Source organism: Oryzias latipes, chromosome 22, assembly GCF_002234675.1.
Source record: "Oryzias latipes chromosome 22, ASM223467v1".
NCBI classification, from domain to species: domain Eukaryota; kingdom Metazoa; phylum Chordata; class Actinopteri; order Beloniformes; family Adrianichthyidae; genus Oryzias; species Oryzias latipes.
Window position 1 is genome coordinate 24,879,709 of NC_019880.2, and position 60,948 is coordinate 24,940,656.

Genomic DNA, 60,948 nt, shown 5'->3' on the forward strand with positions numbered 1-60,948 from the left:
ACTCTCTTAACAGTTTATGTATGTGCTAACCTAGGCACTTTAACATTGGGAGTTGGGTCATCTAGACCCACTAGACAGTGCTCTGAACCTTTTTTCTTCAATGATTTGTGATCTTCACTGGTGTCCATGGATTACATGAAATCTTTCCACCTTTATCCACCTTTGTCATGGTAGGGAGAACACGTCAATGTAAGGGTGGGGTCATCTAAGATAGCACAAGGGTTAAGGTTAATGCGAGGAAAGATAGAAGAAAAATGACATTTTCTGCAGTACTGGAGTTCTGACCCATGGCCTTTTCTTCCTCCCTCCCTCCCTCGGTTTGCCCTCCGAACTGCCCCACCTCTAAATGAGAGTCCCTTAAAAAGATGCCAGTGACATTAAAGGGTGGATTTAAATTTTTTTTTAAAGAAAGACTGTCCATTTCCTGACTGGGAGATGGAGGGATGGTTCCAAACTTGGGTCATAGTAAGGTCTACAAACATTAGCCTTCCTGCTCGACACCCAGCATTAAAGACTGAACGGGGGGAGGGAGGGAGGGGGACACCAAATGGTCTCCTGTTAAAACAGCTCACCCCTTCCTCAAGAAGACCGTTAAAACAACACTGAAGAGTGTGAAAAGCACCGTCTCTGTAAACAAAAAACAAGAGGAGTGCCGTCTCCAGATTCAATCCTGTTTTTGAGGAACCTCACTGAGGCTTTTCAAAAAGAACTTTTTCACCTTTTCTCTTGGCAGAAAAACCGATGTTCTGTGAAAGTGAAGGCCTCCATGGAGCTATGAACAGGTATCAAATGAGTTTCTTCGTAAGTGACAGATCAGGAGAGCAGAAACAATTGTTGGTTCTTCGTGTTCAGCTGTAAACTGATGCAGTGTCAAACCTTTGGAAGGATCTTGCATTGGAATTGTCTGCACTTTTCCAGACGCTCAGAGTGCATCCACTAAGCTTGCTTCTTCTCACTCCTTTTCAAGCAATAAATCAAGCTCTACTTATACTTTAGTTAATGATCACTGTATTTAATTAAAAAGCAAATGGGATTTAAGTGACTTTTTGTTTTGTTTTATTTTCTGTCTTTTTAATCTATGCATTTCATCATTTCTGTAATGACTTTGATAAATATGTGTTAATTCTTTATTGCTTTGACTACAATGCTTGAAATAAATCAAATCAGTCACACTTGGCGATGGTAAGCTACTGATGTAGCCACAGCTGCCCTGGGGCAGACTGACATGGGTGCCTCAGGATGCACCAAATACCGCCTACAGCCCCTCTGACCATCACCAGGACACTCATATGCATTTACACACCAGTGGAGCCACACTATAGGCAGGAAGGGTGAGGTGTCTTGCCCAAGGACACAACGGCAGGGATTGAACCGCAGACCCTTCAATCAGTTTGGACTGAGGAAGAAAACAGAAAAAAGAGCACATGCAAATACATCCATCCATCCTTCCATCCATCCATCCATCCATCCATCCATTCGTTCTTCCTCCCATCCATCCATCCACCCACCCACCCACCCATCCATCCATCCTTCCATCCATCCATCCATCCGATAAGAAGAATATAGTATGTCCCTGAACTTTAGTAGGAAGTTGAATTTTCCAAAATTCCACGTTGTAAATTTGACCTGATTGTTAAACCTCAGTACAGAGATATCAAATGTGTTCCTTTTTTTAGGGTACACCATCTTGCCCAGTGGTTACTTGGTACACAAACCAGCTTTTTTTGCTGCAGGTCATGATTGTCTCTTGGTTTGCTCACATCCCACCAAAGTCACATTTGCGAGTCTCAGTTGTTGGATTTTGTCTCCAATCAATGATTTTATGCTTCATAACACTTCTTATACTCTTTGACCAAACCAACAGATAATAGTGATGCATTTGAGATACTTTTGCTGGTTTTGGACACATGGAAACCCCACTTATATTTCATCGAAACATCTTCAGAAAGCATTTTTAGGACTACGGCAACATGAAGGTGATGCTCTTCATCTCAACAACAGGTAAGAGTGGACTTTCTTCTTCAGTGTTTCAGCTCCATCTCTGATTTCCTCCCACGGGATCGGTCTGACCTCTCAGCTCCTTTTGTGGTGCTGACATGTGAAACAAACGAGCGCTTTAGCCTCAGTCATGGTTTCAAAATGCTTCTAATGTGGAAAAACAAAAGACAACAAAGGTAACTTCAGGGAGGGATGAACCAACGCTCCCTCCTTCGAAGCTTTGGGACTTACAGCTGAACTCTGCTCCTAAAAAAACACACTGTCAGAGTTTAACAGAGTGCCTCTGAGCAATTGGGGGGGGGGGGGGGGGGTTCATGTTAGTTAAGGACCCCTGCCTCCTCTCCCAGTGTCAACAGTCCCATAAATGCAGATAACGGCAGGAGGAAGGAAGGAGTAGAGTATTTTAGGGACTATCTATCAACTGTGACCACACTGTGCCAGACCCCCCCCCCCCCCTCCCAGCAGTCATATGTCTGGTATTGTCATCTAGACCACTTTCACACAGCCAGGGAGGAACTCAGCACTAATCCCCTTAATGACCCAGACCTGTGGACTCAGCAGACACACGTCTGGGAAACAGGGAGGAACCCGCATAATCCAACAGATCTGAGAGAGTGCAGCGGATTCAATCTCAGTCCTAAAAAAATCATTCCACCATGAACCTGATGCTTGGAGATGTTGGAAAATACATTCTCCTGCTTTAGATCCTGACTGGTGTTTGTGTGGATCTTCTAAAGACATTCCCGCTGGATTAGCTAGAAAGAGCAGGGAATATTAGTCTACCTCCGTTCTTGAGACACATCAGGGCTTTTTCAGACTGACCAGTCCTGGATGATGCAGGTGTTCTGCAGCTTTTGGATGGAAACACTGAAAAGAAAACATTTCTGAGGCTCCCCACACGCCGTTTCAAGAATAAAATCATTTTAGGGTCTTGTGGTTTTGCTTGGCATCCGGTCCAGCATGACACCTTCTGCCCGCTAGAGAAAAAAAACAAAAACTACAGTATGATTCATAGCATGAAAACTCAGACACCATGCCAGATAACCTGAGTAGAAAAGTAGACAAGGTTCACTGACACTCTAAGGTCACAATTTTTCTAGCAGCTTAATCCTGATCAGAACACTTGACAGGACTGCTTGTGGTTCCTAGAATTTGTAAACGTACAGTTGGAGGTAGAGCCTTAAGCCACCAACCTCCTGTTTTATGGAATATTCAAATTTAGGCTTAAAACATTGATTTTTGGACAGGCTAGCTAGTAATTAGAGAATATTTAACCTATTGCCCCCCCCCTACCTCACCTACTGTAATGAAGAGAGAATCTGAAGGAGCAGGAATCATGAAGAAGTTTGGAAAATGTCTGCTGGGTAAAAGTGGTGCAGCGAGGAGCAGCAGGACTAGATGCTTTTCATCTTCCTGCTTTTATCTCTGCTGGTCAGAGCTGGTTTTGGACATCACTGCCCCCAAATGAGCAGCTGTTGGAACTGTGTGGTTTATTTCTGATGCAATTTATATGTATATATATATATATATATAATTTATATGTATATATATATACATATATAGAGAGAGAGATTTTTTTTTTTTTATGAGTGTGTGACAGTAACTTTAAGGTCCGGCCTGAAAAGCCTTTGTTAAGCTGTTCTTTGTGTTAGTGATAATAAAGGTTTAAACCTAATAGAACCCACAACCATTTTAGTCAAAGTAAGGTCTGAGGTTATAATTCTTCAGATTTAAATGTAAATCATAATGTTTTATGGGGATTTTTGAAAGTATGTCTCTCATCTGTTTTGTGAATAAAGTTTAAGATTGTTCAAAAGTGGGTCAATTCCACTGAGGGATGACATGTCTTCATTGATTGTGGCTCCAGTTCTGCCTGCAGATTTGCACAGATCACTGCTGGTCTTCACCTCATTTTCAGCTCCTAAAACTCCATCCAATGAGTCGTTTTTACTCATGCTGTTCGGTTTGCTTTTATTTATTTTTAACTCCTTAGCAGTTCAGTTTTCAAACGTCACAGAATCAGACTTTCCCTGGAGGAGGAGGAAAGGAAGAGCTGCAGGATTTTTGCTGAAAAGTTTTTCTGCACAAATGAGGACCAAAAATCCTCCAGTATCTGTTGTTTATTTTGTTTTTGTTTCAGCAGCTTTGTCAAAGTTTGGTTCAACTCTTGTTGAATTTACTCCACACACGTGTGCCCCCCACCCCCATTCAGCTCATCCCAGACCCAGCTTTGTGATGGGACAAATTTGGGCTAATTTCAGCTGCGCCGTGCCGTCTTTTTCTCTGGGGGGGAGTAAAAGCCTCACAGTCTCCATGACTTCAGTTCATTGGATTTTTAGGGAGGGGCGTCTCAGTTCTTGGTCCAAACTGAAGCAGGGGGTCATGAGAGCCGAGCCGTAGCTCAGAACTCCCCGGCTTCTCTGAGCTCCGTCTGGAACACGGGCTCGGGGGGGTTTTCCTCGCAGTCCAGCCCATTGTTGGGGGGCCTGACGGAGTGAAAACGGCTCCAGTCTCCTTTGCACAGAATCCAGGGCAGGACGTCCACCTTATAATGAAGCTCTGGGGAAAACTCAGTGCTGATCAAATCCGGCGACCCTGCTCCCTTTCCCCGTGTGATCAGCCTCATCCGGTCGTCGTAGCAACAGTGCTGCGCCGCCAACGTCGTGCTGTCGTATGAGAGCATGGAGCGCAGGCAGAACCTGGCTGAAGGCTTGTAGATGTCCAGCCGCTCTTTGGGTCCACTGGCGTCTCTCCAGCGGTAGGTCCTCTGAAGATGGTCATCTGGGATGTTGACGGCGCTGTACACGGCCTCAGACGGGTAGGAGCAGGGGCAGCTGGGGAGCTGAGTGCGCACCTGGTGCAGGTACCTCTGCAGGAAGTCATTCCTGCAACTGAGCCACTTCTCACAGCTGTCCACACCTGAGAGGAAGATAGTTTCAATTATTGGTAATGGAGAAGAGAAGAGAATTTGCACAACCAAATTCCAGAAAGTGTCGTTCAGTCGCATATTCAGAAAGTAAACAACACAAAGAGTGTTAAAATCAATTAAAGGAAAGTTTAACACAGCACTAACAGACTTCTCTACCCTCATACTAGTGCACTTCTTGCACATTTTTTGTTTGTGTGTGTCTTTGTTGAGTGTGGTGGTGGTTGTGGGATAGAAACTGTTTGTCCGTGTTCTGATTGCTCTGTTTCGCCGTCCTGAAGGGAACGGCTCAAACAGAGTGTGTCCTGGGTGGGAGGTGTGCCTGAGGATGTGTTGGCCCCTCCTCAAACTGTGGAGCTAATTCAGAAAAATAATAAAATGACATAGTGACCAGACAGATAAGATGTCACCCAAATAGAGTGATTTGATTTTAGAAATTATTTTTAAATGTAATCCATTACTGATCATTGAGAGAGTACAAAAACACGTGTTTTTGGGTGTATTGAGGATAAGCTTTGTTGGATATCCCATATAGATTATTTGCGTTCATAAGTGGCTAAATGTGTTGGTTTGATGAAAAGGTGTAGCCTGATGCTTAATCAATCCGCCTTATTTATTTTATATCATTCCTTTATCATGGCATATTTGAATTATTGTATAGAAGTGTGGGGAAATTGCTACAAAACAAATTTGCATCGTTTAGTTATACTCCAAAAGCGAGCTATCAGATTCGTTCACAAAGTGAGATATAATGAGCACACCAATCCACTTTTTCTTAATATATTTAATTTAAAATGACAGGATTTGGTAGATTTTAAAACTGCCCAAATTATGTATAAAGCATCAATCAATTCTCTGCCAACTAATATTCAATCTATGTCTCAAAACAGAGATGCTGTTAATAAATATAAATTGAGAGGAACCAACAAATTCTATCAACCTAAAGTAAGGTCAACCCTAAAATCGATGTGTATCTCAGTAAAGGATGTCAAACTCTGGAACAATTTATTGGATGATATGAAACTTGTAAAAATCTTGTTCATTGTACTGTACAGGTATGTTTAAAAGATACATAATGAATAAGAACCAAGATGCAATGTAACATTGAGGAGTATGTGTGTATTCTTCTGGACTGTTGAATGATCATAACCAAAGGGGGAAGGAGAAAAAAACAGAAGAAGAAGAAGAAACATGTTTATAAACAGTATGTTTACACGTGTTGTTGGTTTCTGTTGTTCTTGTATCTTTTTTTGTTGAGGTATTTTGTTTCCTTCTTCCTTTTTTATAGGGGGTGTGGTCGCAGCATTTAGCCGTGTCTGTCTGTCTGCGTCAGGTGTTTCTCGTATGTTAGCGTTATTATGTCAAATTGTTTAATCTTGTTTTGTCATGACTGTTGTTGACTGGGGGTTTGGATTTTTACAAGCATAAGCTTCTTCCATTCCCTTTCAAATCCTATTTTCAAAGTCGTGTGTAGACTCATTTTTTCATATAATGTAAATGTTGATTTGATCTCAAATAAATCTTGTACTAGTACTACTAATTGCAAATGATATGCCTATTAAAATGTAAATGTCATTCTATTTAAAAGGTATTTTCCAAAAACAAGCCATTCTATTAGATGCTAGCTATCATTTTTAGTTTGCATGGATCTTAGCGCTCTAGAAGAAGGTACTGGTTCATATCTTTTCTGTGTGGACCTTGCCTGCTCTCCTCGTGCATGTGTGGGTTTACTCCAGTCTCCTCCCACAGTCCGACAACATGCTTCATAGGCTGATAATTGCCCCAGGGTGTGCATGTGAATGTGACCCAGCTACAGACTGACAACCTGTTGAGGATAGGCTCCAGCAACCCCATGACCCCAACAGGGATTTATCAGGTTCAGAAAATGGCTGGTTTGACAAGAAATTAAACTGTAATCATTTGTGACATTTAGAGTTTTTTTTATTGTGAAAACAGTGGAAATGAATAAAAAAATAAGATGAACTATAGCTGTTTTCAGAAACCTCACACAGTTTACATTAGATAATTGATCCAGTGAGTAACTGTACTTATGTTTTTGAATGATTTATGAGGTTTATATTTTCATTTGTGTCTCAGCCTCAGGTCTGTTGTTGAGATGTGTACTTCTGAAAAGTGATGCACACTGTGCAGCTGTGGGTTGTAGACTGTGCAGACATAAATAGGACTAGGTTTGTAACCAACCACCACAAGGCTATAAAGTTTAGCTGGTGAGAACTTAGCCCCGCTCACGGCACGCCATCTGTCCCAGCCTGCTGAAAACATGACAGGGGGTCGATGCCCGCCACATGCGGCTGCACTCAAACGTCTCTGTCGTGGTCCGTGCGTCGGCACAGAACCAGTGTGAGTCGGTACAGAAGGTGGAACTGAATCCATTCAACGGGTAGCTTTCCTACAGCAACAACAAGCCACTTTTTATGCATTTTTACGCCACACCCAGCAGACACAGCTTTAGCTACAAAACCTTCTGCTGTTATGTTTAGAAGTTCTTTAAAACCTTGTTTTTATATATTCAAAATGTTTTAACATGTTTGAAGTTCTTTAAACTTCTATTAGCTCAACACCTCTCCAGGTTTTTCTTAAAATCAGCAGTTCATCATTTTTTTTGTTAGTCTAGAGCGGGGGTCGGCAACCCGCGGCTCTTTAGCGCTGCCCTAGTGGCTCCCTGGAACATTTTCAAAAATGTTTGAAAATGGAAAATAGATGGGCGAGACTGGAAAATACTGAGTGGCTGGAAAAGCTGCACGTTTTGCTGGATATGACTGTGACAAACCACCTAAACGAGCTGAATGAAAGTCTGCAGGCGCCGCAAATGCTTGAAGCTGTTCTGTCATTCGAGCGCAAGCTGACTGTCATGAGGCACGCACGTTCCATTTTATTGTTTTTGTGTTCGAATCCTCAAAATAAAAATGACATCAAAAATCTGATTTCTTTATTACATTCCTTTCATTTTATCAAAGCAATGAAACATAATTTATTGATATTGTAATGAAGTTAAACTTGCACAACAGAGCAGTCACGTGACGCGTCGTTCTCCGCAAAATGCACTGCAGGGCAAATAAACGTTTAATCGTTAACGCTCATAATGTATTTGTAGCAACGTAGTCATTTTGACAGTAGGCTAATATAGCTAATATAGATACATATGCATGTGTTGCCTTCATTATGAGGCCTAAATAGGGCTTTTAATATTTTGCGGCTCCAGACATATTTGTTTTTTGTTTTTTTCGTCCAATTTGGCTCTTTCAACACTTTGGGTTGCTGACCCCTGGTCTAGAAATAAGGAAATTATTACTTAAGACTCAAAAAAACTCAAATTTTACATTAAATTGTGGTTCAATTTTAAGGATGTTATTGTAAAGCTCAATAAATGTTGACAAGTTAGACTGGTTTTCATAGTCATTACATTCATTTATTGGAAACAAAAACGTAGATTTACGTTCTAAGAATAAGTGCTAGTTTTAGATTTCATAAACTCAAAGAATTCAAACCATTTTCTTAGAACTTGTTGGGCTGCATAATACCCAATTCTAACGCTTAGCTTTTTTTGCTTACTTTTGCCCCTTTTCTATGCTTGTGTGGAACTTCTTGATCCTAGATTTTGACATTTCTTTAAGATTTACAGGTTTCCGCATGGACACGTGGTTTTTTCTTCCTATTTTTATGCTACCTCTTTTTGCGGTGCACAACTGGCGTCATAACGTTTTCCTTTTACTCTTGGGACTCACAGCAGAGGGACATCAATCCTCACCTCTGGCAGCAGGACAAGTGTTTCCAAACAATTGAAAACCAAATGCTGCCCCAGCGATGCGTGATGCAGAAATGCTGAGTGTGCATGATGACTGCTGCACACTGAATCAGTCCAGCTGAAACGGCTTTTTGTTTACACCTCAGTCGCCCTTTGACACCTGTAGAGACTCTGTGGTTGTTTTAACTTTTAAAGTGAAGGGAAATTCTCCAGATATGCTTTTTGATACTTTAACAATGTCTTCATGGTTTCCACTCAGGATTTAATGAATGAAACCAAAGGCAGAGATATAATTTCACGACAGCTGGTAGAGTCAGATCACTGCAGTGCCAAGTTCCTGCCTCTTTAGGTGAGTTTGGTTGGCTCATGGTCAAAGTAAAGCTGTTGTCTTTATTTTCCTTCTGCAGTGAAGCTGGAGGTGTGCAGAGGGGTTACTGAAACTATATTAGGTTCTCTTTCTTTGGCGCTGAAGTGCAGCAGCAAGAGAGCAATTAAACCCAACATTTGGACCATTTCTGGGCTGAGCCTTTCTTCAGAGGAGCTCTCTGTGTGGTGGAGCACATGTTTGGAATATGAAAACCAGACCCCCTCAGCTCTGCTGAACATAACAACCTGAGACAATAACCTGAGCGCACCGTCACAGCAGAGGTCTGTCTCTGTACGTACTTGAGTCGGTGCTCGTGCTCGTCAGGGAGGGCGTCACCTCTGTCACTGCTGTCACGGCGTCTGGAAAACAGAGTAAGGAAAACATTTATATCAAGTGACAACATCCAAAAAAAAAATCCATCCCTTTCTGAAACCTTCATGCTGCTGAACTTGTTAACACCACAGCTTTAGCTAAATGATCCATCTGAACGCCGCTCCATATGGAAGCGATTCTGTAGCATAATTAAAAATAAAAGTCAAGACCAGAAATGCTTTTTCATTTTCAAAATGAAGCTGCATTTTTTGACTCAACATTAAAATGAAAAATCAATTCGCCAAAATGCTTTTTCATTTTCTTAAAAACCGCTTATTCTGTGTCATAATTAAAATGAAAATGCAAAGAGGGGATTGCATTTTCATTTTAACATCCACCCTGCGAATAATGTTGCATATTTCAATTCCACTTAGCATTTCCAGAGGGGAGGCGGGGCGATGACGTCAGTGCTAAATCCATGTGTCAGGCTGCTAACAGACACAGACATGCTAGGAGCAGTGTAGCTTTGTGTTAGCTTGTGTTAGCGGACAAGCCGCCTTCGCATGGCGGAGCGCGAAGCTCCAGATCGCCGAAGGCGGAAGTTCTGCTACGCAGACCTGAGAATCTAAATTTTCTCACTTATTTTGCTGTTGGATGACAGCTGTAGCCCAATCAACAGCTGTAGCAGATTTCACCATGCTAAACGTTTGCTCGTTGCACCAACACACACTCAGCGGGAAGCTGCAGGAGACTATCGTCTGAAATGGGCTTTTATTACTGTCATGACTATTATTAAGGGTCTGTTCGCTCATAGTTTTTTTAAATCCGTGCGGTCAGTGCTTTTTTCTTCGGTGCAAGGAGGACCCGAAAGAAGCGTTAGCATTAGGCTAATATGTGCTAAAATCATTGGCCGTGGAGGGACTTAAAACTCTGCGCGGGCAATGCCGCAATGAGCATCTTGGATGTAAATATCGGAAAAACATTAGGCTTTATTTTGTTCTGGACACCACTGGAAACACAAATTCATATGATGGTTTAGAGTTTCTCAGATCTGTCTAGCAGCACTTCCTCCTCGTGCGCTTCGAAGCTTCCCTGGACTAACTTTGTCTTCGGGCTAGCGGGCCGGGTTTAGCTCCGCATTAGCTCTGTCCGAAGTGAGGCTTCCGAAGGAGGCTGTGGTCCCAAACTCCGGATAGCATAAGGCGGAAATCCTGCTACGTAGTCCTGAGAAGCTGTGTACAATCACCAGGAGTGTCACAAAGCCATCTCCCCTGCCACTAACACAAAGCTACAAGCCTGGTAGACTGCTCCTAGCATGTCTGTGTCTGTTAGCAGCCGGACACGCAGAGATAGCAATGACGTCATGCCTCCCCTCTGGAAAATGCTAAATTGAATTGAAATATGCGACAGTATTCGCAGGGTGGATGTTAAAATTAAAAAGCAATCCCCTCTTTGCATTTTCGTTTTAATTATGACACAGAAGAAGCAGTTTTTAAGTAGAAATGAAAAAGCATATTGAAGTTTTGATTTTTCATTTTAATTTTGAGTCATTTGATGCAGCTACATTTTGAAAATGAAAAAGCATTTCTGTTAATCCATTTTAAGTTGTAAAATTACACATTTCTAAATGAATTTTGCTACACATTTACCAGAGGTCTTTTTGAAAATGAAATGTCAAATACCATTTTATTTATCATTTAATTAAGTGACAGAAAAAGCAGTGTTGAGGAAGAAAATGAAAAAGCATTTGGAATTTGTCCTTGGATTTCTCCTTTGGCTAAGTTTAGTTTTGTTAAATTGTCTTTGTAGAATATTGTTTGTGTTAAGACAACCCAATAGAGACACTTGGTGTCAGTTAAAAATATTTTCTAAAAGCCTTATTGATGCCAGAAGTCTAAATCTGGGAATATCTTGCTAGCTTTACTGAATTGCCTTAGCTGGTGAGGATCTGGACACACTAATGTGAAAGTGCTAACATGTGAAGGTTTAACATTGTTGTGTTTGTGCCAAAACTTTAATTCCAGGTGAAAACTGTCACCAGTTGCAGCCCAGATGAAGTCCTTCCATCCCTGCTGTTCCTCTGTTTTCACCTTCCTCTCACACAAACGTCTCTGTGCGGCACACGTGCAAAGTACTCTTCCTCACTTATGAACTGTAAACACATTCTGCAGGTGACCTTTTACATCATCTCCTGCCTCCTGTGAGATCCCATCATCATTTTAGGAGCCTCTCCTGCAGGAGATCTCCCACTGCGACGTGCGCGTGAGAACCGTTTTCTGCACTCGTGCACAAATGCAGCTGCAGGAATAGAATGTGTGCACTGTCAGACCAGCCCCCCCCCCCCCCCCCCGATCAGTGTGTGTGTGTGTGAGTGGGGGGGGGGTGTTCAAAGCAGGCTGCTGATCTGAACCACAGACACTTCTTTTGCTGTGTGCTTCTTACCGGGACAGCTTTCCAGGTCACATGTTCGAGACTCCGTGGCTGTGCACGCATAACCACAGGAACGGGAACGTTTCTGGGTCCCAAACCCACAGGTGGCGCTGCAGGGAGCCCAGCCGCTCCAGTCCTCGTACTCTGAAAAACACAGGAATAAAGGATGGGTGATGCAGAGGAGGGGGTCTGAGCTCCAGAGTAATATCCAGTATTAAAACAGGCCTTTGAAGTTAGACTTGTGAATTCCTCGCTCAGCTGGAGTATGCACGTTATGCAATTAAGGAGCGGCTGAAAAGAGCTGAGCAACAACACTGTGCGACCTCTGAGACATGCTCTGTTTTTAAACACAGCACTTTCTTTGGGAAGGAGGGACTTCAAAGAGTGGGGGGCATGTGGGTTCAGGTCTTCTTGCAGTGAGAGTGATGACGGCTGCACAGGAGGAACAACCACAGCTCTGTGAGGCTTTCAGGGGAGCAGAGGATCATCTGCAAGTGAGCTCATATGAAGAACAAAACTAGGACTTTCAATTTGTGGATTCATTGTTGTAACACAGAAACCCTTAGCAGATGCCGCACATGAGTCTTTGTTCTGCCATAAAAGAGAATCCAATCAGATTTTAACAAGGTGTGATGTGAATTCACTATAAATGTTAAGTTCACACCCAACGCAATTCATGCATCATTCAATGTTAAGTCAATGATAGAGATGCGATCTGAGGTCCTGCGGCGCTACAGGCGTGAAGGTCCAGCAGCAGCCCTATTTGACTGGCACGGCCAGAGTTCAAATATTTAAACTTTGGGCACGTGACATTTTCAGTGACATCGGGTAAAATTCCTATTCAATATAGTGAATCAGTTCCATAGTTCTCCTGAACTTCCATCCATTTTCTTAAGTCACTGTATCCCTTTCGGGGCAGGAGGGTTTCAGAAACCCGTCCTGCCTACTGTTTGGCGAAGGCGGGTACACCCTAGACCAGGGATTTTCCAGAAAACCTGCCTTGTTTGCTGCTGATTACCTGGATCAGGTGTGTTCAACCAGTAAGGAGCTTCAATGGCAGGTTGGTTGGAAAACATGGTTTATAGCAGCCCTCCGGCCTAGTGGCCTGGTGGACGGACAGAGATGAGGAGGCAGCCTGCTTGGGCCTCCTGAACTTTATGATATTTTTTTTATTTTCATAGGGACAACAATAAAAAAAGGTCCCCCGATTTAATTCTAGTTTTTATTTTTTCCCTCTGGTTAATGCGGGACAGCAAGCCGTCAAAGCCGGAAACACAGTGGAAGCGGCTGTCATCCAGACACAGCTGGAGTGAAGATCACCGTACCGGGAGAATCTCTGAACGATCTCATGAACCCAAACATGGAGAGGTGATTACCGATGCTTTTGAAGAGCTCTTTCTAATAAATAAACCTGATCTCTCAACATCATCCGTGTTTTAAACGAGATAAACACAGACACGCTTCATGTTCCGATCAGGCTAAAAACTCTGACTGGTAGCTCCTCCCAAAGAGAAGAGATGCAATCTCTGCTGAGCAAAAGATGAGTAGCTCACTGCGTCTGTTCACAGTCCAGTAAAAAAAGAGAAATCATATATTTGCTAGCTTACGGTAACCTTTAACACAGCATTGGTACTCCACTGTTAGAGCCCATATGCAAAGCCGCTTTTCTTTTCTTTTCTTTTTGGAAGAGTTACTGTAGTTCAACATGTGGGTGTTATTTAGGTGTTGCCGGTAACATCTGCACTGTGAAAGATAATCTTAGTCAATTGTTTAGACAATTATCTGATTTATTTAAAATGCTACTCATGTTTGCGGTAATGTAACTTTCAAACGTCCTGCTACTGAAATAAATCTCCACCAGCCTGTTCTTGGTAAACAAGGTTTCAGCTTTAGCTTTAGTAATGTAGGAGCTCATTTATCAGGAAGAAACACATCATGTTGCTGCTGTTTTCCTCCACAAAGAGGAAACAATGGTTTGTCTGGAGTACGCAAAGCTACTCGAACCATGTGACCATTCCATGATATCCTGCGTTTCGCTTAGACGTGCACAGATGTAAAATTAGTGTAGTGGGGCAGCTGTGGTAGAGTCGACTGACCTCTGATCAGAAGATCACAAGTTTGGTTCCTGCCTTGACCATCCATGTGTTAACAGGTCATTGGTCAAGACGCTAAATCCCACATTAGTCCTAGTGGTTATGGGTGGAGTATAAATGTAAATGGGACTGTGACTGTAAAGCACTTTGGACCTTTGAAGAAGGTTATAAAGCGCTGTTTATACTCCATTTACCATAAGTTAAAGTAGTTAAACTACTAAAGATACTTAATGAAAGCGATTGCATGCCCAGGGGTCTCAGCTTTTCAGGGAGAAATGTACATACATCCATCTACACAAAACATACACCTCGGTGTGCATGACTGAATGCTTACCGATCTAGAACAGATGTTCCAGGGAGTTTTTTTGTTTTCATGTTATACAAAAATATGTCTGTTAAACAGATGTTTGGTGATTTTGTGCTCCTCCACTTCATAGTTCCTAATAAAAAACTAATTGATTTCTTTATTCCTGTAACAGATGGGATTTTATTTTCGTTCATCTGCTTCCTCTTATCTCATCGCTGCAGTTTTGCAGCAGATGTTTTCTTGTTTTTCATATTTCTCTCTTTCTTGTCCTTTCAAACCAAAATTGCCACAGTAAATACCCCCCTCTATATCCTCAGTCCTACCCGTACGAGGGTTGACCCGTGCCAAGGGACATTGAGCTGTTGGGGCCTGTGCAAAAGGTGGTGGCCAGGGGGCGTATATAAGTTGTTAAAAATAAACTTTACAAAGTTTTGATTTAAACACATGCATCTTTGGCCAATTTGATTTCTGCCAAGTAAGGTTTGGACCTGATTCTGTCTCAGAAGCAAAGACCCCTCTTCTGAGGAACAGGCAAGACTTTAACAAGCAGGAACCCCAAGATCAGCAACTACTCCTTCAATGATAACTGAGATTGGCTATTATCTAGCATAAGCAGACATTGACTGAAGATTCATTGTATATTTACATAAGACACAAGTTATGATCCATTCTTTTGTATCTCATCCTCTGCTCAGACTGTCAAAACAAAGTGAAGGTCACGGTGAGTCTGCAGGGATCTGATCCTCCATCTTGGCTCTGACATTGACATGTTAAGCGTTTTCTTTCGTTATCAACTGTTTGTTTTCACTGGGGCACTCTACAGCTCAACTGTATTACGAGATGTTTAATGTGTCTATGTGTGCGAGTGTGTCTATGACCGTTTGTGTGTGTTTTTGTGTGTATGTGCGTGTGTCTCATGTTAATCTAATGAGCCGTGGCAGAGCAGATCCCAGTGTAAACCCTTCAGGTTTGGGTTACAGTTGGGTTCAGTGTTCAGGTAATCAGTGGCCTCTGAAGTAATGCAAACATGGATGTGTATTTTTCCTGTAAGGGGGGACTGCTGCTCTGCTACACAAAGGCACAGAGAAACATGGTAACAGAGATGAAGCTTTTGCTCAAAGTGCTGTTTGGACTTTTACTTCCTATTCCCGTCATGAAAAGCTCATGCTAGATTTATGCAGGGAGGAACAAATTTCCCCTTAACGGGGTCGGTTTACTCAGAAAGGTTGGAGGCAGATCCTCCCATAGATGTGAGCAAATAGCTCAGAATAATTCTGAATGAAGGAGCAAGTTTTCACATTAGGACCAGAAGACACAAAAGCAAAGAGAAGCTTATTATCAACCCAAGTTAGCCAGTGTCTGTCCACCATCACAGATGTGACTAGTGTCCAGCCAGATGTGCACTTACCGTATTTATCCTTGGGATCCCAGCCTTTGTTCCAGTACTGGGCCCAGCCTCCGCCCACCTGACTGAGGACAGAGTCCTCTGGGTTGTAGCTGTACTCCTCAGGCTCTTCCTGGGAGCTGGCTCCACCCAGCTCGTTCTCCGCCTGGTCTGGGTACTCCCAGAACAGAGGCCAGAACAGCTTCTTGTTGATGTTGATCCACTCTGCAGACCAGTTGTTCCGCTGGCCCTCCTTTGCCAGGTCCATCTCCACCTCTGTCTCTGTGGGAGTGTCCTCCACCACCTCGATGGTCACCTGCAGTGCGAGCAGAAGTGCTTCACTGATTCACATTTTAGCATCCTAAACCAGGTTACCTAGCAACCAACAACATCAAGAGTCCAAAAGTCTGTGACCGTCTGTGTGTGACATGTTTACACGCCAGAACCTTTTCTCAGGTGATCAACCCACAAGTTCACTTTCAAAACAAAGATCTACGATTTTTCTCCTTTTAAGAATTAAGAAGTAAGTTAAAAGGCAATGTTTCTTTTTTTGTTAAAAAAGCACAGTTGTCTTTTAGTCATTTTCTTTTCAACTTTTCTTTAAAAGAAATTAAGAAAATAATTGTTTTTCTGTTAAAAAAAAGTATCTTTATCATGTTGACAACTAAAAAAAAGGTTTTACAAACAAAATAATAGTGGAAAATAAAGAAAATAAATCCTTAAGTTGTCTTTTTCCATCAATAAGATGCTAAATTCTTCTTTAATTTAAAAAGAATGAATGCCTTAACACAAATCTGTGGCAACAGCATCGTGTGCTGCTGTTGTCTTTTCACTGGCATATGTGTAAATGTCCTGTTCAAGCATGAATCTGTTTTTTCTGCAACATTGTTATTCACTTTTGAATAACCCCAAAATAATTTGGATGTGCAACCATGACCTCACCTGGAACCAACATCTGAACTTCAGGGATGTTGGGGTTAGGGCTGTAACTATCTGAATACTCAGATATTTGTAATCTGTTCCCCAAAATCTGAGTACAAATATTTGCGACGTCCGAGATCGCTAACTTGTGATCTATATAAATATAATAGTGAACTGTAAAAACATAATTCAGGAAAAGCAAATATCACTCGATATTTCAGTTTGTTAAGCACAGGTCTGGTATATGGGAAATCAGGGTTTGATTCCCAGGGGACACAATGAGCTTCATCCAGTGTGGGTCCTCAGGCAAGACACTTGTACAATGTAGTCACAGGGGGCTCTAAGTCTGTGTCGCCCAGAACCAGTCCTCTATTGCCTTTGCTTTTCCAGTGACCTAATGCTACTCTGGTGTGAAACAATCCTGGTTTACGACAGTAACATTTCTAGAGTTTACAAAATACAATCGGAAAATTCACGGAACACTATTAATATACTCGGATACATCTACAGTGTAATTTTAACATTAACAGCAACAAACGCCAAAGTCTGCTAGCTTGATGGTATCGTATAATGGAATTTCCCATAGTACGGCTAATGCTAACGCTCGGTCGACCTAGAAATACATTGCTGACTAAATGAACAGCTTTACATACTTTATACACTCACAGGTATGAACTACTTTAACAAAGAGTTTTAACATTTTTTAAGGTGACCATTTATGGTCCAAAGCACCGTTTTTTGCTCAAATCTTCTGAAACAAAGTGTAACGCTATAGCGTGAGCTCCACCTAGTGGTCAAACTGAAATGCCCTCCAGAAGAGGCAGAACAAAATGATTGAGAAGCCCCTGATCTGCACATTTTTGTTGGAGCTTTTCCATTTGAGAAATCCTGTAACACTGTATGCTATTAACAGTCTCATTGCTTTATTATTTCGCTAACATATTTTACGGTATGTGAACTGTATCAGATTAATTCGAATATCTTGAAAACATATATAGATTATGCATGTATTTTTACACAAACATGTCTAAACCGTGTAAATTCAAAATTGAATTCAATCAAATCGAATCGAAATAAATAAATAAATGGTGAATTGAATTGAATCGATTCTGGAAATCATTGGTGATATTCAGCCCTACTCTAAAATACAGAATAATGTTGGATTTTTGTTCATCTAAGTGTGGACGTTTTTTCAACTAAAGATGAAAAAATGTTGTGTCTGTTGGAAACAGTGTTTTCAATTTAGATGAAAGGACTGAGATTGTTTTCGAATTGTCATTTTTATTTCATTTTATTTCATTTATTTCCATTATTTTATTTCCTATTTTCTCTTCATCTATCTACTGGAACTGTAGTCAGCAAAACTTTGAGGATGAAAAACCTGTGGAGAACATTTTCAGGATTTGTTCTTGAATAGTGCAAAGACTTAAGGTTGTTACTGTAACCTTGTTCAAAGTGATTTATATCAATTCTTTTTTTTTTAATCTAAAAATCAGTTTTTATCTGTTATTTTGTTTATTGTGATCTCCTGTTCTAAATAAAGGTTTAAATGAATGTGTTTAAATAAATATGAATTGAATTTTCATACATTTAGTAGAAAGACAAACATAGCAACCAATCAGACATATTTAGATAGTTACAATCGTGGTTTGATCTGTGAATCGTTGATCTTGATTCATAAATTGAAAATATTTCATATTTTTTCAGGAGTTCACTTTTTCTCACGTTTTTCTGGCTCGTGTGCACAAACGATTCCACAGTTCAAACAGCGAAATAAACAAACAAGTTGATCAGATTTAATCAGTTAATCAGGTGATCAGACTTCACGACTTGATATAGTAAAAGCACAGAAACAATAGCCCATCTCAGCTAACTCCTTTTGTTTCCATGGTGGCATTAAGGGAAGCGTTTCAACATGTTCTGCTCTGAGCAATGAGGCTTTGACTCTCCGTGTTCCATGAACTTCATTTGTGAACATGTTCCCGGCACGATCGGTGCGTCTCGCATTCCTGCACATGTCGGCGTAATCTCTGACAGGCTGGGGGGCTTGGGCCCGCTGCAGGTACACTTATCCATCAAAGGGAGTTATTGTGAAGACGGCAGATGGAAACGTGCGTGAAGAATGTGGTGGAGATGCACTGATGGCTGCTTGCTCTTCTTCCGCACGCGCACAAACACGTTTCCACGCACATGTTCACCAAGAAAAAACAGAGGAGCATCCAAACAGTTTCAGTGAGAGGTTTTATGCACATTAAATAACAGATAAGGCAGATTTAAGGATCATGAACATTTCATTAAACTCCACTATCTCACAATCTTGTCTTCTGCCTCTCTAAAATATTTGTCCTGAAGTTTTGAGGGTTAATCCAAATGATAACAGTTCTCTTCATGTGGGGATGATGCATTGACTGTATATGAGGACTGGACTGAGTGGGTGTTACATCACCCACTGAAAAGTCCTTCCTTCTGGTTCGACAAAATAAAGTCAATTCAGTTGCCATTTGGAGCCAGACGTCATCAGCAAGCAGTGATTGGTCCGAGTCAGTCTGACTCAACGTTTCTATGGCAACTGCTGTCACCAATGAGGAGTGAGCTTGTTGGGAGTCCACACCCCTACCACTGAAAGCGAGCTCAGGAGCATCTGTCAAACATTTTTTATGTTTTAACCACCTGCTTCTGATGATTGGTCAGTTTATAACTTAAAATAAAGAAATAATATGAAAAATAGGAAACTAGCAGGTACTTCCTGTTCGGAAAATGATGGGGGAGGAGTCACTCCGTCCAGTTCTCGTATACAGTCAATTGTTTAACCCAGGGTTTTATGGACTGGGCGTGCAGTTTTGGGGGCGGCCGTGGTGCAGTGGTAGGGCAGCTGACCTCCAATCAAAGAATACAGGCTCAATTCCCACCTTGTTCACCCACATGTCAAAGTGTCCTTGGGCAAGACACTCCAGTGGAAGGTTGGCACCAGTGCTTGGCAGCAGAGCTGTACCTGTGTGAATGGGTCTGTGACTGTAAAGCGCTTTGAGCCTTCAAAGAAGTTAGAAAAGCGCTATAAAGTACCCACCATTTTGCGATGCACCAGGTATATACCTGGTGCATCATGACAGCAGCAGTAGATTTTAAACAATGTGTTTGCAGTAATACTGTGTTTTTAGTGTTGAAGTACTGTGCCCAGTTGTGCTGTTTTTTAATTTTATGGTTTTGTTATTTTGTTGTATTTTGCTTTCAGAGTGGATGAATAATTGGGTGTGAAGGCAGGTTAATTATTTGTTTTCTTTTGGTCAGTTTTGTTTTCTGCCGTGCCTTTGATTGTTTTTTTCTGCAGTTGTAGTGATTTCATTTCTATCAGACTATTACACTACGCATGGAGAAACAGCCTGGGAAACAGCGTGGACAGCAACGTCAAATGTTGTAACCTGCATCAGTGTATCTTTTCTCTCTTTGAACACATAGATTGAAGAAAATGCCGTGTTGTTAGCTGCAGCCTTGGACCAGAGCTCTGTGACCTCACATGCTTAGCTGCTTTGGAGCTCTAACAGTGTGCAGCTGTGATGTTATGACTCCTTATGTAGACCTGAAGATCTCAGCCTCCTCTTCTCCTGTTGGCTGGCCAGGATGAAGGCATCCTGACAGATTGCCTCCTCCATGAATTCCTCCATGAGAGCACATGTTTGGTACTAATCCAACCTTCATGTTTGTCTGCCAGAGTTTGATCCACTGCCTCAGTGAGAAAACAGCCTTTGACCCTTAATTTTTGCTCTCATATGTTTCATATTTTCTGTCAGTCTTTTCCCCTCTCGCACGTAGATGTCACGCGCAGATGTCAGCCTACCCCCCTCCTCCGCTAAGGTTCCTGTAATTTGAGCCTGACCCAAGCATCTGCTCAAAATCAACCTGCTCCACTCACCTGAATGTTGGGGTTTTGGGAGCCCGTATCTGCATGACCCAGCACCGGGAGGTTCTTCAGATCCAAGAAGAAGGACTCTGGGTGGTCCTCAGGGGCAGGAGCAGAGAGGACGCCACTGTGCTTGGACCAGCGCAGTAAGGGTGTTGGAGAAGAAGCAAGAATCTGCAGCAGGTTCTCCTGCTGGAGTTCCTCCAGGCCCAGACTCTCCACTCCAGGGTTCTCTTGAGATGTGACCTGTGAGGAAATAGAAGCTCCTTCTTCATTTGGTCTGATATGTAAAGTTATTAAAAGTGAGAAACTCTGCAGGAAAACAACACTAGAGAAGGAGAAAAAAGAAGAAACAGCCTCAGCAAAACGGAAGCAGAAATCCCAGCAGAAAAATGGGAGTGGGTGGGGGGGTGTAGAGTCCTCTTTACTTTAAGATGAATCCAGTTCAGGCTCACATATGTCTTAAAAAAGCTGATATAAGATTTTCCACATCCCTAAGAGGAAAGGGAGCCAAAGGCTTTCACAGCCATGATGGCTGAGAAGAGGAAAATGATCTGCTCCCCCAGCAGACAAACCCAGCGGAGGAGAATACCACCACAGAGCCATCAGGGCCTCTAGAGTGGGACCTTCAGATGGGCAGCAAATCAAGGCTCTCAGACAGAAATGCTAAAGATTCTGGAAAATGTGTTCACGCAAACCTTAATGCAAGTGTGCACATTTCTGAAACATGCGAAAAAGATTTAACCTCTAACCAAACATCCACTTTCAGAAACTTCAATGAAATTCTGTTTCTGAATCTAAACTCCCGAACATCTGAACAGGTTCTGCTCAGAGCTTAAGCCTCACGATGAGCTAATGAACATCTGAACATGAACTTAAGCTTCTTCTTCCCAAACGCAAAGTTTTCGTCTGATTAATTTGCTTTGATTATGAAAAACAAATATTAACTTGGAAGAATGAGGATGATGAAGGAAACATCCAGCCAACCAGCCACAAACTGGTGTGGTGTGCCAACTGTAGATTTATTTCCAAGAACAACCTCCCTTTCTTCTCTTTTATTGTTCCATAAGTGTACCATACGTTACTTTAAATGAAAAATAGACACATTTGTTCTGGACCACCAAAAAACCCTCTTTTGGATCGAAACTGTTCGGATGGATAGCTCCAATATTGCTCGCCATTTTTGTTACACCACTAAAAGGTGTGTTGGAGATGAACACCACCGCCTCGCCTGGATGAATGGCGAGACCCGGTGGCTGCAGCCAAAGCGGGGAACGGCGCCTGAGATGAAGCCGAACGCTGAGCTGCAGCGTGACTAAACAAGAACTTGTCCAAGAAGAAGTTGTCCTTAACATTCGATTGAATTTAATATGCCTCGCCCTCTTAGTATGATCAATGACTTGAATATTCTTTTTAATGTTTTGTAATGAATGGATTTTTATCAATGTTTTTTTTTATTTTCATTGTCTTCTAATTGCATATTTCTTGTATATTATTTTATTGGTATTTTCAATTTTGTTCGTTTTATCCTTTAAGGTAAACAATTTTACCATCTGTCTGGGGAAAACAGATGAGAAATCATCTGGGGGGATTCTGGCTCAATGCGGGGAAGCTTTTAATGAGCAATAAATAAACAAAACTGAAATTGAAGTGAACTTTTAAAGGCAACAATAAAACACAAAAACACAAATGAATTTTGATGCCTGTATTTATGCGTTCCTTTTGTTGCATAAATGCAAATGTCTGTCTGATGTTTAGTATTAAAACCAAAATGATTATCAATAGAAAAATTAAAAGAATTAAATGTTTAAAGTTAAATAATTTTTTATGATGAAGTAATCTAAGTGATGTTGATTTCAATGACCATAACCATTCATATCAATAGACATCTTTATTGTTTTTTCATCAGTGATTCACTATTTACAGAAAGAGTTACAAAATACACAGATTTTTCTTTGTTGAGCGCCAGCCGTTTCAGTTTAGCATCATTTAAAATACATGAACTGTCAGGACAGCATTTCCCACAATGCATTGTCTTGTAGTTATGTTGCCAGCTCGCAGTCAGCGCAGTACCAACTTTCCAACTGCACTAACTGGGTAAGCACCTTGCTTCCGCCCCTTCTTTATGATATTTTTATGGTGATTGACATGTGATATCGGAGCTAAAAGCTAACCAGCATCCACAGCATACAAGGCAATCTGCATAGTGTGACGTCCGCCTGAGTGATCTCGAACACGCCTAATGTTAGGCTGGGTTCTGAGGGCTGTGAGCTAACGGGAGAGACTGTAAACTAAGTACTGATGGGTTCTGAGGGTAGGCTTACTTCCTGCCAACAGTCCCGCCTCCCGCCCACAACTCGGAGATGAATCTCTGCAGAAACTACGTCCTAGAAAACAACACACGTTCTTTATTATATATATTATATATTATATAAAATCAAAAGATGATCAGAGTGGGACTTTAAGTGTCGCTTTCTTTACATTTTTTGGGTTCAGACTTTCAGTAGCAAAGATCCCGAATTAATGTGAGCTGAATCTGAACCAGTGCTTTCTGGCTTTTTGGATTTATTGTTTGATCCAACTTTCTTTTTGCCTAACACAAAGTTAATTATCTGGAATTCTTTAATTTTCATAGGGTACACAACATTTTTACCAAATCTAAATCTGGGAGATTTAAGACTGACTTTCAGGCTTAGCATAGCCACATTTTCCAAACCTATGTCCTTCCTGTTTGGGATCATGGGGATGGACCAGTTAAAAGACCACACAGACTCCCATTAACCACAAACAGTCAACTAAGAATCCTCATTTAACCTGTTTGGCATGATTTTGGACTGTTGGAGGAAGCTGGAGTGACTGGAGACTGGATTGTCTGTGGTTCAAACCGAGCCTTTTGGCTGTGACCACTAACCACTACACCAGCGTACAGCTCTCCACAGTTCCTCCTACAATCATCTACAGCTCCACCTACTGCGTCGCTGTCACTTTCCCCTGACCCCCTCCTCATCAAAACCTAATTGCATTCTGGGTTTGGACTTCTCTGAAGCGCTTGAGAAGGTTTTGGGTGTTTTTTTTCCACAAAAACCTTCAGGTCCTCCCATTTCACACACGTTTGACAGGAATTGGATAAAGTAGTTCCCCCACAAATGTGGAACAAACAGCAGCTATGTTGCTATGAATCGCTGCCAGAGCATGAGGATATCAAAGATGTCCGTGTTTAAGAATCTGTGTAGATAAAGAAGTTTTGCTTTTCCAGTGAGAGAGATGATTACCCATACCATCACACTACCTTCTCCTAAAGATGTTACTTGGTGCAGAAATTGGCAAAAACAACTTCCCAAACATTCAAGTCTTCCAGCAGAGTCATTACATGTTGAGGTCAGCATTTTAACTTTTTCAGTTAGAATTTTGAAGCCAACGGTTTCATATTTTTTTGTGCCATCATTGTTTTGTTTGTAATTAAACTCTACATGTGTTGTTTATCATCTGTTCTCACAAATACCTGCTCTGTTGAAAAAAACACATTTTTGTCCTGCTTTGTCCGGTTGTCTGGTATAAGTCTTCCAACATTAGGATACATTTGTTTTGTTTCTGTCACTTCACATAAAGTTACTACAAAAACATAAAAACCCATTTGAATGCTTGTAACAAGGACAAATGTCGAAATAATCTTCTTGGACAGTAAAATAGGTTTTTTTTCATCAAAATTTTTATAAGAATAAAGACCACAAAGCCTTAAAAAGGTCAGGGATAATGGCCTTTCAGAGGATGCAAAGCAACCGTCCGACACGTTGCTTCCATTAAATCTGTTCATTTCTGATCATGGAAACCTCAAAGGCCACTATCCCGCTTATACCATGACCTTTTCATACCTTTTCAGCTCAGGTATAGTCACACACACTCGTGCGAGGGTTTGACTGGTACCGGTGCTGCAGGTTTTTGGTTTGTCCGTGGAGCGCCGTAGAGATGAGCAGCCGGTTCAAGGCGGATCTTAAGAAGAATGCAGATGTGACTTGCAGTTTACTGTACCATTATTATGTGTGTGGTAATTAAATCATGAAGTATCCATAAGGCTAATGCAAGTTGATTACACACATGACGCTGTCTTCTGTTGTGTTTACACCACACTCTAGCCGTCACTAAAGCCTAATTCAAAATTGGCCTTACTGCTACATAAATGGGGAAGCCGGGACGGGGCACGCAAGAAGCACGCACTTTTCACGTGAACAGTGATTTCATATGAAATTCTCTCTCAAAACATTCTTCATACTTTGACCCAACACTCCAAGAATCTGGACCTGAGGGGCCGGGGAGGCACCTTCAGATGACCAGGACCTCCAAGTAAGATTCAACAACAAGAATGAAAAGCTGCTTTGGTTGGACAGAGAGTTTGACCAATTTCCAGCCAAATGTGGCAACTTTTGAAATAAATATTTTATTTAGCTGCCATAAAAGTAACCACAAAGAATAAAAAAAATGAAGAAAATAAAGGTTTTTCTGATCTGTAAGCAAAAAATCTCAGAAAAGCCCTGCTGTGCTGAGATAAGATCCTAACACAGGCGCTCACATACATACTGCACATGTTACAGTTCCTTTACTCAGGCTCAAACATTCAGGGCCCACCCCCCTCCTGGCTCAGAGCTCGCCTCTTTAACTTGAACCGCCTGAAGAATGTGACACCCTCCTCAAAATGTGCAACCATCATCTCCGGAGACAGAAGTAAGGAAGAGAAGACGATCCACCCAGAATATTCTGTTTTATTAAAAGTGCTCCCCCAGGCATCATTTAGAGCCTTCACCCCCACCGAGTCTCAATCCTCATCCATTTTATAGAAGAGGACAGTTTGTGGGTAAACTTTCGCACTGCAGCTGCCCCGACCCCAAATCCAGTGGGGGGGGGGGGCTGGAACATGTTTGTGCACAAAAGTATGTGCATGTTGGTATGTATACGTAAATATGACCACATGAGCATGCGAACTTAAATATATGCACGTAAATGTGTGTAGGCTACCATGTGCATTAAAGAGTGTGCATGTAAGTTTATGCACGTACAATTAAATTGGTGAGTCTAAAACAGCATGGGAACCTAAAGGTGTCCGGAACGTGCACAAAGGAGCCAGAAGGAGCTTAAAAGAGCTTTAAAATGAGCTAAAAGGAGCCTGAAGTTGTCTGGAGGCGCCCAAAGGAGCCTGAAGGACCTTGAAGGAGTTTGAAGGAGCCTAAAGAAGACTGGCGGAGCCTGAAGGAGCCTGAAGGAGCTAAAAGGACCTTGAAGGAGTTTGAGGGAGTCTGAAGGAGCCTAAAGGATTCAAAGGAGCCTGAAGGAGTCTGGAGAAGTCTGGAGGAGCCTGAAGGATTCAAAGGAACCTGAAGGAGTCTGGAGGAGCCTGAAGAACCTGGAGGAGCCTGAAGGAGCCTGGAGGAGTCTGGAGAAGTCTGGAGAAGTCTGGAGGAGCCTGAAGGAGCCTGGAGAAGTCTGGAGGAGCCTGGAGGAGCCTGAAGGATCCTGAAGGAGTCGGGAGAAGCCTCAAGGAGCGGTCGGACCAACAACCTTCAGTTTGGTCTTTTCACATTTCCTCTCATCCAGACCTGCATGTAGAAACGTCCTCCAGATTTTGCTAAACCTTCCTGCCAAATGTTGATTTAGTGCCGCAGAACCTTCTTCATGTTTGGGGGGAAGTCACCTGCTTCTAGTTGCTTTCAGGACTTTTTAAACAAAACCTGCAGATTAGGAAAATAGCTTTGATAAAAATCTAACTTGGTGAGTTAAAATGTATGTTTTGTATTTCCAGACTTGATGCTCTAATAAAACAAGAGCTGCATAGGAGGGATGATTGCAAATGAAGCCCAGAGGCCCCAAAGTGTCAAAACACAACTTTGGTGGAGTTTTATTATTTTCCATCAAACTAACAGTCTGACTGTAGGAACAGCTGACCTGGACTGTGTGCGTTTTCAGTGTGAACCAAACATTGCTTTTGAGGAGCAGCAGATTGCAGCTCTCCCCGTTCATCTGATTTATTGCTCCAACATGCAGCTCTCTTGGTTCCGAGCTCTAATTTTCTAACAGAAGACGAGGGGAAGAAGGGGGCTTTAGAAATTCAAACACTCCAAACAGACCTAACAGGAGAAGTTCAGTTCTGCAGACATCTCCACCCAGACTACGACCACAAACTGAAGAAGACTAAACTGCAGTTCCAGCAACTGGAGGGAGGAAGAAGTTCTGAGGATGACAGAAAGTCAGGAAGCAGAAAAGTCACTTGACTTGCAAGTCATTTAACTGATAAACACACTTTTTTATATTTAACATATGATGGCATTTCCAATTGTAGCTTTTGCCTTTAGTCAGTAAAAGTTTAGGTTTGTAAATTGTCAGCCTATGACAACAGTGTCTCACAGATGTCCTTATATTTTATGGAGGCTAAATCCAGACTGGCTGAAGACACTACTGACTGTGCTTATTTTAAATTCAGTTCCTGGGATTGCCGAGGACTTGACCACCCAAGAACCCTTCCGTTTTTCCATCAATGAACGCCATGCCTGTGAGGTCTGGTGCTTGCAGCTCTGCAAGCCATCCCAGCTTTCTGCCGCTGCCACATCACATTAGTGCACCCGTTCATCCGCCACACTTTCTATGACCAAAAGTCTGTCATGAAAAGAAGCTCAAGCTTCCAACGGCCAAACATCTAAACCCTCACCGAGAACTGGTTTTTATGGACCCAAATCATGCCAGACAGAGTCCCACTAGTTGTCACACGCTGTGTGACAACTAGTGGGCGTCAAGCAGGGAGGTATTGGGTCCCGTTTTTGGAGACTTTGGTATGACTCTAAAAAACAACAAATAATCACTAAAAGTAAATAAATAATGAGTGGGCGAAGTTTTCAACTAATTGTTGCTAGATTAGTTATAATGTTGGTCCTCCCCAAAATGAAAAGAACCATCTTTTATATGTGGTTTACTTCAGTTAATATGGGAATTTTAAAAATTCAAAGGAGGAAAACAGTCCTGAGTTTGTTGAAGAAACATCTGAAACTCCTCTGGAAGTGGACTCTGGAGCTGCTGCTGCCTTTCTGCTGATCATTCCAGCTTTTCTCAGCTCCAGACAGCTTCACAACAAGTTTCCTTCACTTCTGCAAAAGCTCCTGGATTTAAGTTGGACCCGATTCTGGGGAGAGTGCAAACCAACCAAAACCAACCAAAACATGCAACCATGATAATGTTAAGGAGTTTCATTTGTAAGAGACAGGATTTGGAAAAGTAAACAAAAACAACTTTTCAGAGTAAAAACCAAACTTGGAGAAGTGGGAAAACCAGGAAGGTCTAGTTTGGTTTCAATCTTTCTGTTGATGAATTTTGACAGTTTTACCGTTCACAGCAGCTGCGCAGTAAAGACGTGAGGAAGTTTGGAAAGACAAGTGAGAGCCACTGTGTATGTGTGTGTGTGTGTGCGCGCGCGCGGGGGGGGGGGGTGTTGACTGAACATTTACTGACAGAGCAACATTATTCCATCCATGCAGACGTTTCAGAGGCTGACCCCCCACAGCATCTCTCACCTGAGGATGGGCTCTGTCTGCGCCTGCGGGAGTCATCCTTGCGGGAAGTGCGCAGGCTCCTGCGGTCAGGACCAGCAGGCACGCGCGCAGCGCTCCTCTTATCTTCATCTTCCTTGTGAGTTTGGTCTAACCCGAACCGAACCGACCGACAGCACCATCAGCCTGTGGCCCCTGTTGGAGCCGCATGGTTTTGACAACAGACTCCCGCTGCGCGTGCGCGTCTCTGCGCGCTCTTGTCACCCTCGATGTCATTAAAAAATAAATCTGGCTTTGTCAGTTTTCGCCTCCCGGCTGCTCCGCTCGAGGAGGAGGTTCACCTCTGCCTAGTATCCGCGCGGAGCCGTTGAATCACCCCCTTCTGATTGGGATGACGTCACTGTGGGAGGCGGGAACGATTACCCCCCCCCCACACACACACACCCACGCACACTGCCACTGAAAGCTGAAACTCAAAGCAGTCTGGATCTTCATGAGGACTTTCAGGACAGTTCCTCTGATCTTGAGCAGATCCACCCTCTCTTCCTCAGCTCACTTCATTCAAGTTAAACATGTTTCTACATTGTGATGCTTCCTAGATCTTAGTCCCACCTTGTGCACTGTACAGTTAGTCCTCTTAATGAACTTATTGATGGATTTCATCCGTGCTCCTCTACCGTTCAGATGCGACGCACACAGAGGTTTCTCTTTTTGAGTCAGTTCATGTGGCACCTAAGCACACGTACAGAAAAACCTTCCTCAGTTTCGCCAAAGGAAATTACTGGAATCAATTCATTCCTTATTGGTGACAGTGTTGTGTGCAGCTCAAGAAAAAGAAAAATGCTGGAAAAATGTGGCGATCTGTAGCAGGAGCCAGCTAGCCTTCAAAAAGAAAACACCAACTGATGCATTTTCTGAATTCAACTTTACAAGTTAAATTTTACTAGTTTGTTTGTATGCATGCAAGCTTTGCGTTCTTGAGTGGCAGCCGGGCGTTTTTTGTTTCACCCAGGGTGCCAAACTACCCAGGACTGCCTCTGACTTTACCACGGCCAAGCAGGAGCTGAATGTCACTGAGGAAAACTATAAACTTCCTCCTGAACAGAGTGTGAGCTAAAACAAACTCCTAGCTTGGTTTATTACAGACACAGGTGAAGACCTAGAGGGACTAGTGGGCATGCTTCAGAGCAGAAACACCTGATGACATGATCACTGAAGCAATTTTTATATTTACCCATATGTCAAACGAAAAGATCGTTAACAAAAAAATCAGAGAAAAAGAGAACCTTCATATTCCCCCTTTAGTCCAAATATTTCAGGTTAGGATCAGGTGATCAATTTTGGTTAAAAGCAGCACTTTGGATTTCAAGCTGAGAACAGAATTTAGAGGAAATCCCAAATGTTTCAAATTTTACTGGTGCTAAAATATGTTTATGATTAGTATTGTGTTTTGGGGTGAACATGTGGCTGGACTCACCAAACTGACAGTACACTACGTCCTGCTCATTCACCCATTTTAGGCATCAATTGAGGTGAAATAGTGAAGTCCGTCCGTCTTCAGAATCCTGTGAGTGACAGCACGGGGATATTCCAGAAAGCAGGTTATGCTAGCTCCCACGATAAGTTTGAGGCTAAGGAAGTTGATAACCTCAGCTTTCGGTTCCAGAAATGGAGGTATGTTTCAGGGTAGGTCAAGTTGCCATGGCAACTCATGCTCTGAACATAACCTGGTCGGGAGCAGGTTTAGTTGAAGGTTAGTTTGTTTACAGAGAGGTGAAGCAGCATGGCGTGTCCATTTGAAGATGATTTAGTGGATGAAGAAGTTCAGATAATACTTTTTCCACCATGAGAGGGTGATAAGACCACATATGGATGTTGGAAAATTAAACTTTTTACTTTGATCTAACTTAATTATTTGCTTCAGTTAAGATAAATCATTTTTTGTTAGGTCAACTTAAAAATAACACGTAGTTTCAGACAGTTATTTTGCTTTCATTCAAATTAATTCAATTAAGTAGGTGTAACGTTGGTGCTGCTGTTAGATCGGCACCGCAAAGGATTCTGGGATATCATTCCCTTTGCCTGTCTGGACGGATTTGGGTTTAAGTGTGGGTTTTTGACAAAATGTGTTTAGTTGTTTAACTGTTTTACTGTGTTTTTCCGAGTTATTTTGTCCTACTAAGCTTACGTCTCTGCACCATAAGTGAGAGTGAGGGAGAGGATGATGAGTTTATATAGCACACCTACCTTCTCTGAATGTAATCATAATGGTGGAGAATTCTTTAATGAGTTTTTGCTCTCCATGCATTTTTTTTCCCCGTCCTTTTAACTTTTATAAAAATGAGCATATCTGCCGGCTCAAACGTAGACCTATGAGAGTTCAAGAATCATAATTATTTAAGATGGAAAAACTTTAATTGAATTGGAGTAATGTAACATTTAGTTAGATAAATATGTAAATTTGAGTTGTATAAACAATTATTGAGTTTTATAGACGTAAGAAATGAGGTTGAATAAATTTAACTCAATTACTTATTACCAATAGAAGTAATTCATTTAAGTTGGCAAAATTGGATAAGTTATATATATATGCGTCACAAGGAAAATGGAAACAAGATCAGAAACTCGTGTGTTTACTTTGTCTGTTCTTCTCCTACAAGCAGAAACTCTTTCTTTTAATGATGCAGCCGTGTTACTTTTTGATGAACGTATAATCTTCATAGCTATCATTAAAATCTCAGACTCCGTCTCACTGGAGTATAGCGCCTCTTTCTTTTTTTGTCCACGCGTTTCCATGGTGACTCCAGAAATCGGCGATCCATTGAGAATGTCTTTATGTACATGCCGCGCACGTGCATTAACCCAGGGTTACCAAGTCAAGAGTAATTACGCCAACTCATATCCGGTCTTCTGGAACCGACACACCCCGAGTAAGCAAGTTCAGGCGGATTTCAGCCAGAGTTCAGGCTTAAAGTCAGGTTAGTTTCAACATGCTTCCTGGAATACACCCCAGGAATGATCCAAACTGCAAATATTGGTCGGTCATCCTGAAGTGGGGAGGTGGAGCCAAAACATCAAACTGTATATGGGAGCTGGACTGAGTGACCCCCCCCCCCCCCCAAGAAGCCAAAATCCCATGGACTTCTAAACAAACAGCTGTTACTCTGTCATTCTAGTGGTCAGAATAACCATTCTGGGTCTGATAACTTTTTCTTTAACATGTTCAACAATCCAAAGTTTTTTTTCATGATACGTTTTCTGTAGTGTAAGTTGTTCAAGTTACAAACTAACCAATCAGATACCTCTGTGAAAGTATGTGTGAAACAAATGATTGACAGATTCTCCCAAGTAGTAGTGGTAGGGGTGTGGCTTTTTAACAAGCTCAGTCACGATTGGCAAGAATGGTTTCCATAGAAACATTGACTCAGATTGAGTCAGACCATTTTCTTTGCATGTCGCGAATTTCCTCGGAGCCGGAGGTAAGCCATCTTCAATGGGTGACGTCTGGGGATGGGTACCGAGCCCCGGTACTGAACGAGCCCCGGGGCAACATTCTTTAAGACCGCAGTATCGTTAAGATCTGACCTCAACGGTTCTACTAACGGTACTGTAGAAGTCACATTTTTTTTGTGTCCCACAAAATATAAGCGTCATCTGCCATATTTAACCCACCAAGTCAGTCAATTTTTCGTTACTTAATGATGATATTAATTTTGCTATTCTGGCTGAAGAGGAGAGATCTGTCTGGCTATTTGTGTGCACAGGGGGCGGGGCTGTTATTTAGACAGCATGCGGCTTGCGCGTAAAATGAATTAAATCTGCACCAGAGCGCCACGACAATCATGTCAACCTGCTGCTATGATGACCGTATTTAGCGCTCTCTGTGTAGAACACACTGGAGGGGCGTGGGAAAAAAACGACTCGCTGCTGCAGAGGATATGAACAGGTGAACAGGGGGGTATTCCAGGAAGCATGTTTAAACTAGCCTGACTTTAACCCTGAACTCTGGCTGAAATCCGCCTGAACTTGCTTACTCTGGGTATGTCGGTTCCAAAAGACCGAATATGAGTTGGCGTAATTACGCTAGACTTGGTAACCTTGGGTTAATGCGGGTGCACAGCATGTACATAAAGACATTCTCAATGGATCGCCGATTTCTGGAGTCACCATGGAAACGCGTGGAGAAAAAAAGAAAGCGCTATACTTTAGTGAGACGGAGTCTGAGATTAATGACGGTGTATGAAGATTATACGTCCATCAAAAAAGTAATACGGCTGCATCATCAAAACAAGGAGTTTCTGCTTGTAGTAGAAGAACAGACAAAGTAAACGCACGAGTTTCTGATCTTGTTTCCACTTTCCTTGTGACGCATATATATATAACTTATCCAATTTTGCCAACTTAAATGAATTACTTCTATTGGTAACAAATAATTTAGTTACAGTTATTCAACCTAATTTCTTATAAAACTCAATAATTGTTCATACAACACAAATTTACGTATTAATCTAACTAAATGTCACATTACTCCATTAATCTTTTTTCCATCTTAATTACTTAAATTTCTTGAACTCTCATATGTCTACGTCTGAGCCGGCAGATGTGTTCATTTTTATAACAATAAAAAGAATGGGGAAAAAATGCACGGAGCGCAAAAATTCTTTAAAAAATTTCCATCATTGTCATTACAATATGAGCTTGTAGGGGTGCTATAAAAACTCATCATCCTCTCCTTCACTCTCACTCATGGTGCAGAGACGTAAGCATAGTAGGACAAAATAACTCGGAAAAACACAGTAAAACAGCTAAACAACTAAACACATTTGGTCAAAAACCCACACTTAAACCCAAATCCGTCCAGACAGGCAAAAGGAATGATATCCCACAATCCCTTGCGGTGCCGATCTAACAGCAGCACCAAAGTTACACCTACTTAATTGAATTAATTTGAATGAAAGGAAAATAATTGTCTGAAAACTACGTGTTATTTTTAAGTTGACCTAACAAAAAAAATGATTTATCTTAACTGAAGCAAATAATTAAGTTAGATCAAAGTGAAAAAGTTTATCTTTCCAACATCCATACGTGGTCTTATCACCCTCTCATGGTGGAAAAAGTATTATCTGAGCTTCTTCATCCACTAAATCATCTTCAAATGGACACGCCATGCTGCTTCACCTCTCTGTAAACAAACTAACCTTCAACTAAACCTGCTCCAGACCAGGGGCCTGTTTCACAAAGGAGGTTCAACCAACTCTGAGGTCAAACCTGAACTCTGAGTTGGTCAATCGAGAGATTGACAACTCTGAGTTTTCAGTTTCAGAGCAGCTGATCCGCGTTAGATCAATCAACTCTGAGTGGACTGATTCGGAGGTGAGCGTGCGCACCGCGTCTATAAGAAGCCATTATCAATGGAGCGCAGATATCACGAGTCACCATGGCAACCGTGAAAACAAAGAGGTCTGCGTATTTTTTGCCAGCTGAACTTGACGTGCTGCTGCAGAGTTACAGTGAATATGAGCACATATTCCAGAAGAAAAGCAACACCGCTGCATCTGCAAAACAGAGACAGTTAGCGTGGAAAACATAGCTGCTCAAGTTAATGCCTAAGTTTGCATTTAAATCATTGTTATAAATATTGACTGTAATAACTTTTTAAATAGCGTAAGGTGTGAAATAAAAAATGGTGATATTTAGGTGTACTTTTGAAGTGTTATTCCTGGTGTAAATGCATGAAATGCTGCATAGTGTACAGAACCAATCTGGGGGAAAAATGCATTTAACGTCGGTAATGTTTAGAGGACTTTTTTGTTAACCTTCCCCTCTAGCAAACGTTGGTCATTTTAATATTAATACATGCAATTGTGTTTTTAAAAGTGAACTTTTGTCTACTGTTGAACCTTTCGCTGCGCAAAGACTTCCTTCTTTTCTCTCGTCTTTCCGACCGTGCGTGGTCAAAAGCGCAGGGGAGATTTCCTTCAGGGCTGAAGGGAATTCTCCTTCGGGGTTCACTTCCCGTTGGAAACCCTCAACCTCCAGAGCGGAATAAGAATGACTCCAAAACAGTTATTCTGGGAATGACACCTTCTCCGTCCTCCTCATCCGTGCTCACCCCACCCCCCCCCATCTGCACCTGCAATCGCCCCTCCCCTTGTCCCTCGTGGATTGCACCCCGCTCAGCACACACACGCTGCAACACTACCCCTGTATTCATCAAGTGGTATAGGTTTATATGGGATTAAGAAAGTAAGCAGTGCTAGAAAATTGTGTTTCCAAAAAGTAATTGTTACATTAATCTAATTCAATGTCCCTGATTTCATTTTCATGTAGATGCAATACTGCAGGAATTAAAAGAAACATGGCAGCAGCTAAAAATGAAGTATAAAAACATAATTCAATCAGGTCAAATGTGAGCATGTCATGGATGTAGGCTTTGTTGACAATATTTGACATATGAAACATCTACATAGCAAGACCTAATGTTGTTTTCATTTTGTATATGTAATTGACTGCAACGAAAAACGGTAACGCTCAAACAAAAACGTATGGGGAAATGACAAAACATCGAGTCGAGGTCTCAAAATCCTCGTACGACGTAAATGTAATTCTCTACGAATTAATGCAGCCTCCTCGTCTATTGGGTCCTCCAAAAAAGGACAAGCCATTCTTGTCACTTAGATCGCGTGACGGAAATGTGGGCAATGAAGGTTGAAGCCAAATATAGTGCTTCGTCTTTAAAAAGGGGAGGGGACCGGCAAAAACTTCGAGTTTGGAGAATAAAACCTGCTCCCGACCAGGTTAGGTTCACAGCATAAGTAACCATGGATACTGACTCCGAGTAAAAGTTAACTCTCTTTCAGAAACGGGTTTGACTTACTCTGCTTTCTCTGGTTTGACAAACCTCCGATTCTGAAACGGAAAACCCAGGGTTTCCCTGATTTCCGGGTTTATGAACTCAGAGTTTACACTTAACCTCCTTTGTGAAACAGGCCCCAGGTTATGTTCAGAGCATGAGTTGCTATGGTAACTTGACATACCCTGAGACATACCTCCATTTCTGGAACCGAAAGCTGAGGGTATCAACTTCCTTAGCCTCAAACTTACCATGGGAGCTAGCATAACCTGCTTTCTGGAATATCCCCCTGGTAGAGAGGCGGGGGAGGGGCTTTGGCTTCAAACTCTGTCAGATAGAAACACGGGCGTCAGATTTAGACGCAGCTTTCACTGCAGGAATAAAGCAGAGACTTTCTCTGGGATGATTTTATGAAACTTAAACATTCATTTAATTTGTTTTATATTTACATCATGACAGCATTATTTCAAAACATTGTTGATTATTTTTCTTCAAATAACTTTTCTTCATGTATCTTACTTTTCAAGTTGGAAAAATATATAAAGTAAAATGCTTTGTTAAAAAAACAATGTTGTTGCATAATGACGAAATAAAATACTTTATGTTCTTAATTTTTTATTTAATTATTTATTTTTTGTCCTCAAAAAGTTTCAATAAGAGTATCGCTAAAATACCAGACCGATAAGCAGTATGAATAAGAGTAGTCGTACCGTTAAAACTTTGACGATAACCATCCCTAGTGACGTCACACTCACTCACGGTCTCCAGTTCTCTGCCACAGTCAACGACAAAACCAGGCCTGATGTCTCTGAAAAGTCCAGCCTTGATGTTAAACTGAACAGATTTACCCATGAAAATCTACTTTTGCAAAGCTGCACATGAGAAATTATTTTACTCGTTCATGAAAAAATTGAGCATTTCCCCTATGAAACTTATTTCATGTGCGTTTAGGTTTTTTCCTATCTGAGGGGCCCAGTGTGAATAACAGTTGGTGGTCTTTACTTTTTCTTTACTTTCAGGAAGTTTTGAAGTTTGCGCTGAGCACTGTGACATCAGTGAAATCGTCATTGTCTTTGCTTGTCATCACCTGAGGAAAACCCCCCAGTGTGAGGTCATTTAGGTACAAAATTAGGATTTGCAGAAGAGCTTGATTCTGTTTTGGGCGTGGTGTCCGAAAGCCCGGCAGATTTTGAGTCACTTCTTCATGTAAGTCATAGATGGACAATCCTTTCCTCTGTGCTTTCAAGGCCATGCACACCTTTCAAGCCTTCAAACAACTTCATCTGCACGTTCACTAACTTCCTTCAGACGGCAGCTATGCAGGCTGGGGCCATGGTGCAGGATCCCCAGAGACGTAGAGGAGTGGAGCTGGGGGTGAGGTCAAGGGTGAAAGAGTTTCCAGATGTAGATGCAGTTTCTGCCTCAGATGCAAGTTCCTCATCATCTCCTGCACGTGGTCATGAATGCCTGCAGAACAGAGAGGTCACTTCCTGTAATGACAGCCATAAAACGAGACTTGAAGACTTGATTAAAGGTTTGAGGGAGTTTAGGTTCAGGCTTTGTCTCAGATTAGTTTGGGTAAGGGTTAAAAGTCCAGGCATCCAGGAAGTGGATGTGCAGTTGAACAAATCAACTTCTCTCCTTTAGAAGGTCATTGTTTGGAGAAAATTTGTTAGCATAAATTACAGTTGATTTTACTTCAACCAGAAAATTGCTGAGGGGAAATGCATGTGGCTGTTTTAGGAGCTCATTTTGGTTTGTTTTCTGTTTCCTAACTAGTCACATCTGCACCTTCTTCAAAGGTTATGGAGTTGCGTTTCAGTTCCTTCAGCTGATGGTACCGCACAGCTGCTTCAGCTCTCTCCTTCTGATGAAGACGTTGATTCCAGCTTCGGTTTATTTGCCTACTTAATGAACCATGGTCCAAAGGGGCGGAGCTCAGGAATGAGGACCTGAAAGAGTGAGTGCACAACAGTCCTGGGACGACTGTGAGGAAAAGTCAATATTTGTGCACATGCACAGCATAGATCCGTTTGTGTGAGTGTGTAAATGCGTGTGTCTGTGTGGACCTCCAGAGGAGCACCACTCAGTCCCTGTGCCCCCCCCAGCTAATTGCTCCCATATTTGTGGGCCTGTGGTCTGGGCTTTCTGCTGGACCTGCTCTGTGAAAGCCATCGCTCTGTTTTAATGAGTGGTGAAAACAGATGACAAAGGCAAGAAAGATCCTTGACATTTTCTTCCTGAACCCCAGCCGGAGCGAAAGTGTTGATGATTTATGCTCAAACCTGCAGCAGTGTGTGTGTGTGTGTGTGGGGGGGGGTACTGTCAGCTCCCACACCCACAGATTCACTTATGCTCCAAACTGGATAAACAGACCATCTGATCAAAGACAAAAGAAAACGGAAAGGCACTCTTACTGATGAAAACTGCACACAAAAACCATGATGATGCAACAACAGATGCTGCAGAAGCTTCTGCTCCACACAATCTTTTTCACGCAACATATTTCTTCTGCACCTGATTCACGATCGGAATAAAGACAATATTCAGAAATACAGTTTTAGCTTACATTTTTTTACATATGTCCTGCGTTATCAGAAAAATGCCAGAAAAACATAACCTAAACAATTTACCTTCCCAAACTTGACCAATAATCTGGAAAGATCAAATGTTCCAGTTCTTTGAAGACCACTCAGCTTTTTTGTGTGTGTATGTATATATAATACAATATAATAAAATATGACATAATTCAATATATTATAATATAATTCAATATATTATAATATAGTACATTATATTATATTATATTATATTATATTATATTATATTATATTATATTATATTATATTATATTATATTATATTATATTATATTATATAATTTAAAAAGTGAAATGTCTCTCTCTTTACACACACACACACATATATATATATGTCAAACTGGATACACATATAACAAAATATATAACAATATATTTATGTTTTGTTTTGGTACTAAAACGTCAAATTCCTCTTAAACTATCTCACACGCATTGTACATACATTTTCCAATATTCAATTGAAATGTGATCTGTTCTCCTTGGCGTTTTCTTTTTTTTTTTTCTCTCTCCTATATTTTGTTCCCTGGTCTACTCCTTCAACTAGTCCTGCTTTTCTCACCTGTTGTCACCATTAACTGTAAATGAGAACTGGACTGAGTGACCCCCTCCCCTCACATTCCAAATAGGAAGTACCCACTGGTTCCAAGAAGCCAAAATCCCTAGATTTGACCACCATTAAGGGAATAGAGAAATAAACAGCTATTACTCAGTCATTGGGTCAGAAGAAACATTCTTGATTTGATGCATTTTTCTAACATCTGCTTCAGCTAAGATTATTAAAAATCTTTTTTTTTGTTAAGTCAGTTTAAAAATAACACGTAGTTTTCAGTCAGTTATTTTGCTTTCATTCAAATAATTCAATTAAGTAGGTGTAACTTTGGTGCTGCTGTTAGATCGGCACCGCAAGGGGTTGTGGGATACCATTCCCTCTGCCTGTCTGGACGGATTTGGGTTTAAGTGTGGGTTTTTGACCAAATGTGTTTAGTTGTTTAGCTGTTCTACTGTGTTTCAACAATGATGGAAAATTCCTAAATGACTAATCGCACTAAGCACACACTCTTTTGTTCTTTTTATTGTTATAAAAATGAGTATATCTGCCGGCTCAAACTTAGACATATGAGAGTTCAAGAATTTTAATTCATTACGATGGAAAAAAGATTACTTGAATTGGAGTAATATGACATTTATTTAAATAAATATGTAAATTTGAGTTGTATAAAAAATATTGATTTTTATAGGCGTAAGAAATTAAGTTGATTAAATTTAACTCAATTACTTGTTACCAATAGAAGTAATTCATTTAAGTTGGCAAAATTGGATAAGTTATATACTGCTACAGGAAGAAGCTGGAGCAGCGCCTGGAACAGAACAACATCCGTGATGTGTGGAGGGGTCTGAAACACATCTCAGGACATGCTGAGGCTGGAAATGGTCGACAGGTCACAGGTGACCAAGCCTGGGCAAATGAACTGAACCTGTTCTTCAACAGATTTGATTCTGCCCAGCCCCCAGTCTCCACCCACTCGGCCCCCTTTTCAGACCTTTCCAGCTCAGGCGTCTCCTCCCAGCTGCAGCTGTTACCACCTCGGCACCAAACAGTCCACTCTCCCCTTCTTCCAACAGAAGCAAAGGGACCCCCCCAACGACTCACAGCACCAGACCAGCCACCGCCCACCCATCCTCCAACCCCCCTCTGCCTCACCCCGAATCAGGTTAGGATGGAGTTAAGGAGAACAAAGGCCAGGAAGGCAACAGGCCCTGACAGCATCACCTCCAGGCTCCTCAGGGAGTGTGCAGACCAGCTCTGTGTGGTGATGCTGTTCATGTTTAATATGAGCCTCAGACTGGAGAAGGTACCAGTCCTCTGGAGGACTTCCTGCCTGGTTCCGGTTCCAAAGGTACCTCGTCCTACGGAACCGAACCACTTCAGACCTGTCGCCTTGACTTCCCACCTGATGAAGGCTATGGAGAGGATCATCCTCAGCCATCTCCGCACTCAGGTGAGCTCAGCACTGGACCCGCTGCAGTTTGCATATCGACCAGGCATCGGGGTGGATGACGCCATCATCTACCTGCAGCATCGGGCCCTGTCTCACCTGGAGGCCCCTGGGAGCACTGTGAGAGTCATGTTTTTTGATTTCTCCAGTGCTTTCAACACAATTCAGCCATCACTGCTGAGGAGGAAGCTGGAGGTTGCAGGTGTGGACCAACATCTGGTTGCTTGGACCATTAACTACCTCACAGACAGGCCACAGTTTGTGAGGCTGCGTGACTCTGTGTCTGATGTGGTGGTCTGCAGCACGGGGGCACCTCAAGGGACTGTGCTCTCCCCATTCCTGTTTACCCTGTACACATCAGACTTCACCTACGACTCCCACCACTGTCATCTGCAGAAGTTCTCAGATGACAGTGCCATTGTGGGCTGTGTATCAGGGGGGGATGAGCAGGAGGACAGGGGGGTCATCTCCGACTTTGTTAGCTGGTGTGAAGTTAACCACCTGCTGCTTAACACCAGTAAGACAAAGGAGCTGATACTGGACTTCAAGAGGTCCTCACCATCACAGTCACCGGTGAACATCGAGGGTTCAGACATTGAGGTCGTGGACACATTTAAATATCTGGGTGTTCACCTGAACAACAGACTGGACTGGTCCAACAACACGGATGCTCTGTACAGGAGGGGCCAGAGTCACCTTCACCTGCTGAGGAGACTGAGGTCCTTTGGCGTGTGCAGACAGCTGCTGAGGACCTTTTACGACACTGTGGTGGCCTCAGTGGTCCTTTATGGAGTTGTGTGCTGGGCGGGGGGCAGTGCAGGCAGAGACTTGAAGAGGCTTAACAAACTGGTTAGGAAGGCCGGCTCTGTCCTGGGCTGCACACTTGAGTCCATGGAGGAGGTGGTGGACAGGAAGATGTTGGATAAGCTGACATCCATCATGGATAACCCCTCCCACCCCCTGCACCAAACTGTAGAGGCGCTGACCAGGGGCCTGTTTCAGAAAGGAGGTTCAACCAACTCTGAGGTTAAACTTGAACTCTGAGTTGGCCAATCGAGAGATTAAAAACTCTGAGTTTTCTGTTTCAGAGAAGCTGATCGGAGTTAGGTCAATCAACTCTGAGTGGACTGATTCAGAGGTAAGCGTGCGCACCGCGACTATAAGAAGCCATTATCAATGGAGCGCAGATATTACGAGTCACCATGGCAACCGTGGAAAAAAAGAGGTCTACGTATTTTTCGCCAGCTGAACTTGACGTGCTGCTGCAGAGTTACAGTGAATATGAGCACATATTCCAGAAGAAAAGCAACACCGCTGCATCTGCAAAACAGAGACAGTTAGCGTGGAAAACATAGCTGCTCAAGTTAATGCCTAAGTTTGCATTGAAATCATTGTTATAAAATATTGGCTGTAATAACTTTCTAAATAGCGTAAGGAGTGAAATAAAAAATGGTGATATTTAGGAGTACATTTGAAGTGTTATTCCTGGTGTAATTGCATGAAATGCTGCATAGTGTACAGAACCAATCTGGGGGGAAAATGCTTTTAACGTCGGTAATGTTTAGAGGACTTTTTTGTTAACCTTCCCCTCTTGCAAATGTTGGTCAGTTTAATGTTAATACATTCAATTGTGTTTTTAAAAGTGAACTCTTGTCTACCCTTGTATTGATCAAGTGGTATAGGTTTATATGGGATTAAGAAATAAGCAGTACTAGCAAATTGTGTTTCCTAAAAGTAATTGTTACATTAATCTAATTCAATGTCCCTGATTTCATTTTCATGTAGATGCAATCCTGCAGGAATTAAAAGAACATGGCAGCAGCTAAAACTGAAGTATAAAAACATAATTCAATCAGGTCAAATTTGAGCATGTCATGGATTTAGGCTTTGTTGACAATATTTGACATATGAAACATCTACATAGCAATACATATCTAATGTTGTTTTCATTTTATATATGTAATTGACTGCTACCAAAAACGGTAACGCTCAAACAAAAACGTATGGGGAAATGACAAAAAATCGAGTCTAGGTCTCAAAATCCTCGTACGACGTAAATGTAATTCTCTACGAATTAATGCAGCCCCCTCGTCTATTGGGTCCTCCAAAAAAGGACAAGCCATTCTTGTCTCTGTGTGACGGAAATTTGGGCAATGAAGGTTGAAGCAAAAAATACTGCTTCGTCTTTAAAAAGGGGAAGGGACCGGCAGAAACCTTGAGTTTAGAGAATAAAACCTGCTCCCGACCAGGTTAGGTTCACAGCGTTAGTAACCATGGACACTGACTCCGAGTATAAGTTACCTCTCTTTCAGAAACGGGTTTGACTTACTCTGTTTGCTCTGGTTTAACAAACCTCCCATTCTGAAACGGAAAACCCAGGGTTTCCCTGATTTCAGGGTTAACGCACTCAGAGTTTACACTTAACCTCCTTTCTGAAACAGGCCCCAGCTCCTTCAGCACAAGACTGTTGCACCCTCAGTGTAAGAAGGAGCGCTACCGCAGGTCATTCCTCCCCACAGCCATCAGACTGTACAACACCGTGTCAAAGTGACACTCCACGGTCCCAGGGGTGTTTTTCTGTTTAGTCATTGATTCATTTACTTTTGTTGTAGTTGTTGTTTTTCATTTTTAAATTGTTTTTTGTTCCTGAACAGTTGTTTGTTTTTGTTTTTGGTGTAAACCTCATTAGTTATTTCTGTATTTTGAAATAATTTGTAATGTTTTTTTACAGTTTACGTGTTTTGCAGACCACATGTTTTTTACACTTTTGCAGCTGTATTTATTTAATATTTAATATTTATTTCTTTATTTATTAAGAATCTCATTTTTGATAATAATTTTCATGATAATTTTAGTCATATTTTTAATTATCTAATATAAATGTCATTTGTGATGTTCTTTATTGATGTTATATTATATAGATTATTTCTGAATGTCGTGTTGCTGCCACAGAAATTAAATTTCCCCATTGTGGGATTAATAAAGTCATCTATCTATCTATCTATCTATCTATCTATCTATCTATCTATCTATCTATCTATCTATCTATCTATCTATCTATCTATCTATCTATCTATCTATCTATCTATCTATCTATCTATCTATCTATCTATCTATCTATCTATCTATCTATCTATCTATCTATCTATATCTATCTAACTATCTATCTATCTATCTATCTATCTATCTATCTATCTATCTCTCTCTCTCTATATATATATATATGCGTCACAAGGAAAATGGAAATAAGATCAGAAACTCGTGCGTTGACTTTGTCTGTTCTTCTACTACAAGCAGAAACTCTTTCTTTTGTTGATGATGCAGCCGTATTACTTTTTTGATGGACGTATAATCTTAATACGCCGTCATTAATCTCCGACTCCGTCTCACTGAAGTGTAGCGCTTTCTTTTTTTCTCCACGCGTTTCCATGGTACTCCGGAAATCGGCGATCCATTGAGAATGTCTTTATGTACTTGACATGCACCCGCATTAACCCAGGGTTACCAAGTCGAGCGTAATTACGCCAACTCATATTCGGTCTTTTGGAACCGACATACCCCGAGTAAGCAAGTTCAGGTGGATTTCAGCCAGAGTTCAGGCTTAAAGTCAGGCTAGTTTAAACATGCTTCCTGGAATACCCCCCAGAGCCCGTCTTTAGGCTACATTGGCTTGATTGCGTCTGACGTTAGCGGCAGAGTCCCTACCTTAAAAGATGGCTGGGCAGGTGCTGGGTATTCCAGGAAGCATGTTTAACCCTTGTGCTATCCTAGGCACTTCCACATTGGGAGTTGGGTCATCTAGACCCACTAGACAGTGCTCTGAACCTTTTTTCTTCAAGGATTTGTGATCTTCACTGGTGTCCATGGATTACATGAAATATTTCCACCTTTATCCACCTTTGTCATGTTAGGGAGAACACGTCAAAGTAAGGATGGGGTCATATAAAATATCACGAGGGTTAAACTAGCTTGACTTGAAGCCTGAACTCTGGCTTAAATCCGCGTGAACTTGCTTACTCACTCGGGGAGTGTGTGCTTAGCCCCCCGCCGTTGTGTGTGGAAAACCACCACAAAATCCTCCCTTGCGTTGGGGATGTGGGTCAACGCATAAGTTTTATCTCTTTCCACAGCAAGTTTGTTTCAACATGAATTTCAATACACGTACTGAACTCAAGACGTCTTGTGTTGAACTGGCAGGCAACTAACATCTTATTATGGGATGCAGTCAAGCGTTTCGTGATTCATTGAGCTGACTCCACATAGATTTGCTTTTCAAAATGAATTTGAATACACGTACTGTCTTTAGTAAGATCCACAGCTGGAAGACAAGTACTCAGCCTTCTGATGACACTGGTGGGTGGGGGTGGGGACCTACGAGCCAATGAATGTTTCTTTTAACAGTAAAAGAAACTGTAAAACGATTCTTTTGCCAGCCATATATTAGTGCTCACAGAAGTAGGTAAACTGTACACAAAATAACAAAAGAAAACACAGGCAGTTTTTTGACATGGCAAGGAGTATTGGTCATGGTTCTGACTGGGGGATTGGGAGAATGCATGGGGCACTGCTAAACCTACTGCCAGAGTCAAGGACTGGGAAAACAGTCGTCCTTGTTTGAACCCAGGAAGACATACTTACCTGGCAGGGGTGACACCATGATCAAGAAGGTGGTTTGCCCAAGGCGAGGCTCTGTCATTGCACCCTGACCGTGCTGACCCTTGTGAATTCCCCAAATGTGGGAATCTCAACTGCATAATTTGTGGTAGTGGGGGACTGCGTCCGCGCTCTCCCCTGTTTACAATGTAAAAGACAAAGATGTCTTAGAACAGTAAAAGCTTCACGTGCATCTTCTGAACGTAAAACGTGAGCAGTTCCAGGTGTGATGCAACAAGCGCTCTCTCTCTCACTCTCTATCCCTATATATAGATATATATATTTATCCCCATTACATTTTGTTGGATCTTGGACAGGACAAGAGCCCGTCTTTAGGCTACATTGGCTTGAATGCGTCTGATGTTAGCGGCAGTGTCCCTACCTTAAAAAGATGGCTGGGCAGGTGCAAAAGACATCAGCCGTTGTGTGTGGAAAACCACCACAAAATCCTCCCTTGAGTTGGGGATGTGGGTCAACGCATAAGTTACATCTCTTTCCACAGCAAGTTTGTTTCAACATGAATTTCAATACACATACTGAACTCAAGACGTCTTGTGTTGCACTGGCAGGCAGCTAACATCTTATTATGGGATGCAGTCAAGCGTTTTGTGATTCATTGAGCTGACTCCACATAGATTTGCTTTTCAACATGAATTTGAATACACGTACTGTCTTTAGTAAGATCCACAGCTGGAAGACAAGTACTCAGCCTTCTGATGACACTGTTGGGTGGGGGTGGGGACCCACGAGCAGATGAATGTTTCTTTTAACAGTAAAAGAAACTGTAAAACGATTCTTTTGCCAGCCATATATTAGGGCTCACAGAAGTAGGTCAACTGTACACAAAATAACAAAAGAAAACACAGGCAGTGTTTTGACATGGCAAGGAGTATTGGTCATGGTTCTGACTGGGGGATTGGGAGAATGCATGGGGCACTGCTAAACCTACTGCCAGAGTCAAGGACTGGGAAAACAGTCGTCCTTGTTTGAACCCAGGAAGACATACTTACCTGGCAGGGGTGACACCATGATCAAGAAGGTGGTTTGCCCAAGGCGAGGCTCTGTCATTGCACCCTGACCGTGCTGACCCTTGTGAATTCCCCAAATGTGGGAATCTCAACTGCATAATTTGTGGTAGTGGGGGACTGCGTCCGCGCTCTCCCCTGTTTACAATGTAAAAGACAAAGATGTGTTAGAACAGTAAAAGCTTCACGTGCATCTTCTGAACGTAAAACGTGAGCAGTTCCAGGTGTGATGCAACAAGCGCTCTCTCTCTCACTCTCTATCCCTATATATAGATATATATATTTATCCCCATTACATTTTGTTGGATCTTGGACAGGACAAGAGCCCGTCTTTAGGCTACATTGGCTCGAATGCGTCTGATGTTAGCGGCAGTGTCCCTACCTTAAAAAGATGGCTGGGCAGGTGCAAAAGACATCAGCCGTTGTGTGTGGAAAACCACCACAAAATCCTCCCTTGAGTTGGGGATGTGGGTCAACGCATAAGTTACATCTCTTTCCACAGCAAGTTTGTTTCAACATGAATTTCAATACACGTACTGAACTCAAGACGTCTTGTGTTGCACTGGCAGGCAGCGAACATCTTATTATGGGATGCAGTCAAGCGTTTCGTGATTCATTGAGCTGACTCCACATAGATTTGCTTTTCAACATGAATTTGAATACACGTACTGTCTTTAGTAAGATCCACAGCTGGAAGACAAGTACTCAGCCTTCTGATGACACTGGTGGGTGGGGGTGGGGACCCACGAGCCAATGAATGTTTCTTTTAACAGTAAAAGAAACTGTAAAACGATTCTTTTGCCAGCCATATATTAGGGCTCACAGAAGTAGGTCAACTGTACACAAAATAACAAAAGAAAACACAGGCAGTGTTTTGACATGGCAAGGAGTATTGGTCATGGTTCTGACTGGGGGATTGGGAGAATGCATGGGGCACTGCTAAACCTACTGCCAGAGTCAAGGACTGGGAAAACAGTCGTCCTTGTTTGAACCCAGGAAGACATACTTACCTGGCAGGGGTGACACCATGATCAAGAAGGTGGTTTGCCCAAGGCGAGGCTCTGTCATTGCACCCTGACCGTGCTGACCCTTGTGAATTCCCCAAATGTGGGAATCTCAACTGCATAATTTGTGGTAGTGGGGGACTGCGTCCGCGCTCTCCCCTGTTTACAATGTAAAAGACAAAGATGTGTTAGAACAGTAAAAGCTTCACGTGCATCTTCTGAACGTAAAACGTGAGCAGTTCCAGGTGTGATGCAACAAGCGCTCTCTCTCACTCTCTATCCCTATATATAGATATATATATTTATCCCCATTACATTTTGTTGGATCTTGGACAGGACAAGAGCCCGTCTTTAGGCTACATTGGCTCGAATGCGTCTGATGTTAGCGGCAGTGTCCCTACCTTAAAAAGATGGCTGGGCAGGTGCAAAAGACATCAGCCGTTGTGTGTGGAAAACCACCACAAAATCCTCCCTTGCGTTGGGGATGTGGGTCAACGCATAAGTTACATCTCTTTCCACAGCAAGTTTGTTTCAACATGAATTTCAATACACGTACTGAACTCAAGACGTCTTGTGTTGCACTGGCAGGCAGCGAACATCTTATTATGGGATGCAGTCAAGCGTTTCGTGATTCATTGAGCTGACTCCACATAGATTTGCTTTTCAACATGAATTTGAATACACGTACTGCCTTTAGTAAGATCCACAGCTGGAAGACAAGTACTCAGCCTTCTGATGACACTGGTGGGTGGGGGTGGGGACCCACGAGCCAATGAATGTTTCTTTTAACAGTAAAAGAAAATGTAAAACGACTCTTTTGCCAGCCATATATTAGGGCTCACAGAAGTAGGTCAACTGTACACAAAATAACAAAAGAAAACACAGGCAGTGTTTTGACATGGCAAGGAGTATTGGTCATGGTTCTGACTGGGGGATTGGGAGAATGCATGGGGCACTGCTAAACCTACTGCCAGAGTCAAGGACTGGGAAAACAGTCGTCCTTGTTTGAACCCAGGAAGACATACTTACCTGGCAGAGGTGACACCATGATCAAGAAGGTGGTTTGCCCAAGGCGAGGCTCTGTCATTGCACCCTGACCGTGCTGACCCTTGTGAATTCCCCAAATGTGGGAATCTCAACTGCATAATTTGTGGTAGTGGGGGACTGCGTCCGCGCTCTCCCCTGTTTACAATGTAAAAGACAAAGATGTGTTAGAACAGTAAAAGCTTCACGTGCATCTTCTGAACGTAAAACGTGAGCAGTTCCAGGTGTGATGCAACAAGCGCTCTCTCTCTCACTCTCTATCCCTATATATAGATATATATATTTATCCCCATTACATTTTGTTGGATCTTGGACAGGACAAGAGCCCGTCTTTAGGCTACATTGGCTCGAATGCGTCTGATGTTAGCGGCAGTGTCCCTACCTTAAAAAGATGGCTGGGCAGGTGCAAAAGACATCAGCCGTTGTGTGTGGAAAACCACCACAAAATCCTCCCTTGAGTTGGGGATGTGGGTCAACGCATAAGTTACATCTCTTTCCACAGCAAGTTTGTTTCAACATGAATTTCAATACACGTACTGAACTCAAGACGTCTTGTGTTGCACTGGCAGGCAGCGAACATCTTATTATGGGATGCAGTCAAGCGTTTCGTGATTCATTGAGCTGACTCCACATAGATTTGCTTTTCAACATGAATTTGAATACACGTACTGCCTTTAGTAAGATCCACAGCTGGAAGACAAGTACTCAGCCTTCTGATGACACTGGTGGGTGGGGGTGGGGACCCACGAGCCAATGAATGTTTCTTTTAACAGTAAAAGAAACTGTAAAACGATTCTTTTGCCAGCCATATATTAGGGCTCACAGAAGTAGGTCAACTGTACACAAAATAACAAAAGAAAACACAGGCAGTGTTTTGACATGGCAAGGAGTATTGGTCATGGTTCTGACTGGGGGATTGGGAGAATGCATGGGGCACTGCTAAACCTACTGCCAGAGTCAAGGACTGGGAAAACAGTCGTCCTTGTTTGAACCCAGGAAGACATACTTACCTGGCAGGGGTGACACCATGATCAAGAAGGTGGTTTGCCCAAGGCGAGGCTCTGTCATTGCACCCTGACCGTGCTGACCCTTGTGAATTCCCCAAATGTGGGAATCTGAATTGCATAATTTGTGGAAGTGGGGGACTGCGTCTGCGCTCTCCCCTGTTTACAATGTAAAAGACAAAGATGTGTTAGAACAGTAAAAGCTTCACGTGCATCTTCTGAACGTAAAACAAGCGCTCTTCTGATGCAACAAGCGCTCTCACTCTCTATCCCTATATATCAGGGGTGGCGAACACGCGGCTCTTGGACAATGAGCGTGCGGCTCTTTGCGTCTCGTCATATTTTCCATATACTGTGCCTCATCTCATAATTTTTTTCCCTCTCAAACCACACTCAAACCATCAGAGGGTATTAAAAATAAATAATTAATAATACAAGTTATTTGGCAGTGTGTGTGTTTGATTCTGCTCCCGACACATATGTGACCGCCAATCATTTGCGCGGGTTACGCCCACTGCCGGAACACATACATAAAGATTTATGTGCATGCTGACCGTTACCCTCATGGTCAAAATGGTAAAGTACACAGATAAACACAGGATGTTTCTGGAAGAACGGGAAGATTCTTACTTTTTACTGAACAGAATGGCAACTCACTATGTTTATCATTATGAGCTTTTGGCAGCAGTAATATTGGTCATGGCAGAAAAGAACAAAACGTATCCCGGAGAAAATGAAAAACTTCCTGATCTGACACAAATTGTCTCCTTTATTAACAAGTTGAAGCTTTTCAAAGTGCACATTCAAAACGGCAATCATCCCACTCTCCTTCTTTGCGGAGCTCACAGCAGAATGCTGCAATTAGAATGAATGAAGCGCAGAACGTGACGCTGCTTGCGCAACTGGACGGAAACGACCACAGATCCCTTTTCTCATGGATCCTTTAATGCAGAGACTGACTCCCTGAGATCCCTGCTGGTCACTGAAGAGGCAGTGAGAGAACCGGAGATAAATGAGCAGAAATCTCTCTGAAAGAAGGCCCTGTTATAATTTAGAGAACAGATATCGGTCCGTTCTGACCGACACTCCAGTGGCGCCTCCAGAAATTTTTCATGGGGGTGGCCGGTAGGGGGCCACATTAAATCTTGGGGTGGCACACAAAACCCATGAGCTAAATTTTTTAAATTCATTCTACTAAACGTAGTAAAACAACCTTTAGAAAACCAACAGAAAGTTAAATGCCTACTGATTTTTTTCTAGAACATTAACTTATAGTTGATACTACTATAAATTCCAGTAGATATCATTAGGCCGGTGTTTTTCAACCATTTTTGAGCCACAACACACTTTAACCTTGAAAGAAATCCCGCGGCAAACCAGCAAAAAAAAATGTAAAAAAAAATTTAGAAAAAAAGGAGAAACTCATAGTATGTATTGATCTACAGTCCCTCTGCAATCTCACATGCATTTTTGTGATAATTGTGGCAGAAAAAGCTGATGTAATAAAAGTTAAGTGAAAAGATTCAAAAACTGTTTGATGTGTGTTCGTTGTTGTTACAAGACGTTAAGAGGATAGACTCATTGTGCGCTGAGACGCTGTCACTTTAACCCAATGCATCATGGGAGATGTAAACAGCCGCTAAACGCAAAAAGACTAGCGTCTCTGAGCTTCATTGTTTTGTTCACTTTTCAAGGTCTGATACCGGATTCTGTGGAAAGCTACACCACTAAAGATGAGCTTTAGCTGGTACTTTTCTTGGAACTGAGCAGGGGGGTATTCCAGAAAGCAGGTTATGCTAGCTCCCACGATAAGTTTGAGGCTAATGAAGTTGATAACCTCAGCATTTGGTTCCAGAAATGGAGGTATGTTTCAGGGTAGGTCAAGTTACCATGGCAACTCATGCTCTGAACATAACCTGGTCTGGAGCAGGTTTAGTTGAAGGTTAGTTTGTTTACAGAGAGGTGAAGCAGCATGGCGTGTCCATTTAAAGATGACTTAGTGGATGAAGAAGCTCAGATAATACTTTTTCCACCATGAGAGGGTGATAAGACCACATATGGATGTTGGAAAGATAAACTTTTTTACTTTGATCTAACTTAATTATTTGCTTCAGTTAAGATAAATCTTTTTTTTTTTGTTAGGTCACCTTAAAAATAACACATAGTTTTCAGACAATTATTCTCCTTTCGTTCAAATTAATTCAATTAAGTAGGTGTAACTTTGGTGCTGCCGTTAGATCGGCACCGCAAGGGATTCTGGGATATCATTCCCTTTGCCTGTCTGGACGGATTTGGGTTTAAGTGTGGTTTTTTTACAAAATGTGTTTAGTTGTATAGCTGTTTTAATGTGTTTCACCGTGTTTTGCCGAGCTATTTTGTCCTACTATGCTTACTTCTCTGCACCATGAGTGAGAGTAAGGGAGAGGATGATGAGTTTATATAGCACCTCTACCAACTTTACATGTTATGATAGTGACGGAATGTTCTTTAATGAATTTTTGCACTCTGTGCATTTTTTTCCGTTCTTTGTTCTTGTTTTATTGTTTTATCTCTCTCATTTCATACACACACTCTCTCTCTCTTCATCTCACTCTTTTCTCTGCCTCTCTCTGACGCACAACTACTCAGTGACGGGCAGTAAGGTTGATGCCGGTGAGAATGTGACTCCTCTGAAGTCAGATTTATGATGATAAAATTGAATATTTAATCGTTTATCCAACAGCATTTAACTGGTAATTCTTTGTGTCTCAACATTCCTCTTTCAATGATACTTAGACCAACAAATACACAAACATCTGGACAGAGCATCCTTCTGGGGCCTGTTTCAGAAAGGAGGTTCAACCAACTCTGAGGTTGAACTTGAACTCTGAGTTGGTCAATCGGGGGATTAACAACTCTGAGTTTTCTGTTTCAGAGAAGCTGATCCGAGTTAGATCAATCAACTCTGAGTGGACTGATTCGGAGGTGAGCGTGAGCACCGCGACTATAAGAAGCCATTATCAATGGAGCGCAGATATCACCAGTCACCATGGCAACAGTAGAAAAAAAGAGGTCTGCGTATTTTTTGCCAGCTGAACTTGACGTGCTGCTGCAGAGTTACAGTGAATATGAGCACATATTCCAGAAGAAAAGCAACACCGCTGCATCTGCAAAACAGAGACAGTTAGCGTGGGAAAACATAGCTGTTCAAGTTAATGCGTAAGTTTGCATTTAAATCATTGTCATAAAATATTGACTGTAATAACTTTCTAAATAGCGTAAGGTGTGAAATAAAAAATGGCTATATTTAGGTGTACTTTTGAAGTGTCATTCCTGGTGTAAATGCATGAAATGCTGCATAGTGTACAGAACCAATCTGGGGGAAAATGCATTTAACGTCGGTAATGTTTAGAGGACTTTTTTGTTAACCTTCCCCTCTTGCAAACGTTGGTCAGTTTAATATTAATACATGCAATTGTGTTTTTAAAAGTGAACTTTTGTCTACTGTTGAACCTTTCGCTGCGCGAAGACTTCTCCTTTCTTTTCTCTCGTCTTTCCGACCGACCGTGGTCAGAAGCGCAGGGGAGATTTCCTTCAGGGCCGAAGGGAATTCTCCTTCGGGGTTCACTTCCCGTTGGAAACCCTCAACCTCCAGAGCGGATTAAGAATGACTCCAAAACAGTTATTCTGGGAATGACACCTTCTCTTTATTTAACTAAGTGCTCCGTCCTCTGAACACACAATATATCCCACGCACACACCTCCGCTCCGTGCTCACCCCCCCCCATCTGCACCTGCACTCGCACCCCGCTCAGCACACACACGCTGCAACACTACTCTTGTATTGATCAAGTGGTATAGGTTTATATGGGATTAAGAAAGTAAGCAGTACTAGCAAATTGTGTTTCCAAAAAGTAATTGTTACATTAATCTAATTCAATGTCCCTGATTTCATTTTCATGTAGATGCAATCCTGCAGGAATTAAAAGAACATGGCAGCATCTAAAAGCGAAAAAAAAATTAATTGAATTGGAGTAATATGACATTTAGTTAGATAAATACGTAAATTTGAGTTGTATAAACAATTATTGAGTTTTATAGACGTAAGAAATTAGGTTGAATAAATTTAACTCAATTTTTTGTTACCAATAGAAGTAATTAATTTAAGTTGGCAAAATTGGATACGTTATATATATATATATATATATATATATATTACACAATGAAAATACAAATAAGATCAGAAACTCGTGCGTTTACTTTGTCTGGTCTTTTTCTACAAGCAGGAACTCTTTCTTTTACTGATGATGCAGCCGTGTTACTTTTTTGATGGACGTATAATTTTCATACGCCGTCATTAAAATCTCAGACTCCGTCTCACTGAAGTACAGCGTTTTCTTTTTTTTCACCACGCGTTTCCATGGTGACTCCAGAAATCGGCGATCTGTTGAGAATGTCTTTATGTACCTGCTGTGCACGCCCATTAACCCAGGGTTACCAAGTCGAGCGTAATTACGCTAACTCATATCCGGTCTTTTGGAACCGACATACCCAGAGTAAGCAAGTTCAGGCGGATTTCAGCCAGAGTTCAGGCTTAAAGTCAGGTTAGTTTAAACATGCTTCCTGGAATACCCCCCAGATCTCTCAACATCATCAGTGTCTTTCATGTTGCGATGAGGCTAAGAACTTACAGTAGCTCCTCCCACACTCGTCTGGAGCATCAGGTTTATGAGCACATGTCAAGCAGTGAATGTGACGCGCATCGTCTTCCTGCTCCCTTCAGGGAAGCTCAAAGCAACTGAGCGACGTATTTCCAACCCTGTCCTCTTCTCCAATACCAGTGACCTTCATGTCTTCTCTAATAGTATTAATAAATCCATTTATTGGCTAGTTTCACAAACTCAGCGGCCTGGTGGTAGAGTGTTTGCCCCTCCCCGCTCCATCAGAGGACTACAAATGTGTCAAGAGTCCGACACAAGTGGCCTTCAGCTCTCATTTGTTTGCTCAGCTGTCGGACAGGACAGGTTCAAAAGAATAAAAAGGCAGATAAAGTTTAAAAAGTTTATTACAAAGAATTTATATACAGTTTTATTATATTACAATCAAAAATGTCGAAAAGAAATTTAACTAAAACATATGAACTATGACCACTGACCAAATGGAGTTATTAAAGGGCCTGTATCATGCTATTCTTAACCCTTTTACAGTAAACTACGTCAATATATATTCAATTCAATTCAATTCAATTCAATTTTATTTGTATAGCCCAAAATCACAACAACAGTCGTCTCGATGGGCTTCGAAGTAAACATGAACTCAAAAGGATCATGAATACAAAGAGTTCGATAGGAAAATACTAAAATGAACTAACAAACTGACTAAGCTATACTGGCATCCCTGCCCTTAGACCCCCCTTTGCGGTAAGGAAAAACTCTTAAAAATATAATATTATATCTTTGGCACACTAAAAAACAAATTTCTAATGAAAAATGAGTTCTTTTCACTGCTCATTTTCCTACCCGGAAGTAAGACGGCTCGATCTCTGAGACCCGCCTTTTGCTCCTTGTGGGTGCCACCTATTTCATGATGTCATCCAAGAGTTGGCCTCAGCAGCGTGTCTGTGTTTTGCCCATGAAAACAAACAACATCCAAACTTTTGCAAAGACAGATATGCATATTGTGCATTAAAAATAAAAGGCACGATCAACCACTAGCGCAGCAGAGAAAGTGGGTGTGTGTCTTAGCCTGGGGGCGGTGCTCTTCCTGAAAGGGGCTGTTCCCCACTTTGTGACATCACAACGTGAGGACCCAGTTGTTTGTGTGGATTGAGAGGGGCTGGTGCTCAGAGAGCAGGTTTTTGGAGGAAACTTCAGAAATGTGTGAATGGATCAAAATACGGTTTTGGGTTTGTTTATAGTGAGGAATGAACATTTAAATACACTTAAAAGCTCAAAAATGTTGATTTTGCATGTAATAGGCCTTTTAAAATATTTATATCAAAACGATTAAGCTAAATGATGCATAAACTGACAATTTTGTTTTTCTTTTCATGAGAAAAAGTACTGATCAGAACTTCAGAGACATACATGTCTTTCACTTTCCATCGTGTCTTTTTTTGCTTTTGAGGTTTGTGAAGCCTCTTCTTCAACTTAACAACTAATCTTAACCAACCTAAACTCACAGTTTAGCCTTTAACTTAAAAAGGGTCAACGGACACATTCTGATCATCAAATCTCCAAATAAATCCTGCAGAACCTTCAAGGGGTCAGTAATTCAACCATAAATGGAACAACAAATTCAAGTCCTTAAAGAACTATAGATCCATTCAGCCACCATGTTTGCCACTTCTCGGCCCACATCCAGGACAAAGGCATGTCGGAAACCTTTTTCACACAGTCTGAAGTCTCCGTGTGGGAAGTCCCGTCTGATGTCGTTGAAATACTTAACAGGACACCAGTGGTCTGTAGCTCCATAATAGAAGATGAGCTGGAAAACAAAAGTTCAATGCTGTTTTCAATTTCAACATATTAAGGATCATCCTCTTAGGAATTTAATAGACAGTATTCCTTACCTTGTCTAGATTTTTCTCGATTGTTGTATTATCTCTTTCTAAAACCATCCTCATTTCCTGGCCCCCAAGGTACATAGAATTGGCTAAAAAGAAAAAAATAAATAACTGATTCTAATAAAGCTTTATTTTATGGTGTTGCAGTCATGTTATTTTCATTGCTGCAAAAGTCTTTAGCTGCAATCACACCGTCAATGGTACAGACGCGATCTGAGGTCCTGCGGTGCCATTAGAGTTCAATTATTTCAACTATGTCTGGGTCGCCCCGTCGCATCTACCAATCAGGGACTCAGCTTTGGGCATGTGATGCTTTCAGTGAATCGGTCAGGAGGTAGAAAACAGATCCAATGCGAGCGTTATTGTCCTGAACTTCCCTCTATTTTGTTAACCTGCTGGGGTTGCCGGAGCTCGTCCCAGCTACTGGTGGCTACAGGTCCGCAGCCTGTCGCTTCTGTGGCGGCTCTGTCTGCCAGCCAGCAGCCCGGAGGCGGGCGGAGCTCGCTTGCTGGCTTTGCTGGCAAACAGAGAGCCGGTGTGGGATGAAAAGGCAGCCTGCTGGAGCGTCTTGAACTTTGTGATGTTTTTCTTATTTTCGCAGAGACAATAACAATGATTTTTTTCACTTAATTTTATTTTTTATTATTTTTGTTTTTATTTTCCTCTCTTGGGTTAACAGTGAGCCTTAAATTGGGTCACAGAGACCCTGATACATCGCAGAAGCGACTGTCATCAAGACACAGCTCTCAGAGCGGGAGTGAAGCTGCCGGTACCGGGAGAATCTCTGAATGATGTCATGAACCCAGACGTGGAGACGGGATTACCGAAGTTTTCGTAGAGCTCTTCATCATGAATTAATGAATGAAACTGATCTCTCAACATCATCAGTGTCTTTCATGTTGCGATGAGGCTAAGAACTTACAGTAGCTCCTCCCACACTCGTCTGGAGCATCAGGTTTATGAGCACATGTCAAGCAGTGAATGTGACGCGCATCGTCTTCCTGCTCCCTTCAGAGAAGCTCAAAGCAACTGAGCGACGTATTTCCAACCCTGTCCTCTTCTCCAATACCAGTGACCGTCATGTCTTCTCTAATAGTATTAATAAATCCATTTATTGGCTAGTTTCACAAACTCAGCGGCCTGGTGGTAGAGTGTTTGCCCCTCCCCGCTCCATCAGAGGACTACAAATGTTTTTTGTCAATTTTGCACGCCCCGGTGTGTGACAACCAATGGGATTGTAACCAACCCAGAAAGTGTCAAACCTGCAGAGTCTCCCCTGAGCAGCTGCACGGTGGGCTGAAGGATGCAGTGGTCCAGAGAGGTGATGCTGCTGAACACAAGTTTGATGAGAGCGGCTTTGAGGATGTCCGGCAGCAGAGAGAGCAAGAAGACAGGCAGGTAGGCCAGGTAACGCATCTGACACAGCAGTGGGGTCATTCTTCTCCCCTGGGGGGACTCGGCCATTCTTTCAATGGTGGGAAACAGCATTACAGCCTTGAGGACCTGAAACCACAAAGAGGTTTCATCCGCTCTGAGGAGCTGAGGCATCAAAAAACAAAAAAACAAAGTTCTCCTGCAGGAAAAAACTTGATTTAAACCCTTAAACTAGCTGTAAGACGCTCTTTGAATTACCGTAACATATTCTGAAAGCTGAGAAAAACTGTTTAAAATAGTAGTAAAATGTTGCATATCAGCACAATCTGATTTCAGAATTATGTTAACTGAGATAATGGTGGCAGAAATACGGTAATTAAAAGAGCTACAGCTCCCGGCTTAAATTTTGAGTCAATATCCATATTATTATTATTAACAAAGACTAAAAGAAATCATCAATAAAAGCTTTTTTAAGGGTAAGCAATTGCACCTCAGTTAAAAGAACTGCTGTTACAACAAAAAAAATAAAATTTTGGAAACCTTTTTTTGATCCTTTCATTTAATGGCAGTTCATTTTTCTGTTCTCATTTGTCACCCAACCAAACTGTTCTGCCCCCCTCCTGTCCCCATATAAAATGTTCTAGCTCCACCGCTGACCTGAAGTGAAGAATCTAACCACAAAGTGACTTTGTCCAAACCTTCCTGCACATCCTTTATGTTAGTTATCTCTTAAGCACTGATGTTTAGAGACTGACCTTGAGCTCAGGGTTCCTCCTCATCATCTCCAGGATGATGTAACAGCCGATAGAGTGCCCCACCAAAACCAAACTGCTTCCTTTGGGAATGTGTTCTCTAATGAAGGCCAGCTTGTGTTCTATCTGCCCGTTCAGACCAAACACGTCATCTTCGGCTGCAGCACGGGCATCTATGTGAGAACAGAACATGGAAGACCGCGATTTACTTACCTTTAAAATGGAAAGTCATAGAATGTATTTTTTGTCTCTAATTTCTCATGTTATTGTCAGGGGTCGCCACAGCGATTTGCACAGGTGGTTTGGCAGAGAGCATATTTCGCCGGATGTCCTACCCGACACAACCCTGTATCTTTAAAGGCATTAGGAGACCCAAATAGGCAGCAGGGTGGGTCCTCTACCAGAGGGCTGAGAGCTTAAGGGTTCTGTGCAGTAACTTAGCTGTTCCTAGCTCTGCACTTCTCTGGACTGAGATGTTTCAGGTCTTTCCAGGGATTTGCTGTAGCCAATGAAGCCAGACGGATAAACAGGCTGTTCGCAACTCAACCTGTGCAGGTGTAAGTTCAGTGGCAGGGTCAACAGCAGAACAGACCCACCAAGGCGGGAAACTAAACAGTACTGGAAAAGTGTATGGGAGAAAGAGACAGCACACAACAGCAATGCCCAGTGGCTGGTCTCTCTGAGAAAAGAACATAGCAACCACCCTGAACAGAATCCAGTAACCATCACAGTGGCAGACATCCAAGAAAGAGTCTCAGGTATGAAGAACTGACCAGCACCGGGCCCTGACATGATACATGCCTACTGGCTAAAGAAACTCACCGCACTCAACGAGCGCCTGGCAGCTGTCAACCAAAAGTAGCTTAGATAGCCTCCAGCTATGATACCAAAAACACCCCTACCCCTCCAACTGTGGGGTATTTGGTGGGGTAGCGGTGTCAGAAATAGTTTTTCCCACGTGGAAACCCTCGTGGTTTGGACACAGAGCCCTGCACTGCGAGGATAATGCGCGTCACGCTGTGCCACGGAGGAGAAATGCATTTAAATTGGGTCACAGGCACACTTATCGTCAGGCAAAGGTAGGGGATCGCCTGGGGCCAAGAGCTGAACACTTATACATTTTACGTCCACACCGGATGCCTTTCCTGACACAACCCTGTATTTTATCCGGGCTGGGGGACCCAGACTCGGCCCCCCCTTGTGGGTACACAGTTAGACAGTGGCGCCAAGGGTTTTGGACCCACACTAGATGAGGCTCGTCACGCACCCTGGGAATCGAACTCTGATTTCCCGCATGCCCGATATCCTCACTGGCTCTTTTCACTGCTCTGTTGATGCGACAGACATCAGTAGATTAAGCAGTTTATTGTTCCAGCATAAGAAAAAGTCTAATAACTTGTACAGTTAAACTCTATGGAAACAAAGATTTTAAGTTTTGCTCCACATAAAACCGCATCTCGGATTCTCGGCTCCATTTTCAAGTCCAGTGTCAGAAATTGTCTTATTTAAACCAGTTTATTATCTTTAGAAGGCCACTCAAGGCTGATAGCTAAACTGTTCAGTCTGCACTGTGTTTAGGGCTTGATGTGGAGAATTACCAGAGTATATCTGTGAAGGACTGTATCATTCTAAACTGCTGTAGGAATAAAAGATAAAGGCCGAGATGACTGCGAGGTAGCCATTTACCTTCCACCATGTCCATGCAGTCCGGAGCAGCACAGTGACCTGCATGGCTCACAGCCCACACTGGGTACGCGTGTCCCAGCTGGGTGTGAAGCTCCTGCATGAAGGTCTTGTAGAAGCCCACTAACCCGGGGTTTCCTGTGCAGAAAACAAAGGTTCATGGATTCAAGTATTTAAAACACAATTCAACAACACACAAACAATATCTTGATCTACAACATCCATCTATCTATTTACTTCACCCACTATTTCCCTTTCGGGGTCACGGGGTTTCCAGCACTTGTCCCTGCTACTGTTGGGTGAAGGCAGGTACAGTCTGGACGATTTGCCAGTCTGTCAGGGCCAGGGCACAAAATCCCTCCCACACACAACCACACACCACAACACACCAGGGACACTTTAGTGTAGCCTTTTAAACCTAAGAAGCATGTTTTTGCACTGTGGGAGGAAGCTGGAGTGCATGAGGAGAACGAACAAACTCCTCACAGAACGCTCCCAGGTAGGATTTGAACCAGGGCTTTCTTGCTGTGAGGCAACAGTGCCAACCACTGTCCCACCATGCACGGGGCGACCCACGCACGCGTGGTTTTTAGTTGTATGTTTTTAAAAGTTAAAATAAATTTGCAGTAAAAACCAGGAAAGGTTTGTTGAGTTTTTAAAGTTTAGTCTCATATTCACAGCGTCAGACTCAAAGAGTCACATTAACTTCATGAAAAGGATAAAAGTCGATGGTTAGGCAGCTACAAACATCCCCAGAACTCCTTCCTACCAAATACAATAACACTGTACAATAATTCACAGGGTAGCAGATAACTTTTGCACATCTTTGCTGGTACTGTCTGTAAAAAGCTCTTTAAATGATGCAACCTTATTTGTTTACATTCATGTTACATTTTTGTTTTTTATATTCTCTTTTCTCTTATGTCCACTATTCTTCTTTTATTGCTACGGTAACAAACAAATTTGCTGCACGGTGGCGCAGTGGTTAGCGCTCTTGCCTCACAGCAAGAAGGCCTCCAGTTGAAGTCCCAGCTGGGGGACATGAAAAAACAACATCAACAGGGGGACCTTTCTGTGTGGAGTTTGCATGTTCTCCCCGTGCATGCGTGGGTTTTCTCTGGGATCTCCGGCTTCCTCCCACTGTCCAAAAACATGCTACATAGGTTGATTGGCAACTCTAAATTGTCCATAGGTGTGAGAGCGAATGGATGTGTGATTGAGGATATTCTACCCTGCAACAGACTGGCGACCAGTCCAGGGTGTCCCTTGCCTACGCCCAAGTGGCCGGGACAGGCTCCAGCAACCCCGTGACCCCGAAAGGGAATAAACGGTAAAGAAGATGAATGAATGAATAAAGTATAACTGCTTCTGATTCCCGAATAATAATGTTAAAGTATGTTAGTAAATACTAAGAAAAATGCTGCAATAATAAGAAACATCAAAAAGATTTGAATTATTTTTTTAATTTCTGAAAATTCAAACTGACTTTAAAAAAAAAGTCAGCTGAGTGAATTTAGAAGTTTTTCTTTTCTTTTTAATACATCAAAAGGTTTTCTTCAGTCCAGGAGAAGCTCACCTTTTTTTATTTTTATTTTTTTATACTTTAGGAGAAGCTCACCTGGGATGAGGAGGAAGACTCGTTTATGTTCCGGGTGGAGCTGGCGAGGGCCAAACTTCAGCACCTCCGTGATGGCCCCGCAGCAGAACATGAAGTCTGTGTGAGGCTCCATCCCAGCAGCTGAGGGGGGGAAACGGCGTTAGAGCAGATGCACTCAGGGGTCACAAGAGGTCACCAGCGGGTCCGAAGGTACGTCGCTGCTGCCAACAGGCAGCCTCTACCCGCGTGGATTCATCGCGAGCCGTGGCTGAAAGTCGGTCAAATCGGATTGAAATTACTGCAGATGTGGTTCAGAATCGTAATAAATACCTTTTAAAGTCGACATGGATCAGATAATAAGACTGTCGCTGATCATTGATGGTAATTGATCGACGTGCCGGTCAGTTCCGCTTTTTACATCATCAGGGACGTCACAGGCGTCTGCTAGATTCCTATTGGTTGGCTAAATCTGATGCGTTCATGAACATTGGAAATTTGCATGTTCTTGTTCCACCTGATTTGAAACCGTTTTAGATGTTGAACGCTCATGAGTTTGTATTTGTGAAGAATGTGACAACGGTGGTAAAATCGAGGTTTCTTCTCCAGGACCTTCAGAGCTCTTTTGTAGCAAGATTCAAGAGGTCTAAGAACAAGTACTGATACAATAGTTTATGTGGGAGAAAATCAATGAGTGTACATTTACATTTACTTTATCTGTCAACAATGACCAGCTGGTGTTTTTAAAATTATGTAAATTATAATTTACAGTTATTACAATGTTTTTAATGAGCTTTTAAATAGAGAGTTTTGAATCCAAACTCTGTAGGAAACTGTTCAAACTTTTACATTTTATTTTGATTTTGTAAACTAAAAGATAAATATAGATCCAGG

The 60,948-nt window shown here is 42.1% G+C and overlaps 2 protein-coding genes and 5 non-coding genes across 7 annotated transcripts; 5 read left to right on the plus strand and 2 right to left on the minus strand.

Moving 5' to 3' along the window:
* Window positions 1–3,952: 3,952 nt before the first annotated feature.
* On the minus strand, window positions 3,953–28,299 carry LOC101155739 (isthmin-2). Its single transcript, XM_011492425.3, has 6 exons — window positions 27,953–28,299; window positions 20,415–20,648; window positions 15,608–15,899; window positions 11,812–11,943; window positions 9,357–9,416; window positions 3,953–4,917 (listed from the first exon to the last, which is right to left on the minus strand). Exons 1-6 carry the CDS (start codon window positions 28,058–28,060, stop codon window positions 4,400–4,402), a joined length of 1,344 nt encoding a protein of 447 aa, XP_011490727.1. The 5' UTR covers window positions 28,061–28,299; the 3' UTR covers window positions 3,953–4,399.
* A 15,708-nt stretch (window positions 28,300–44,007) lies between these two features.
* On the plus strand, window positions 44,008–44,171 carry LOC111946900. Its single transcript, XR_002872713.1, has one exon. It is a non-coding gene; the product is annotated as a U1 spliceosomal RNA (small nuclear RNA).
* Window positions 44,172–45,032: 861 nt separating this feature from the next.
* On the plus strand, window positions 45,033–45,196 carry LOC111946901. The gene has a single exon (XR_002872714.1). It is a non-coding gene; the product is annotated as a U1 spliceosomal RNA (small nuclear RNA).
* An 861-nt stretch (window positions 45,197–46,057) lies between these two features.
* Window positions 46,058–46,221, plus strand: LOC111946902. The gene has a single exon (XR_002872715.1). It is a non-coding gene; the product is annotated as a U1 spliceosomal RNA (small nuclear RNA).
* Window positions 46,222–47,080: 859 nt separating this feature from the next.
* On the plus strand, window positions 47,081–47,244 carry LOC111946884. Its single transcript, XR_002872697.1, has one exon. It is a non-coding gene; the product is annotated as a U1 spliceosomal RNA (small nuclear RNA).
* Window positions 47,245–48,105: 861 nt separating this feature from the next.
* On the plus strand, window positions 48,106–48,269 carry LOC111946885. Its single transcript, XR_002872698.1, has one exon. It is a non-coding gene; the product is annotated as a U1 spliceosomal RNA (small nuclear RNA).
* A 5,415-nt stretch (window positions 48,270–53,684) lies between these two features.
* On the minus strand, window positions 53,685–60,503 carry ldah (lipid droplet associated hydrolase). The gene is made up of 7 exons (XM_004084241.4): window positions 60,388–60,503; window positions 60,079–60,198; window positions 58,464–58,598; window positions 56,781–56,950; window positions 55,914–56,154; window positions 54,658–54,740; window positions 53,685–54,572 (listed from the first exon to the last, which is right to left on the minus strand). The coding sequence occupies exons 1-7, from the start codon at window positions 60,401–60,403 to the stop codon at window positions 54,384–54,386; spliced, it is 954 nt and encodes a 317-aa protein (XP_004084289.1). The 5' UTR covers window positions 60,404–60,503; the 3' UTR covers window positions 53,685–54,383.
* Between the last annotated feature and the right edge of the window lie 445 nt (window positions 60,504–60,948).

Bases quoted from the DNA above. Each gene is read 5' to 3' on its own strand.
- LOC101155739 (XM_011492425.3), bottom strand. From the start codon at position 28,060: ATGAAGATAAGAGGAGCGCTGCGCGCGTGCCTGCTGGTCCTGACCGCA. The intron at 15,900-20,414 runs GTGAGTGGAGCA...CTCGCACTGCAG, and splicing joins CCCAAAACCCCAACATTCAG to GTGACCATCGAGGTGGTGGA. The intron at 11,944-15,607 runs GTAAGTGCACAT...TGTGTTTTTCAG, and splicing joins GGATCCCAAGGATAAATACG to AGTACGAGGACTGGAGCGGC.
- ldah (XM_004084241.4), bottom strand. The intron at 56,155-56,780 runs GTCAGTCTCTAA...TTGTGGTTTCAG, and splicing joins GGAGGAACCCTGAGCTCAAG to GTCCTCAAGGCTGTAATGCT. The intron at 54,573-54,657 runs GTAAGGAATACT...TTTGTTTTCCAG, and splicing joins TCGAGAAAAATCTAGACAAG to CTCATCTTCTATTATGGAGC.